General features: G+C 39.7%; 1 long non-coding RNA gene across 1 annotated transcript; it reads right to left on the bottom strand.

Annotated features, from left to right (window-relative positions):
* Positions 1-32683: 32683 nt before the first annotated feature.
* Positions 32684-56382, bottom strand: LOC127692687 (uncharacterized). Its single transcript, XR_007979509.1, has 4 exons — positions 56360-56382; positions 49783-49908; positions 40361-40561; positions 32684-33024 (listed from the first exon to the last, which is right to left on the bottom strand). It is a non-coding gene; the product is annotated as an uncharacterized LOC127692687 (long non-coding RNA).
* Positions 56383-72089: the final 15707 nt, after the last annotated feature.

Raw genomic sequence — 72089 nt, 5'->3', positions numbered from 1 at the left:
ATTTCACTTTTCTCAATGGATGAATAGTGTTGGATTGTTTAAATGTGACATATTATTACAACCTGTTCTTCAGGAGATAAACATGTAGGCTGCTTCCAATTTCTAGTTATTAGAAATAGAACAGAAGTGAACCTATATAAGTAAATATCTGTTGTAACATATAGTGTCAATTGCATATATGCCCAATATTGGTATAGCTGGATCTTTTGGAATATTTATTTTCATTCTTTTGTGAAAATTCCACCCTGAATTTCACAGGGACTCTTCCAGTGTTCACTCAAATCAACAGCAAATGAGTCTTTTGCTGTTCCCATCAACCTTTCTATCATTTGCTGTCTTTTTAAACTAATCTTAGACATTCTGACTAGAGTAGGATAGAATCATATAACTATTTTCCTTTGTGTTTTGCTCAGCACTGACAGAGATGCCTTAAAATCCTCTCATTAACCTTCAGAATTTTATGTGGAAGAGGAAACAAAAATATGTACTCATGTATTCTAATAACAAAATAAGGCAATGCTTCTTTCTCAATTTTTCATTACTTATCATAAAAGGAGTGGAATTATATGAAATATTATCTCCTACACACACTGATATTATCATAATCATTTCTATTATATTATAAAATATAGTGAATCTTGACTAATTGACCTGAGGAAGGAGAATGAGTGGAAGGAGGAACCTGAGATTATGTCAAGCTAAAGAAACACATGTCATAAAACCACACTTTTTTGAACTTCCTGTCTCCTAAGTGTACTGGCTAGTTTTGTGTGTCAACTTGACACAGCCAGGAGTTATCATAGAGAAAGGAGCTTCATTTGGGAAAGTATCTCCATGAGATCCAGCTGTGGGGCATTTTCTCAATTAGAGATCAAGTGGGGAGGGCCCCTTGTGGGTGGTACTACCTTTAGGCTGGTGCTCTTGGTTTCTATAAGAGAGCAGGCTGAACAAGCCAGGGGAAGCAAGCCAGTAAGAAACATCCCTCCATGGCCTCTGCATCAGCTCCTGCTTATTGATCTGCTTGAGTTCCAGTCCTGACTTCATTTATTGATGAACTGCAATGTGGAAGTGTAAGCTCAATAAACCCTTTCCTCCCCAACTTGCTTCTTGGTCATGATGTTTGTGCAGGAATAGAAACCCTGACTAAGACACTTAAGTGTACATCCTGGAATCTATACTGTGTTTTTATATGCTGGAAGAAACACCAAAGGGAATCAAAGAGATTCCTATAGCCCTCTCCTGATCCAGCCATAGTAGGTATATTTTCATATACAATACAGTCACAGGTTCCATTTAGGCTTACTCCAATCCATAATGGTGAGGAAGAGGAACTGTCTCAAGATTTTCTCCAAACCACATTATTTTCTTCACTTTGAGTCCTGAGAGTCTCTTACCTCTCATGTCTCTGGTACATTCTGGAGGTTCCTCCCAACCTCCTACCTCCGGTGGTTGCCTGTTTCCATTTTTCTTCTGGACCTCAGGCTTCATTCCTTTTCTGTCACCCAATAACAGATAAGAATTCCTTTTCCCCAAATCCCCACCTGTCCACTTTCCCTCCCAGGTCCTTCCTACTCCCTTGTGATTGCTTTCTTCTCATTCCTAATGGTACTGAATCATACTCACTTGGGTGCTTCTCCTTGTTTATCTTCTTGAGTTCTATGGACTGTATCTTGGGTATTCTGTATTTCTTTTATTTCTTTTGATTTGTGGTTAATATCCACTTATTAGTGATTACATACCATGCATATCTTTTTGTGTCTGAGTTACCTCATCAGGATATTGTCTAATTCCATCCATTTGCCTGGAAAACTCAGGATGTCCTCATGCTTAAGAGTTAAATAGATCCCCAGAGGATTCCCCACCATGTAATAAGGATACATGCTCTACTATGTTCATAGCAGCCCTATATATAATTGCCAGAAGCTGGAAAGAACCCAGGTATCCCTCAACAGAAGAGTGGATGCAAAAAATGTGGTATATCTACACAATGGATTACTATTCAGCCATTAGAAACAATGAATTCATGAAATTCTTAGGCAAATGGATGGAGCTAGAAAACATCATACTAAGTGAGGTAACCCAGACTCAAAAGGTGAATCATGGTATGCACTCACTAATAAGTGGATATTAACCGAGAAAACTGGAGTACCCAAAACATAATCCACACATCAAATGAGGTACAAGAAGAAAGGAGGAGTGGCCCCTTGTTCTGGAAAGACACAGTGAAGCAGTATTCGGCAAAACCAGATCGGGGAAGTGGGAAGGGGTGGGTGGGAGTACAGGGGGAGAAAAGGGGGCTTATGGGACTTTCAGGTAGTGGGGGGCTAGAAAAGGGGAAATCATTTGAAATGTAAATAAAAATATATCGAATAAAAATAAGATTTTTCTATCAAAAAAAAAAAAAAAAGAAGAAGAAGAACGGAGGAGTGGCCCCTTGTTCTGGAAAGACTCAGTGAAGCAGTATAGAACAAAATCAGAACAGGGAAGTGGGAAGGGTTGGGTGGGAAAACAGGGGGAGGGAGGGGGACTGATGGGACTTTCGGGGAGTGGGGGTCCAGAAAAGGGGAAATCATTTGAAATGTAAATAAATATATCAATAAATTAAAAAAGAAGAAGAAAAGAAAGAAAAACAAAAGAGTTAAATAGATTCCTTTGTGTAAATGAACCACATATTGTTTCCATTCTGCTATCTGGGACATCTTGGTTGTTTCCAGCTTCTGGCTATCACAAACAAGGCTGCTATGAACATAGTGGAAGACATAACCCTATGCAACAGTGAGGCATCTTTTGTGTATATTCACAAGAGTGGTATTGTAGGGTCTTCAGGTAGATCTACTTATGCTTTTCTGAAGTCTCCAGAATGATTTCCAGAATGGTTGTACCACTTTGCAATCCCAAAGGCAATGGATGAGTGTTCCTCTTTCTGCACATTCTTGCCAACATTTGTAGTTAGCTGAAGTTTTCATCTTAGATATTCTGATTGGTGTAAGGGAGAATCTCAGGGATATTTTGATTTGCCACTCTCTGATCACTAAGGACTTTGAAAATTCTTTTTTTCTTAAAATTGTATTTCCCTCTAATTTATTATGTGTGATAATTAATGCTGATCATTATTGGAATTTTATTTATAACTTTCTCTGAGAAAGCATTCTGGGCATGACTCTGAGGATATATTTAATGTTATTAGATTCTGTCTATACTTAAGTAACTGAAATGGTCAAAGTAACAGTACAAATGGGATCTACTATTCCTGTCATAGTTCCTGGTATGTATAAAAGGACAGAGCTTACTGAATATGAGGATTCATTTTCCTCTGCTTCTCAACTAGGTGAACAATTTCACTACCTATAAACTCCTGACATCAGAACTACTGTATGATGATAACTTGAGCCTTCAAATAATGAGCTATTTTTTCTAATGTAAATAATTTTCTAGAGTTCCTTTTCACAGAAATAGGATAATATTATTTTTTAAAAAGTGTTGCTACAATGCACAGGAGTGAGTTTGATTTTATTGTATTAATAAATTTTGACTCAGTCATGGAGAGTGCTTTTATAGTTAATATTTTTTATTGAATATATTCTTCATTTACATTTCAAATGCTAAAACCTTTGCTGGTATACCATCTCCAAAAACCCCCAAACCCTCCTCCCACATCCTGGCTCCAATTATATATCCCTCCACATGACCTACTCCCATCCACCCCCACCCCCCACTGATTTCACTACACTGGGGCATCTACTGAGCCTTCACAGAACCGAGGGCCTCTCTTCCCACTAATTCACGACAAGGAACTCCTCTGACATATTTTGGCTGGAACCATGTGTATCCCTTAGTTGTTGGTTCAGAATATGGGGAGAGTTTTATGTTAAGAATCTGGAAGAATTTGGTCAAATAACTTTCATTTATTGAGCAGTACTTAGAGTGACATTCTTTTGTAGTTTGGAAGAAAAAATTTATTAAGTGATTCTAGAGGACCTGTCACATGAAATCAGGTGCCTGATTAACAGAAGTGGAAGGGAGTACTGTAAATGCAATCTTCCAAATACTGTGTAGAATCAAGAGTCAGGCACACTGAAGTCCAAGCAATAACATAACTTAATAACATTCATTAAAATAGATAAGAATATGTAATACATAACATAAAATAATTACAGTGAGTGAAACTATTTGTAACAATGAAGTTAAATAAAAAACTGAAATTGTTTCTTGTAATAATCTCTTCTGCTATGGTTAAGTGGGAACTAGAACGGAATGTTGAAATAGCATGACCGGCACCTTCTTCAGTCATTAAGAAGTTTCCATTGTGGAAAGTTGTATGTTGATGTTGTTTCATTGTCCTCTGCTAAAGGAAATATAAAAATGTCATAGTTAAATATTCTCAGTTATAGATTCACCCCACTTCAAATAAGACTAAGTTATCAGTATATCTTCTGAACTCTACACAAAGAATTACTTGAGTTAACACTATATCTGATTTTGAAAGCATTGCCTATTAAGATTCTTCACATACATTTTGTAGTAAATCTGTTGCAACTTAATATATATACCAAATGCTACTTATTTGGCAAGATTATCTCTCAAACATCATTTTTTGTATAAGATAGCACAGCTTGTTGGCACATAGTTTAAGCTTATAGTTTAAACTCATGTTGAATGGATTTGTAAATAAAATAATTGATTTAAAGCAAACTTTTTAAAAATAATTTCATATCCAGAATATCATACAAGAATTATATACCATGGAAAGAAAGGAAAGAAATGTAGCACATAATATTCTGGAATTCATACAGGGTCTAAAAAATTCCTTTGTTGTACCTACATGTTTGTAAGTTTGTACATATGTGTGTCTGTATGTATACCTATGTATATATTCATATAATCATACACAAGTTAAATGTTGTTTAAAACACTTTTCCAATACTTTAGTATCATGATATGCTCTAATGCTGCTCTGTTATTTTCAAATTTATGAAATCAGGAAATGATGGCATCCTTCCATCTATTTGGTAACTTATTCAAATTCTCTTAACCTGTAGGGACTTCTGCATGAGGAGCAGTAGATGAAATCTTTAATTCTGCAGTATTAGCATTTAAGGTTTCCCACTGTGACCATCTATGGATTTTTTTTATAACAGCTGACTTATCAGCTGTATTTACTGACATCTTTAAGTCATTTGACTTCTTTTTATTATTGTCACAAATGATATGGTCCTCATCTCCAAATATATCAACATAGTTGTCAATCATGATTTGTAAATAGACATCTGTAATACCACAAGGTATAAACAAGATCCTCTATTATTTCACATAGTTTACCAAATTGAAATCAATAAAAAATTGAAATCCAAAATCGTGAGGAAAATAGCAGTTAGTCCAAACAGATATGAACCTGTGAAGTATCTGTCTGTTCAAACATATTGCAAAGAATTGGGGATCTATTAAGCAATGTAATGATTAAGAACTGATATGATGCTAGACTAACTGAATAAAACAAATTAATGACCTCACAGGTTTCTTGAATTGGTGATACTTTGCAGGGTGTGTGAGGAGGTGGAGTTTTCTTTTGATGGTTTGAATGGGACGACTGACTAATTCCAGAAATCATAATTTATGACACCATCTTTGTGAAAACTTTTGGGTGGATTAAGTGGCTTGGCTTCCCCATAGGAGGTTTGTCATTGGTTAGAATTTAAGGTGACAGAAGTCAGGTGCGATTTGCAGTGTCCTTTCTGTGCTTTGTGTTTGCTGCCTGAGTTGAGAGCTACCAGCTCTCTGCCTCCTGTTGGTTGTCCTACCTTCCTGCAGCTATGCTTCTCTGTCATGACTTTGAAGGACTGTAATCTGTCTGGATAGCTAATTCCCAAGTAAGTATTTACTTCTGTAAGTTGTTTTAGTCCAGCTGTTTTATTAAAGCAATAGGAAAATTACTAAGGGAAGAAGGTGGTGAGAAGAGGGATCTTAGGTGAAATAAACTGCCTCCAGATTGGGAAGTCTATGGGATATTGGCTTGATTAACAACTGAATTATTAGGGCAGAGATCTCCAGGATGGTGCCACCCTGGAGCTATTATTGAGACAGAGAGATATGTGGTGCAGGACAGGAGGCTGCACTCCTACACAGCTCCTGCTACATTCCTTGTGTCCAGGTTCCTGCCCTGCTTCAGTGTAGTCCCTGACATTTCTCAGTGGTTAACTGGTAACTGGATGTATACCATGAAGTGTAACCTGTCCTCCAGAAGTTGATTTCATCACTGTTTTATCATAGCAAGTGTAGCAAATTAAGTCACTTTCTAAATTGAACAAGGTATTCCCTGGGCTTTCCTATTCCATTTGGGTTTTTTTTGGTTTTTTGGAGACGGAGTTTCTCTGTATAGCCCTGGCTGTCCTGGAACTCACAATGTAGACCAGGCTGGCCTGGAACTCAGAAATCCACCTGCCTCTGCCTCCCAAGTGCTGTGATTAAAGGCGTGTGTCACCACTGCCTGGCAACATGTAATTCTTATAGGTCTGCTTTTATATGTTACTTGGCCTTTTCCCCCTTGCAGCTTTTAATATACTTTCTTTGTCCTCAATATTCAGTGTCTTAGGTAATGTATGCCAAGGGAACAAAGCAACAAGTTGGAGAACCAGGGAGATTAATATAGGAAGACAGATGGTATCCACTGGAGTCCGGGACCGGGGAACAAGAGGCTGTAGTCAGTGTGCTATAGCAACGCTGGATGTGAGACTCAGCGATTTGATTTGCAGGAGCGGAAGGTGAGGTCAACATCTGCAGTTAGTTCACCTGCTTTCCTGCTTAGAATGTGTATTAGTGTTTTCTCTCTCTCTCTCTCTCTCTCTCTCTCTCTCTCTCTCTCTCTCTCTCTCTCGCTCGTGTGTGTGTGTGTGTGTGTGTGTGTGTGTTTCATTTGTTTTTGTTTGTTTGTTTGGTTTTTAAGACAGGATTTTTCTACTGCTTTCAAAAAACCAATTGAATGAGATATCTGGGGTCTGAGAAAGGACCACCTATTCTCTTGAATATTTTGTACAGAAACCAAGAATTTAACAAAAGCTTGGGAGGAGCCCTGTTACCCTCCACCCCCAGGGTTTCTTTGGGTACCTAAGGATATGCTTGAATTCACTTTATTGATCTTAAACTCAGAGATCTGCCTGCCTCAGTCTCCCAAGTGCTGGGATTAGAGGCATGTGCCAGCATGCAAAGGTAGTGGCCTGAATAATTTTAAGAAGGACTGTGTATTCTCTCTGGGCTAAGGCAGGTTTTGATATGCATGCTGTGCAGACAGTTGCAGGGAGTCATGAAGTCAGTCCGGGCTAGCTGCACTGAAATACATGTGTCATAGGAGTTTCAAGTTGCAGTTCTTGGCTCCTCTGAAGTGGAAAATTAAGGGTTCCCTGGAAAGTCCATTGTATTGGATGGCGTTTTGCTGGGGCAAAGGCATGAAGAAGTGTTTTCCTGGAGTGGACACAGGGGAAAGACTAAGGCTCCCTCGTGAAGGGACATTAAGCTAAAACAGACACAGGTCAAAGGATTCTCTGCTAAAGACAAGCACACGTTAGTCTGCTTTACACCGTGTAACTGAGCTGCACTTGTTGGGATTCCATGGAGGGAAAGGCACCAAGGGACTTCTGGGGGCGTGCTGCAGTTTCTTGCTGCTTCGATGGACTTGGGCTGAGCAGCAGCCTGATTTCAGCTGAGTCAGACACACGCTGAAGTGAGACAACACACGCTGAGACAAGACACATGAAGGACATGTGAGGAGGCTGCCCTTGGTTTGCTTACAGAGCTAGATGCGCGATGCCTGTAGGTCTTGCATCTTTGCTGATCTTCGATTCCCTGAGAGAGGCACAGCAGAGACCTTCCCTGGCTTACCTCAGGGTCCCTCCTGCTGACTCAAGCTGAGGCTGAGGCATGGCTGACTCTGCTAGGTAGTGCTGCGGACACTGGTTCATATTTGCTATCATGTCTCTATCAAACCGGACTGCTGATGTATCTGTGAGGTGTTTGGGAGTGGATTGAGCTACTGCTGCTGACCTGTGAACTGAACTGCTGATTTTCAGACAACACAGATGGGAGGTACTCCAAAGAACTTTGTCTAATCAGGTCCATGTCCCCAATATTGTTTCCTTCCCATCACCTCTGGTAGGTGATGGGGTTAAAGGAAGGTTAAAGCATTTAAGAACCATCATTAAAAATAGGTTTTTAAAAAATTAAAGTTACACTCCTGCTTTCTAGTTACTGAGAAACATGCCAGGCTGTTCTGGAACTCACTGGGGAGACCACAGTGGCTTAAAACTGACAGAGATATGCCTGTCTTTGCCTCCTGAGTACTGGGATTAAAGGCATGGACCACCACCCCACCCAGTCAACAGTTCTTAGGAAGCTTTACTCATTCCTGTCATGGTGCTGAGCCTGTGCCTTTTGTCCTTTTGACAGTGACCTTTGCCTTACAGCCTTTGTAGTTTTATGAGGTCCCATTTGTCAATTCTTGATTTTAGAGCATAAGCCTTACATGTTAATGTTTGATAAACTTTTACATAAACTCAGTAAACAGTTGCATTACAAAACTTCTGCTTCTTACCCCAGATAGAGAGCCCAAAACAGACCAAAGTATGTATACCACACAAGTACAGTTAATAAAACAGTGAGTTTTATTGGAGTTATTTACAGAAATACTGGTGAGAGCTTACTCACAGAAGAACAAATGATTCAAAAACTGTTGCACCATCAAAGCCCACCCCAGGACTGGCAAGAGCATGAAAATTTTGGGAACCCGAAACACTCCTTTCAGGCAGCTCAACATATTGGACAGAGAGCGCTTCCCAAGGGACGCAGTTGATCCACATCTATTTCACATAGCTGGGTTGGGTTTTGAGTCTTTGCAGCTTGGCTTGTTTGAGAGTGATTCACACAGCTGCTTGCCTTGTTTACTCTTTGGAAGAAAGAGCCTAGAAAATCTGGTTACTTTCAGGGACTCTTGATGCTAGTTGGAGTTGTTTCTCTTTCTGCTGAAAAAGAGAGTTCCTGTGGACTAGAAAGCTTCAGTCTCAGAGGAAACTGTTACAGAGTAACAGTGCAAAGCTAGAAGGAGGGTTATCTGAGGTATCTTGTGAGACAGTGCTTTAGAAAGGGTGGACACAACTTAAGTTAGTAATCTAAATAACAAGTACAAAGAACACACGGCCATGGTGATTCGAAGAAAAGGTTCCTCTTACATAACCATGCATGCCACAGATAGATGGGTTGAAATCAATCCTGAGAGTAATGATTTCACAGTTATCACTGTCCATTTTCTTTTAAGATATTTTCTCCAGATTTATTAGTCCTTTTGAAATGTGTAAATGAAATACATAGTCTTTCTATTGGTCCCTATACTCAGTGGAACATCATTTAAAAAATAAACTAATTTTTTTCATATACACAGATTATTTTAACAACTGTTATTGGCAATATTTTCAAACTGGAGGCTGCCATAAGTCCTACGTAGGTATGAGCATACCTACAAATAATATGCAGTAAAATTGATCACTAAATGAACCTCCAATAATGATTATTGGAAAAAAATCCAAAAGTCCAAATACAGCTTATTCCCCTCAATATACAATATTCACAGAAAGAAACCACAACAGAAATGGAAAATGGGTTGATAATGGGATGAAATGGGTTGAAAATGGATGTATCTGACTCTTGGTTAGGAGGTGTGAACTAGTTTTAAGACAGTAATCTACCACTGATTAAATACTTATTTTGAGGTATATGTGATGCCAATAGCACCTTTTCTGCTATATTAATTTCTGCTAAATTATGCCTCCTTCAAGGGAGGATGTGTGTGTCATCAAACCACAAGTTTCTATATGCTTCAAATCTACCTAAAAATAAATTTAGTAAATCTAATGGAGTTTTGAATAAATAATATCTAATGTAAAGATTTAGAGAACTTGGTAGTTTCAAGTACTCTTACAATGTACTTGGGATTTAAAGAGTTTCTACCAAATTCAGCTGTAGATGAGGGTATTGTGAGGTTTTGGAAATTCATATTTTCCTAACATCTCAACCATAACATACCCCCTATAGAAGCGGTAAACACCCTGCCTGGACAGCTTTCTTACACCAGAGTGAGAAGGTTAGTCTCTGCAGCAAGCACTCCTTCATCTTCTCCTCTGCTGTGCTCCAGCGAAGATCAGTGCAGTCCCCTGGCGCCTTTTACTTGTGGATCTCTGCTGACACTACTTGCCTAAAGTCTGTACTTCTAGCTCCCTGTCTGCTCCGTCCATCCACCCCTGCGTTCTCCTGTCTCTCTCATTCTGAGGGCCACACAGAACTAAGGAAGTCATGACAGCCTTTACCCCTGAGTGCTTTGCTATCCATACCCCGTTCTCCCACAGTTATCTCAGCAATGTCTATGCACAGGAGTCCTGAGTCCTGCATTGCTTTTGTCAGGTTTACAGTTTCAAACAGCAGGGAACCAATAAAATGTACTCAGTTAGGTGTCCCTAATTCTTCCTCATGATTAGATTCAAACTATGAATTTTTATAGAAATATTAGGTCTCATGTCAGAAGGTGCATGATAATGAATTTTTCTGTTGGTGGTGACATTAACCTTATCTATTTTGAAATGCTGACTCTCAGGTTGCTCCTAGCAAAGTAACAACTTTTCTATTTGTAACTAGTAAGCATCTTGTGGAGAAGTGCCTATGACTACAAACATCATCCAGCAAACCACAGATTTCCACAAACGTAAGGGTCAAAGAATTATTCCATAATGGTATTTTTATATATCTATTGTCTTGCCTTTTACTTTAATTTAAAATCTTTAATTTTCTTTTCTTTTTTTTCTACAAGGTCTCACCCTATAGCCCAGGCTAACCTAAAAATATGTGTAGTATAGCTGAAACACTTGTGAATGCAAGAATGTAGAACACAACTACTATTCAATATAAAAATATGACTTATCTAATGATTTTGGTCAGAGTTTAATAGCCAAAATATTACTATAAAATTGTTGTCTGTGGGGTGTGTGTGTGTGTGTGTACTGAGAGGCCAGAAAGTAATATGAGATCCCTCAGAGCTGGAGTTCCAGGCATTTTCAAGATACCCAGCTTGTTACCTGGTGCTAGAATCAGAATTCTAGTTGTCATGGTAGATTAGTAAGCCCTTTTAGCCAGTGAATTATCTTTGCAGCCCAATAAAAGTGTTACTACAGCAAAAGATGAGAAGCAGCGTAACTAGAAAAGAAAGAGGATAGGAAAATGACTTATATGAGATGTAATGCTGGATGAAATTTATTTCAGTAAATAGCCAAGGTAATGTAAGTGTACAGCTCATTCAGTATGTTTATCTGCTGTGCATATAATATTGAGTATAAAGCAGAGACAGGGCCACATCCAGTCTATTCTTGTTATATTTTTTAAGGTTGACAGTATATTTTAAAAATTAAACTATCAATGCATTCCTTCCCCATTATCCTTTCCTCCCTTCAGCTTCTACTATACCCACCTCAAAGGGACTAGTCTTCTTTAAATGTGATTAACACACACACACACACACACATACACACACACGCAATTTAAATTTCTTTGGGTTTTGTTGTTGTTTGTGTATTTGCTGGTGCACACCTTTAATTGAAGCATTCAGGAGAAAGAGTCAGGTAGATCTCATGTCAGTCAAGTTCACATACTGAAGTTTAAACTACTCAGGGCTACACAGTGAGACCCTGTTTCAAAACAAATACACACACACACACACACAATTATTTAATATAACTTAGTTTATTTGTTTGTAGCATGTGGGACGGGAGAGGCACACATGAGGAATTAAGATGTCAAGTCGTAGGAGTCTGTTCCATCCAGCTACCTCGTGGGATCCAGGGCCAAACACAGTTACTCTGGCCTGCTTTGAAATGACCAAGGCTTGCTAGTCATAAAACACTTTTTTCTTGAAGAATTTCTTTTGTTTTTTCCATTTTTATTTAAGTTACAGGTAAGGTTTTTCTGTATAGAGAAAATTTCTTATAAGCATCTGCCACAGACTGACCCAGCCAGGGAGTCACGACAGAGGGAAAATCAGGGCTTTGGTATTCAGGAAGGCATTGGTGCAGCAAAATGACAGACAGACACACCAGAGAGAGGTTTGAATCTGCTGCAACTTTACTTTTTAGTCAGGCATATTTATAATACATTGAGGAACAGATCGAGGTTGGCACACTTCCAGAAACACTCAAAGAATTGCTAAACAAGGTACATTTCCATCTTAATTAGAACAGCAATTAGACATGACATGATGTCCACAGGAACTTTTACTCTGTGAACCGTGATCAAAACCAAACTATGATCATGAACCTCAGACATATAGTGTTTGATTCTAACTTGTGGTTACTTATTAAAGTTGTGTTAATAATCAACAGGAGAACTTGGGCCTTCAGACCATATTTTATGCTTAAAGCCTTCTTCTGTCATCAAAAGTCAAAATGCTTTAAATATATACATTACAAGAGCCCTCTATATTGCCTTGAATAGCAAACACCAATGTGGTCTGGCTCAAGCTAATCTATGTCTATAATCTCAAGAAAATTATAGGACCTTCTAACCTTCAATGTTTTTATCCATCTCTTACCTTTTTATCATAAGTACCTGTATAAAGCAATAGCTCATCAGTAGTCCTATACTTTTTCATATTTTTTTTCTTCCTGCTACAAACTATTCATCATTACCTTTGCTAAGGCTAGTGATAAAGACGGACCCTGTTGAAAAGCATTTCAAGACTTTCTTTCACTAAGCTTCAACATGAGTTCATTGAGTTTAGGACTGGAAGCAGTAGGCATAATCACCACATCCTCTTTTTCTTTCCACCGGAATACCAAGTTCTCCTTTATCAATTAACCAGCTTATAGGCTGGGATCGTGCTGTATAAAGAATTAAGAAGAGGAAGAAGAAAGACACAGTGCAGAACCCATAACCCAGGAAGCACAATATCCTTAGAGAACATCGAGGTCCTTTCTAAGGGCAGAGGTGGGCACACTGCCAGGGACCTCCAGGGAGCCTAGCCCTGAGGGGCATTTTTCTCCCGTCTGCCTTAATGACATACTGGCAAGTCACACAGATGACACTGGAGTTGGTGTGGCAAGCATCACCTGACAATAAAAAAACCTATGGCCAATGAGCTGAGGTAGGAAATTGGAGGTGGGGCACAGGCAGGAGAAGAGAGGATTCTGGGAAACAGTGAAAGAATAAAGAGAGATTCGAGAGACACACTGGGAATGATGCTGAAGGAAGACAGTAAGGAAGAAGCAGTCAGGGACAAAAGGAGTAGTAACTAACCAGCAGGTAGATGAATTCAGGATAAAGGGAGATTCGCCAGGGAACACTGTGGAGGCCCAAAGCATGAGATCTGAGCAGAGGTGAGGAGATGTACATAAACCAGCAGGTGGCTGAACTCAGGATAGAATAAAGAAGGTTAGCACCAGGCTTGGACACTCGAAGCTGAGGACCGGTAAGTAACTGTGTGGTAGAGAGAATAGTTTCATTGGGTTACATAAGTTATGAGTTAGTAAGGAAATGAACTAAAGCTTACAGCCTAGGAATCTATTAATAAATGATTAGTTTCAAAGTCATCATTGTGGGAGCAGGGGCTAGGAGGGAAAATTGAATTTTTTAATCATTTCTGTATTGTTAAATTTCAAAACTGTTGGAGGAGCTGACAAGATGGTTCAGCTGGTAAATTAGGCATTTCTCACCAAGTCTGATGACTTGGATTTAGTCCTGGCAGGGATTAAAGTAATCTAAAATTTTCTAAACCCCTCCCCCCAAAAGAATAGATTGCATTGGATTTGAGGTATGCAGTCTCAGAATTGATTGTTTTTTATACCCTTGTGGCTCTGGGCCGATCTCTATCACCCCAAACCATTAAGATGCCCCTTTTGTCTAACTAGTAGTTTAGCCTGCTTAGGGCTAAGAAGCAAAGAAGAGGGCCTCCTCTCTGCCTGTGCCTGGCCGATACCCACTCCTGGGCTGAAAGCTCTCTTGAGGCCCGTGAAATCAAGAATTGGGGTGTAGGGGTGGAGGGAGTAACTTCAGAGAGTTCTCAGAAAGTTCAGAGCTAGAGTGGCTCTGGAAGCTTAGCACCACCTTAGACCATTCTCTGATCTTCCCCTGACTCGCAGGATAATGACTGAGAAACCAAGTGGACTCAGAACAGGGGCTTGAGACCTATTATTGACTTCAGCTACCTCAGTTCCTGAAGGATCGCCCTGGGACAACTTTGCCTTGGGTGCAGATCACAGGGTCCAGGGACTTTGACCTCAGCCAAAAAGTGAAAGGGAGCTAAGAACAACCCTGGGAGGCCTGGGAACTTTCCTACCTCAGTCAGGAAGGGCAGGAAGGAGAGCCTGGTCCACATGCTGAAGCCTGCAAGGACCGGTCCTTCCCAGTCTTTGTGCCCTGCTGCTTTCCAGCCTGGCAGTGGGGTTGCCAATGTCAATGTGACCTTAGCCAGGGAGCTCTTAGGGCCTCTCTCTCCTCAGATTTACCCTTGGTCTGTGTCATCTCTGGAGGTCCCAGCTCAGTTGTAGCTACTCTGGACTCTTCTGCTCATATTGAGATTAGTGTTCATTCCTTGTTAACATGATATTTTTTCTTTTTTCTCTGGGGGGGGGGTTGTTTGTGTTTATGTGTGAGGAACTGTTGACTGGCTGTGCACAGGAATGGAACGCTGGTGCCCATAGACTGCAGCCTGCTCCATCTTCCCTAGCTGTGTCTGAGGCAGCTTGCTGGGGATCCTGGCTTCTGAGAGAACAGGTGTCTTCCCCCCCCCCCCCCCCCCCGCTCTACACTTGTTCCTGTTCTTTGACATAATTTTAGTGAAGCTGAAAGCACAGTTCAGTAATAGATTCCTACCTACTTGTGTAGGAGTCTGCAGAGTTAGGACTTGTTTATTCTTGGCAGGAAGGCTACTCCTGTGGGCTGGGAAAAGAATACAATGACACATTCTTCTGGTAGTCTCTCAAGGCCTGCTTAAGCACTGCAAAAGCATCCTAGAAAATCTTCTGAGAGTGTTTAAGTATAAAATGGACCTAAAACATAATGAAATTTGCCTTACTTTTATCAGAGTTTGGGGACAAAGCACAAAATAAAACTTAGGGAGAATCCACTTGAGTGCTGGGAGCTCTGGAGCAGCATGGGAGCGAGGGACCACAGCAGGTGGGGTGGCTTGGGGTTCAGGTACAGGTGTGAGGCCACATGATTTCCCCATTGCTCACCCCCCATTGCTCACCCCAGTAAAGTTCTGCTCTCATCCCACAGATTTACAAAGAGGAGCACTCCCATTTGTCCTGGAGCCTTTCAGGATGGGGAGCATGCCCACATCTGGTGCTTCAGGATGCCACCACCAGCTATGAGCTTCACAGGAGTCCTTGCCTGCATGCTCACTTTACCCTGTGTAGTGGCGTCAGCCAGAGCTGCTGCCAAACCTCCTAACACAGAACTGTGGATTGTGAGTAGGATGGTAAGTGAGGGCTGACTCAAGGAACCTGCCAGTGGGTTTGGGTATGTGGGGCCATGGTGGCGGCCAACAGAACTTTGGGAACAGCAAATCCCATGGGTGAGGATGTATATTAGGTTGACCAGCAGCACTGATTTCCCCCTCTAATCCACAGACTGCTATGTGGCAGTTTATGAGGTGTCAGGAGCCTCAGAGCCACTACTCAAGTGGTTCTCTGTGACTGTAGTCCCCGGGGCTCCTCAGCTGAAGGTTTCTACAGCTTCTTTGATCATTCAATTCCTAGATGAGAGACCTAAAAATTTCATATTAATAAAAAGGCTTAGTGAACACTAGAGCTGGGCAGATATCTACCCTCTCTGCTGTTATGTTGACCTCCCTGCCAATAATCCCACAATATGATTTGTCATATTCATCTAGGCTGCTCTTACTCCACCTGGCCAGCCCTCATGGCCATGTTTTCAAGATTCCTACCCCATGATCTCTTCTCTTCTCTCTACCTTCTTCTCTTTCCCCTTGTAGCATTGCCTCAGACCACAAAGATAATAGTATTGTTGTTCCTGCCTGAAGACAGACTCACTTACATTGTGAATGAATATACCATCCTATACTATCATAGCTGTTTTCTAAATGTTCTTGAATTTTAGCAGAATGGTTATTGGCCAAGGTAACTTCAGCCCACAATGCATGTTTTATTTCCCTATTGGTTGTCAACTTGTTCAGATGCCTCTATTAAAATATGAATTTCAGATTAAGTTTACTCAGCTTCTAGTGTAGTGTTTTGTCACTTAGAGGGTCATTAGGTAGCTCAGTACAATTTTTTTATTGACATCTTTCTGCATTTTTCTCATATACAGTCCCATTTGTACATGAGAATTGTGTATACCTCTTAACAAAACCCTTTACATCTTGTGAATTTTTGCACATGTTTCAAATTGAGCGTGGAGAATTCCTAAAACTTAAAACATAAAGCAAGAAGAAGGGGTAAAGATGATGTTTTAAAACCTCAACAGTGATCATAACTTTTTTTTTAAAAAGTCCCTTGCCTTTTTTTGTATGTATAGGAGGCATCACATCTCTCCTGAAACTGTCAGAAAGGCGTGCTGACCATATCCTCTAAGCCAAGTCATTTTCCTCTACCACTAGATAGATACCTCAAATACACTCATTTATTTTCATGTTTTGAATCATCCACTTCCAGAGTTCCTAGTTACAAAACACTTAAGGAGTTAATAGCTGGCACGTCAATGGGCTATATTAGTCAATGAATTACTAGAAGAAAAAGGGTTTAAAAGAGCACCCTGTATCATCTTATGGTTCTGTGGGTTAGAAGTCCATACAGATGAGTGGGTCCTCGACTTAAGATCTGAAACCCAGTGCCAGTATGGGAGGGCTGGGGAGAAAGCCACTTCTAAATTGTTTCTGGTTGTAGACAGTGAGTGAACTTTTTCATGCAGCTATAGGGCAGAAGCCTTGTTGACTGTTGATCAGAGCTCACACTCAGCATGAAAAGCCTTCTCTCAAGGCCTTCTTTGCAGCTCATCATCTTCAAAGTCAGCAAGGGCACTCTAAATCAGTCCCAAGTTTCAAATTTCTCTGACCTCTCTCCATCTGTCACCAGCCATAAAGAACACTCTGCTTTTAGAGGAATGTAATGAGATTGAGCCCAATCACATGGCCTCTCTTTTGATTATCTCAACGTCAAGTCATTATTATTTTTAATCACATCTTCAAAAATTCCTTTAACAATAACATTATATGATCATGAGCTGAATATATGATAAAAATCCAAGACTTAATTAAACGTGACTCTCATCAGATAAAAATTTGTGGCACTGATTACCAGCTGGACATGTACAAAGCCAAAACTAGAAGAGAGACAACTCGGGGAGCAGCACATCTCAGCCTCAGCACTGTTGGCATATGTGTCCAGATGCTGGGATGGGTTCCTCCCCCAGAGGGTCCCTAACACTTGCTTATGGGATCCATTATCATTATTTTGACATTGTTTTTTAAAATAATATTTATTTATTTATTTTATGTGAGTACACTGTAGCTATCTTCAGACACACAAGAAGAGGGATCAGATTTCCTTATAGATGGTTGTGAGTCCCCATGTGGTTGCTGGGAATTGAACTCAGGACCTCTGGAAGAGCAGTCAGTGCTCTTAACCTCTGAGCCATCTCTCCAGCCCCTATTTTGAAATTATTTTCTTTTTTTAAAAGATTTATTTATTTTGTGTATGTGAGTACACTGTTGCTGTCTTCAGACACAGAGAAGAGGGCATCAGACCCCATTACCGATTATTGTGAGCCACCAGGTGGTTGCTGGGAACTGAACTCAGGAACTTTGGAAGAGCAGTCAGTTCTCTTAACCATTGAGCTATCTCTCCAGCCCCATATTTTGGAATTCTTAACACTCTGCTCACACAGCCATGTAAGAAAATACTTCTGTGTCAGAGATGAAAACAAGACTTGAAGGGATCAGTGAGCATCCCCTAAGGCCACTCAGCTCCATGGGAATGGAAATAAGGCTATGTGTCCATGGCCAACCATCCATGTCCCTAGAATCCTGCACGGGCTCCTGAACCTGCCATGTGGTGTGTCACCAGCTGGGTCACCAGAGTGCATCTCACAGTTCTGAAGGAGTCTGGAGCTGAAGTGTGAGGAGGGTCTTGTTCCCTTGGAGCATTGCAGAGCAACCTTCCCTTGCCTCCAGCATCTCCTTGTGGTTTCGGTCCAGCCTTCCCATACTCTGACGTGTAGATGTCTCACTCCAGTCTCTCTGCTCAAACATCCTATGGACACGTCTGAGTCTTCAAATGGCCTTAATGAGGACTCCAGTCATGGGGTTGGGACCTGTCCCAGCAGCACTGCACAACCTCATCTCAATTCCCTACATCTGCAAAGGAACTGCTTGCAAAGGAATCCACATGAGCATGAACTGGGGGGGGGGGGGAGGGCACTATTTGATCCACTGCAATCATTGGGCCATACTGCCTCCTTCAAGGGATATGACTGCTCTGAGGAACTCTTTGGTCCAGGAAACCATGAAAAAAAAATCATCTTTTGATATGGCATGACTGAAGATATATTACCATTTGGCTATTGATCAAGCCAGCTCATAAAAATGACAGTTGTCTTTTACCTGCTCAAACAGGAAGCAAAAATTCATCCTTAACTGATCTGTGCACCTTGCACATTCCATGCAAATATCTCTTTAGAACTAAATATTGTTTGTCAGGTTATATATTACAGAATGACATACCAAGAAGGCAGCTCTGATAAGTTCACCATCATGAACTGACCTGCTGCTCCAGCTCCTTGCCTGATCTTGACTCATACTGATGCTGTTTCCAGAGATTTGCACACTTCTCCTATCATTGCTCAATGTCTGTCCCAAAGCTTCTCTCCATTGAAGATGCCCACAGTTCAGTGCCATCAAAGGCCACAGTGTGGTAGTGGCTGTACTGGGGTGTCCTCAGGCCACACAGATAGAACCAGAGTAGGGACGGCTCTACAGAGAAGCCCTCCCTGCCAGAAGCTTAGGCCTGACTCCTGGCAGGCTCCAAAAGCCCAGGCTGGCAATCCACTTGCCACTCTCCCAGCTCCAGCTCTCCCTGGGTAAAACCACCAAGAATCGACTCCTGAACCATGCTGCCCTCTTGTAGCCGCCAGGAGTCTACACACAGACAATCTGGGCAAGCAATAGGCCAGAGGCTTTAAAGTTTGTTTACTGCAACCTCAGACAGGGATGTCCAAGGAACACTTAGGAGAGGTACTTGTCCATGTACAAAGCAGCCCCCAGATACGCACGCACGCACAACACGATTTACTGCTTCAGGAAGCCTGTATTAGGACTTTGAGTCTCCTTTCTCTCTCCAGAAAAAATCACGAATCTTTCCTGCCACTGCAATCCCTGAGCCTCAGGTGCAGACACCAAAGGGCATTGGGAGGAGACCTAGGGCAGCAAGTCTCCAGCATCCCTGTCTGCTTTGTGCTCCTAGCTCACTGGGCGGGGATATATCAATTCATCTGTCCATCAAGTTCTTCCTCTGCAAAAACTGATCTAGCCCAAATTATCCTCCACTTCATTTTCCTGATTTATGGTTCAAAGTCTTGATCTTCTGCCTACCTCAAGTCCTCCCAGACATCCAGAAACAGAAACAACCAACATAGTATTAGACTCCTCACGGAGCCTGTGAAGGAGGTCGGTCACATCACCCACTTAATAATGTCCCGTGACCCTGCAGGAAAGGACAAGTTAGCTAACCCCACTGCAGGAGTAGAAACTGAGGCCAAAGAGGTTCTATGATATAGCAAGTCCATACAACCATAGGGCAGCAACAATAGGGTTTGCCCAGCAATGTTTGTGCTGGACTCTCCAGCTGTCTCCATGGGGGGACAATGATTGTCATCTCTCATGCTCATGGCTTTTCCCTACAGGACAGAGATGATACATCTACAAGCAAGAGACACAACAAGAGTAGGAAGAGGAAGGGGCCGCAGGCAGTGAAGACTACAGATTCACAGAGACAGCAAAACGGAGGCCCAGTAAAACCTAGGACTCCCCACCCAGGTATGCGACTCCCAATCTCAGCTGCCAACTCTAGCTAACCAGCTCTTTAGATTCCCCACCACACACCCTCTCTTGTATCTGAAGAGTGTTCTGATACCCTAAAGCTCTAAGAGAAGTTACCCAGCCCTCTCCTCCCCTGTCAATGTGGGAAAGCTAAGGGTGCCTGGAAAAAGGGTGGGACACAGCCTCCAGGAAGGCCAGTACTTTGGGAACAGATTGGGGAGAAACCAAAGCCTCCCACCAAAACCTCCCTCTCCATTAGAGGTCTGTCTGAGGCTTGGTTGTTCAGCAAACACTATCCTCATGAGCCTCCTGCTAGCCTTCCCTGCACTACCAGAGTAGTTCTCACCCATGGAACTAGAAGGGTGTGAAATAAAGCCTTGAAAACCTCCCTGACTTCATGTCCAGCCTCTTATTTTATTATTAATGTATCCATAGTAATATATTCACCTATGTGTGCCTGTATATCTAGGCACATAATTATATTTATTTATCCACAGCATACAGAAGGATATAGACAGTCACCTTAATATTCAAGTCAGACCGTATGAAATCAAGGTCCTTCTTAGGCCCAGTTTTCCCATCTGTAAACAGGACTGGTGTACATTTAATTCACAGGGTTGGAGCAGTGTTCTGGGATACATTAAGTGTTGAATAAATGATAAACTATAATCATCTATATAGTCCTTCCTGTAATCAATTATCTAATACTTGATACTGTGATCAGTTACTGACCTCTCAGTAAGAGCTGCTCTTAGTAGCAGTGGTCATGTGTGGGTGGTTTCTCTTCACCAGGCTATGCCACGGGACACTGAGTTTTAACAGTACTCTCCTATGTTAGTTCCCATGTGTTACAGATAAGAAACTTGAGGCCCATGAGAGCAAAAGGATTTGTCCAGAGCTAGAGAGAAGCCTGGCTGGGAAGAGCAGTGGGAAACAGAAATGGCCCAAATCTCCAAGTCTAATGCTTGGAATTAGAATCCGGAGTTTTCAACCACCCTAAACCAGACGACCCTTTCTGGCTGTGCAAGCCAGGCAGAGGCAGCAGAGACAGGAGTTGAGGCCAGGCAGAAGGGCTCCCAGTCCTCGTGAGTGCCCCATTCCCCCAGCCATCCATGTAAATAGCTCAGCAGAGCCCTCTGAGTTTCTTTGAAATTGGAGTGGGCTGCAGGCTCCAAGGAGCCCTGGGGCTGCCAGCTTTCACAGGATTGCTGCCTCTGGGGACCCTGAATTTGTAAACATTGCCCCAGAGGGAGACTCAGGAATGGAGGAGACTCTGCCTTTGGCAAAGTTCCCCCAAAGAGGAGGCAGGGTCATGCAGGAGGCCACATCCAGCACCTAGTTACCTAAGACTCCAGTTCTACTCTTGTTTAATGAATCTGTAAAATGGGAATAATCAGCCCTGCTTATACAACTCAAATAGTTCTTGAAAAACACCTGAGCAACTGCAAACTGGGACTTGTGATACAAATGCCCATGGGCAACTCTGGACTATGCATCCACTGCTGAAGGCATCATTTGAGTGACAGCGTGGCTCCTGGGGATATGACCAGCATTGAAATCTGTGATAGAGAAAGGAACCACTCCTGGGCCCACTCAGCCTGGTCCCATCTTATGTCCCATGTATCCATACCAGTTAACAAATGCCTTCAGCAAAGAACTGAGTAAAAAGTAGGAGAACAGATTCCAAAGTCACCTCTCCTGTCCAGTCCCCTCCAAATGCAATGTCTACCACTTGCAACAAGGGCAACATGTTGTTATGCTTATGCATGATTTAGCAATAAAAAATATATCTCACAAAACCCAAACACTTTTTTTATTAAATTACCATACACTTGGATATCTCTAATCCATACAGTAAATATTAAATCTCTCCTGTTGTAGGCAGCAAGAATAATTTGCAATAGATGTTCTAATTTTTCCCATACACAGTGGGAGCTGCCTCCCTCCAGCAAATGGAGGACACCTTAGCAAGGACATCTCTTCTAGGCCCGAGCCCAGGGCTGGGAATGAGGGTCATAGAGTCAGTTGACCAACCTCTAAGGAAAGGCTAAGGACCCTAAAAACAATCTAGAAGTCCACACATTTGGTCCAGGCAGTTAATGAAAAATTGTGTCCTGTGTCACAAATTCCGCCAAGTTCTGGTTGACCTGACATTTCTAGACCTGGGGAAGAAAGATTCTCACAGCCAGGGTGGACTCACCTGTGCCCTACTCTTAGTGGTATCACAGGGTCACAGGGTCATTCTAATTCCACAAGAGAGACCCTTAAAAGAGGCTAACTCTCCTGGGGTATGTTTCCTGGTTCTGAGAGGGCAGATGTCCAGGTTGGAAGGGACACTCTGACCCATGGCCTGAATTCATAGTGAGAGTTACAGGTTCGAAGTGTCTGCAGCCCTCCAGAACAACTCAAGAGAGGTGGGGGAAAGCCAGGATATAACTCACTGTATCCTGTACCTTTCTTATTCCTAGTCTGCCACTGTGTCCCCCCAAAGGCACATGAGCCCTGCAAGAGCCTCTCAATGGAGAACCTGAGATTGGGACTCCAGGTCACAGAGAAAATGTCACAACACTGCTAAGGGCCATAGGCAGAAAGGGCCAAGGATAATCATATACCATGTACTCAAGATTCATCTGGAGTTGGGGCCACCATCCTTTCCAGATGGTAAGGGTCAGCTGGCATGGTTGAGCAGGGCAGAGATTAGGGTTTCAATGCAGGCCACAGAGAGCAGCTGGAACTCTGAAGGACCCTAAGGAATCTTAGGCAGTGCATGAGTGCCATATTTCCTGAATGTGTTTAGAATTAATAATGTCAAAAATCAATAATATAAAATCAATTATTATATGTCATAGGTTATGATGTATTAATTAGAAAATAGATATTCTAACTTGTATAGAACTGTGAATTAACTGTATAGTTAATGACTCATATGTTTATTTGAAAATAATTAGAAGATTAAAGTGTTTTAACAGAAACCAATGAAAATGCTTGAAACAATGGATTGATTACTGATGCTGATTTCAAGTTTCCATAATGTAGATTATTTATTTACACAAGATATAATATCTCACTGATGTTTAGAATTGGTAAAATTCACTGAAAAGCATTTTCTTAAAAAAGCCTGAATATCAGGCGGATCAGTGGAATAGGATTGAAGATCTAGAAATGAACCCACACAGCTATGGCCACTTGATTCTCAACAAAGGGGCTGAAAACATCCAATGGAAAAAAGATAGCCTTTTCAACAAATGGTGCTTGTTCAACTGGTGGTCAGCATGCAGAAGAATGTGAATTGATCCATCCTTCCCTCCTTGTAATAAGCTCAACTCCAAATGGATCAAGGATCTCCACATAAAGCCAGACACTCTGAAACTAATAGAAAAGAAACTAGAGAAGACCCTTGAGGACATCAGTACAGGGGGAAAGTCCCTGAACAGAACACCAATAGCTTATGCTCTAAGATCAAAAATTGACAAATGGGACCTCATAAAATTACAAAGTTTCTGTAAGGCAAAGGACACCATCAAAAGGACAAATTGGCAACCAACCAATTGGGGAAAGATCTTCACCAACCCTATATCTGACAGAGGGCTAATATCCAATATATACAAAGAACTCAAGAAGTTAGACCCCATAAAACCAAATTTTAACCCAAAGAACTTTGGATAGCTGAGAAGCATCTTGGAAAATGCTCAACATCATTAGTATTAGAAAAATGCAAATCAAAACAACCCTGAGATTTCACCTCACACCAGTCAGAATGGCTAAGATTCAAAACTCAGGAGACAGCACATGTTGGCGAGGATGTGGAGAAAGAGAAACTCTCCTCCACTGCTGGTGTGGTTGCAAATTGGTACAAACTTCTGTAAATCAGTCTGGCAGTTGCTCAGAGAACTGGGCATGTCACCTGCTGAGGACCCTGCTATACCACTCCTGGGCATATACCCAGAGGATTCCCCAGCATGTAATAAGGACACATGTTCCACTATGTTCATAGCAGTCCTATTTATAATAGCCAGAAACTGGAAAGAACCCAGCTATCCCTCAACAGAGGAATGGATAAAAAAATGGAGTACTATTCAGTCATTAGAAACAATGAATTCATGAAATTCTTACACAAATGGATGGAGGTGGATAACAGCATACTAAGTGAGGTAACCCAGTCTCAAAAGATCAATCACGGTATGCACTCACAAATAAGTGGATATTAGCCTAGAAAATTGGAATACCCAAATATATAATCCACACACAAACGATGTCCAAGAAGAACAGAGGAGTGTCCCCTTGTTAAGAAAAGACTCAGTGTAGCAGTATAGGGCAATACCAGAACAGGGAAGTGGGAAAGTGTCGATGGGGAAGTAGGGGGAGGGAAGAGGGCTCATGGGACTTTCAGGGCGTTGGGATCCAGAAAAGGGGAAATCATTTGAAATGTAAAGAAAAAATATATCGGAAAGAAGCCTGAATATTGAGTATTGAAATATGATTATCAGAAAATCTAATTTTGTGTCTTTTATGCTTTAGGGTGTATCCAGCAATCATTCAAAGATAACTGAGACATTTTAATACAATTCTGTTATGCATATTGGCACATGCTATTTTAATGTTCTTTGGATGATTAGCTGCTAGACCCATTCTATTTCCTGGCTCTTTGAAACAATGCAGCCATAATCATGCATGTGCAAGTATTTGTGTGGAATTGGTTTGTCAATTAAATTCTGCTGGCCTATAGTTTAGGCAGAATGTAGGACGTGGGGCATACCCGAAGCAGAAAGGATTTAGGGACAGTGCTGATTGGACAATTCGCCTCGGAATATGTCACAAGACAGACATATGGTATCTGAGGAAAGGTAACCAGACACACAGCAGAATATGAATTAGAATAAATGGGTTAATTTTTGTTATGATCAAGTCAGAAATTAGCCTAACTATATGACTAGAGTATTTGTAAATATATGTTGAGTTTGAGTCTTATTCCTGGGAGCATGGGGCTGGGAGGAAGAACCAAACTTAACTTCTACTGGGCTGGCTGCCTCTGCTCAGATGAAAGCCAGCAACAAACTGAGTAGAAGACAGGGATATATACCTGTTCTTGGGGTTGGGCACAAATCTTTGAAGATAGGGATTGGTGGGATTTCGACTTGTGTGTTTGGGCTACTCTGTTAGGATGGAGTGTGGATGGGGAAGACTGAGGCCTGCCTGGAGGGCAGTAAGAGTGTTCTCTACATGGAAATTGGCAGTTGGAGGTGCTCAGGGGAGGTATGCCACTCCTGTGCCTCAAGCAATTTACACACATATCTGACACTGCTTGAGTGGCCAAGAACAGAAAGTAGATATTCAAAATACTTAAGTGATATCAATCCTACAGATCTAAAAATGCATGCATAAATAAATAAATGTAACAATTTAGTTGGTTCTTATGATATTCTGATATACTTATAAATCAGTGCCTCATTTAGCCATCAGAGGAGATTTTTCATGTATCTGATGGGAGCAAATACAAACAATCAGACATTATGAGATAGAGAGACAGAGATACATACAGAAAGAATAACAGACAGACAGACACACATAGAGAAAAGAGAGAGAGAGAGAGAGAGAGAGAGAGAGAGAGAGAGAGAGAGAGAGCAGCACATACCACTCCATATGAGATATCTCTATTAAATACTCCTCCTTAGAATTAAGAAGATCCTGAAGTAGAAAAATAAGAATAAATAATATACTTTCCATAAGATAGACTAGATACAAGGAGAACAAAGCCTTTTAAGTCAACTGATCAAAGCTTATTTGTATACACAGACACTGAGGCAGCAAACATGGGATGTACTGGGGTATGCAAACAAGTCTTCCCCAAGCCTATCTTTCAGTTTAGTATATTTATGGGACTCCTGAATGTGCAAAACTATGTCTCAGTTTCTTGTGTCTTCTCCTAAGCTCTTTTCTTTTGTTGGTTTGCCAAGTCTTACTGTGTTGAGCTTTTCTGTTTGGTAGCCTAAGTTTCATTATCAAATTAAATATACAGATCTAGAAGAGAACCCCCTTCCTGAAATTATTTGCTGGTCTCCAAACCTTTATCCCTTTAGCAACCCATATCAAACAAACAAACCAACAAATGTTAAGTATCTTAGATGAGAGGTAGAGAGATGCTTTAGTGATTAAGAGCATGTACTGCTCTTGCAGAAGATCCAACTTTAGTTTCTAGTACCTCATAAAATGGCTCACAACCATGAAAGTTGAAAGAGTTCTTTGCCTTACAGAAACTTTGTAATTTTATGAGGTCCCATTTGTCAATTCTTGATCTTAGAGCATACGCTATTGGTGTTCTGTTCAGGAACTTTCCCCCCCTGTACCAATGTCCTCAAGGTTCCTCCCCAGTTTCTTTTCTATTAGCTTCATAGTGTCTGGCTTTATGTTTAGATCCTTGATCCATTTGGAGTTGAGCTTAGTACAAGGAGACAAGGATGGATCAATTCACATTCTTCTGCATGCTGAACTCCAGTTGAAGCAGCACCATTTGTTGAAAAGGCTAGGTTTTTTCCATTGGATGTTTTCAGCCCCTTTGTCAAGGATCAAGTGGCCATAGGTGTGTGGGTTCATTTCTGGATCTTCAATCCTGTTCCATTGATCTACCTGTCTGTCACTGTACCAGTACCATGCAGTTTTTAACACTATTGCTCTGTAGTATTGCTTGAGGTCAGGGATATTGATTCCCCCAGAATTTCTTTTATTGTTGAGAATAGTTTTAGCTATCCTGGGGTTTTTGTTATTCCAGATGAATTTGAGAATTGCTCTTTCTTACTCTATGAAGACTTGAGTTGGCATTTTGATGGGTATTGCTTTTGGCAAAATGTCCATTTTAACTATATTAATCCTGCTGATCCATGAGCATGGGAGGTTTTTTCCATTTTTTGAGGTCTTCTTCCATTTCCTTCTTCAGAGTCTTGAAGTTCTTGGCATACAGATCTTTCACATGTTTGGTAATTAGAAACAATGAATTCATGAAATTCTTAGGCAAATGGATGGAGCTGGAGAACATCATATTGACTGAGGTAACCCAGTCTCAAAAGATCAATCATGGTATGCACTCACTAATAAGTGGATATTAGCCTAGAAAACTGGAATACCCAGCACATAATCCACACATCAAATGAGGTACAAGAAGAATGGAGGAGTGGCCCCTTGTTCTGGCAAGACTCAGTGTAGCAGTATAGCACAAAACCAGAACAGGGAAATGGGAAGGGGTGGGGGGGAGAACAGGGGGAGAGAAGGGGGCTTATGGGACTATCGGGGAGTAGGGGGGGCCAGAAAAGGGGAAATCATTTGAAATGTAAATAAAAAATATATCGAATAAATAAAAGAACGTGGAAGGTAACATAGAGCAACATCGGAAATTGTCTTCCGACCTCCACATTTGCATGCTGTGTGCACATATCCACCCATTGTTTAGGTGACATTCCATACTGTATATGAAGGTGCATCTCGGTATTTTCAATTGTTAAATCTGTACTGACAAAGAGCTAAGTGATGGCAGGAGTTTGATGCTATCATTTCTGAACCATCACTGTATTTTAGATTTTACATTTTGTTGATCTATAGCTGCTCAAAACATGAGTGTCTTTGCCTGGTGGCAACCCAAGAGATACTCTGGCACTATCTTACTGCTGATTGCTAATTATAAATATCTGACAGCTAATAGGCAAGTCAAAAAAGAAAACAAACAAACAAACAAACAAAAAAAAAACTACTGGGATTGACCAGGGCAGGAGACAGACAGAGGGGAGAAAAGCAGATGCAGGAGTATGAAAAGATACTGATGGAAGCAGAAGATAGGGAACAGAACTGTAAACAGTGAGAACCAAATGGGTAGGTAGATTGTTGTACAACTTGAAGTAAGTTGAAATGAGCTATCCCATCAAAATGCCTACAGCTTTGACCTATCCAGAAATCTATGTTTTATTTATCCTGGGAGCTGCTCTGTGAAAAGCCCTGTTTTCACCCATGCTCACAACAATACACACCTGCAAAACAGTATGTGATGCAGCTTCTTGGGTGTAAGGATGATTAAACTGATGGACAATCTCATGGTTTCCTACATAGAAGAATCCAAGGAAGCTTCCACCCCTCTTCCAAACACAGTTGACCTTCCTGCCTAACAAGTGTAGCCCAGCCTTCTCACATCTCTCTCTTGCTCACATACCCTTTGAGCCTTGGTAACAGGCTCTCAGGGCAGCAATAGAGCCTCTGAGAACAAAGTCTTTGATTTATTGGTTGTGCTGCATGCAGAGAGGCAGAGGAGGCCCACACAGAACTAAGTACACATGTATGAATGCTCACATCTACAAGCATAATCTCTCACTCATGGAGACCCTCATCTCTGTACATACTCATGTTTAACACACAATTGGAGAAACCTCCCGTGACAGAGAGGCACATGTAGACACACATACTGCAAAATGGTTGTTTACAATTGTATAGCCATTTTATCTACTGTACACTTGAGAAGCTGCCCTGAGTCACCATGAAACCAGACTTGTATGTTAGTTCATGATAACTGTGGCATCCACTGCTTCCTCCTTTTCCTGGACTTCCATCAACCACTGTCCAATCATGTTCTCTTTCAGATATCTCTGGATAAAATGGCTAAGAGTCCTGGAATGCCAACTGCAGGACCAGTGTGTTGACCAGTCTTTCAGCCTGGTACATCTATCAAGAAAGCCATGTCACAGATGGAGGTAGATGCATAGTGCTCTCACAAGGCAGAGAGGGGAGAGGCACTCAACAGTAAGTGACAGGCATGCCACTTACCTCATTCAGCTTAGAATCTCTGTCTCCTCAGTTGGCTCCAGTCAGTCTGTGGAGAACTCCATCTGGCTGCTCCCTCGGAATCTCTCTTGACCGTATAATGGCAAGTTGCCTAAGAGATCACGACAATACAGGTTGTGAGCAATGAATATTTCTTTATTGTCACCTGTGCCTTTGTGTAACTATTTAGTATCTTTTAGCTTCTGGCAGCTATAATGGTGATTTGTGGGGTTTGGATCTTCAGAACTTGAGCATGCTATATCATTAACTCTGGTCTAAATAGAACATCAACATCACTGTCATTCAAAGCTCAGTGAGGTTGAGGCAAGAAAATCATGTGGCTAGCTTGCCTTATATGGATATCCTACCTCACAAACTGTATGATTGTCATTCAGGAATGTCATTGTACCTGACACCTCACAGACTACAAATGTTCTTATTATGCTAACAGGAAAATGCCAGCAGCAAGGAGGATAAACTGCTCTTTAAATGTGTTAATGAAATCACCTGAGAGGTTCCTTGCTTGTGGATGGAGAATCACAAACATATCAGCACATCCCTTCTCTCCTCTCTAGAATTGGCTTTACTTGTGATCAGGTCTAACTATGTAATCCAAACTGGCTAGATGCCTGGGTATATTTCTGTCTCTATCCCAAGAAGCAGGACTTGAGATGTAAGGCAGAATAGCATACTTTTTGTCTTCTGGGTGACTTATCTGATTACCTTGAACCTTATTGAAAATGAAAGGAAAGATATTAGCAACTTTCTACCTAAACGATCATGAAGTTCAGAACATTTGTTCCTTCTTCATTGCTGAATTTCCGCATCCCAAGTTCCTTCAGACACTGTTTAAATTTTGCATTTAACTGAGCCCAAAACATATATACGTAGTTTATCCCAGTCACACTAAACTCCTAGAGCAATTCCTGAGGGGCCTATGCTCAGGACGCTAAACAATAGGAAAATCGGCAAGATTTTCTATCTTTTATTATCTCTAACAGGTCCTCAACTTGTAGCCACAAGGTCTCCCCAGAAAACACATTCAGAGTCTACAACATAAATACTATTATTCTTTCTCTGGTTCAAATTAAGAAGAGCTAATGGCTGAGTAGGAAGTCCATACACACCTGGCTAAAATATTCCATGTTCTCCTTCTCTTGCTGTCGTGGGGTTTTCAGGGACTTTAAGCTTCCACTAGAACTCCACAGTCTCTACTTCCGCATGGTTTCTTTGCCTGATCCCCCACCCCACCTCCCCTTCAGTACTTGCATCAAGACTGAGGAAACCCAGGCAGGCTCATGAGCAGGTACACAGTTACAGAGTTCTATGTTCATGGATTTCTATTTTTTTCAGAAGACTTTGTGCATGTGAATTTTTGGTCTATATGTAGGTATATGAATTCATTACTAGAGCCAAGATTACCGGAGGAAATTAGAAATTGAGTACAGAACTTATGTGCAAACATATAGGTGCTTAGATCAAATAGGATCCAGATTGAATGTGGATTTTTTTTTTAGTACTGAGCCATGTCTGGAGCCTCATGTACTTTTCATAAATTAATTTGTACTCTAGAGAGCATTGGAGATCAGAATGCTTTGTGTCCTCCTCATGTTTTGATCTGGAACATTAACAAGTGATGACCTGGCCCCTCAGCCTAGTCCTATACTGATAGTACCACCTAAGTCGCCCCAGCAGCTCCTTGGAGGTCACCAGGCCAGCCAAGGCAGCAAAGATGACTGGGACAACAAGTGGGACGACATCTCCACGGTGGCCTAGGAGCCAGGCGTGCTGGGCAGCGAGTGTACCCGGACCTCGCTGGCTGGGCAGAGGCGGCCAGCAGCTACCTCTGTCCACATGCTTGGACCTGTTGCTGGGCTCACGCAGCGTCTCAGCGCCCCCGCTGTAGCAAGCTTCTGGAGCCAATAGCCACACTTGCCCTTATTTAACGTGAACAGGAAGTAAAAGTAATCGTTATTCATTTTCCTTAGATTTCCATTCCTTCCCAAAGATCTCCATCAGCTTATGCACTAAGATAACTCCCAAAATGTTATAGAAGCACCCTTTGCTTTATGAAGGCAGTGTTTCTCTCACTCCCCCAGGTATGTCCAATATTCTACCTTGATATTGTCTGTTCTCTCTTAGACATCAGTCGTAAAATCAAGCTTCAATCGGTTGTAAACATTTTTAGATGCCTCTGAACATTTTTATCTAATCCATAATAACCTCCTTCCCTATAATAGTGAAGTGGCTACTTTTTGGTGGTTTCTTTTCTCTACCCTGCTCATATAATACAAATATTAAAATTATATATTTAGTGACTATAATTCTCACCAAAACATATGACGTCTTTCAAAGAATATGTAGAGAGACACCAGCATTTATGTGGAAAGCCTATGAGACCCATGAGATTCAAAGTCAGGAGGAACAGCAGCCAATGGTTGTCATCGCATACTTCAAACACTAATGTGAAGATATGTTACAAAATAATAGCAACTAAATTTTGAGATGGACAAACTGAAAGGAAATTAACATGTCTGGAAAGTAGTTCCTGTCTAATTAGAATTAATGTTCAAATATTCAGAAATATATTCCAAAGAACACAATATGTGTTGTAACTATAACAATTTGAAGAAAACCAGGGAGTTCTTAGGTTTAGGGTCTACAAAAAAGAATGACCAATTCTTTTTAAAAATATTTGTAGTCATGGTGGTTAAAACAATTGGGTTGCATATAAAACAATGCTCAAGCATAACCTGGACACTTTTTTTTGGTAAGATTTACAGAAATTGTTCTCCTGTATGCTTAAAGCATACCTCCCTTCATATAATAATGTTTCTACAGAAGATTGGTACCGAATATGGCTTGAATGTCTACCTTTTCAAGAAACCACTACTGAGTTGAGAGTTAGTTCATATGATCTAGAGGAATAAAGAGAGAACACTTCCTGATATGATTAAGCTATCATGAGAAACAAATTACTTATAAAAAAAATACCTTTTTGGTGGAGCCTGGAAGGGAGAACCTTTGAATAAACTCGAATTTTGTCTTTCTAGTCCTGAATAGCAAACTGGTGACTAAGGTTGGTAGTCAACCTACTGAAGTCCGAGGATTCTGTAGCAGTCAGGATGAAGAACCATTGTGATGTCAGTATTCTAAGGGCCATGACAACGGACAAAAGGCACATGCATTTCTTTCCCTTACACTTAGTGGCTTTAAATTTGAGCCATACATCTTTGTAAGGAATGACATATTTTCACAACCATATATATACTGATAGCTACTCTTTCGGTAATTCATTACTCTACCCTGCTCATATAATTTAAATATTAAAAAATATTATGTGAATATCAAACTGTTCAAAACATATGACATATTGTTCAAAGAATATGTAGATAGACACCAGCTTTTATGTAGAAAGCATTTGTGAGCCATGAGATTAGAGGAGTCGATAGGAACAGCAGTCAATGGTTATCATCACACACATCAAACAATAATGTAAAGAAATTTTACAAAAATAATACCAATTCAGTTTCATGATATTAAATATTAAAAGTAAATGAACATATGTGGAAGATGATTCCTTTTTATGAATTAACATTAAATCTTTTAAACTTTTTAAAAAACACAATGTATTTAGGAAAAAAATAACAATTTGGGGAAAACTGAAGCATTCATAAATTTTAGGTTGAAGTTTGACCAGTTTACAAGAAAAGTTTGTGTTTTAATGGGTAAAAACAAATTTGATAGTCTAGAAAATATTACTGTCTTATGTTCATGGTAGGTAATTTTTGAAGACTTATAGAAAGCATTCTCCTGGAACAAAAAGCATAGCACTCCTTAATAACTTTGTTTCTTTAGGGAACTGGTACTGAATATTGCTACTGAGTAACTTTCCATGAAGACACTGCCAAGTTAAAAGCTAGTTTTCTAGATCTGGAGAATCAAGATAGAACACTTCCTGATTCCATTAGACTATCATAAGAATCAAATTAGTTATTATATACATACATTTACAGTGCAGCCTGGAATCGAGAACCAATCAATGGATGTGAAATGATCACTTTCCTTCTTGGCACTAAATACCAAACTGAAGACTGCAGTTGGTAAGCCAACCACTGAAGTCTGAGGATTCTTTAGTAGCCAGGGTGACAGGCCTGCAGTAAAACAAGGATAGTCCCGTCACCGACATGTTTGTATGTGAGGATAGCACCACATTCCTGAACTTATCAAAATGACAGATTGGCAAAAGGATACCTGATTCAATAGTTGTTACTTTCAAGCACATTTTAATTCCTTTGCATTAGGCAAAAGAGAGGCAGTAAAACTAAGGAAGCAATTGTATAATGAGAGAAGCGAAGGTAGAAGAGAGAAATGAAGTTTAAGAAAGAGGAATCGGGGAATAAGAACAAACTAACCTTGTACTAAGGCTATTAGGTAAATGTCTATCAGCCAAACAGGCACAGGAGTCATAACTCAACACCCTTCTCTGACCCAAACACTAAATGTAGCAGCAAAGTAGCATTACAGTTCCTAAGGATGGATAAATAAGATGTCAGAGGTGCTCCAGGGAATCGCATCAGTGGTTTCAATAAGTAACTTCCTACAATTTAACATTATTCTTCCTTTATAGAGAGAAATGAAAAACTGATGGACTTAATTAAAGGAAAACAAAAGGATATTATATTGTTGTTAAAGGATCAATTCTTTTTCTTAATTAGAATGATGATTAATAAGCGGAGAATTTGATTTCTGAACTCCCTGGTTTGAGTGAGGCATTGTTTCCCTGTAGTACTCCCATTAAGGAGGGCTCTGACTGCAGAAGGAGACAACACTCTCTCATCCCCACACACCATGGCACAAAACGCTGTGCGCTGTGTCCCATTGAGAGGACCCAGTACTCTGCCCTCACCCATGCCAAGTCCAGTCATAAGTGTTACACTGGAAGGTGGAGCAAGCGTACACTATGAAATGTGTGAGGTTTCCGACAGGGAAGGTACAAATTGAAAAAACAATCAATACTTTTTTTTCCTATTCTCTAAACTTCCTTTTAAGCCCAGGGAGGGAGACATGGTACAGGAAAGGCTCAGGGGGAACTGTGGGCCGCAGTCACAGCTCCTACACCATCTTAGTGATGTCATAGCACATACTCTTTCTTTTTCCCAGGATAATTTTTTCCATCCTGTTTCCCTCTGTATTCTTTATCAGTTTGTCTTCTAAGATACTCCTGCTTTTTGTTTTGTTTATACAACAGAACCTAAAGGCTGCTGTTCCTGCTCTGCCCCTCTTTCTTTACTTCTCTTAAGCTTATTAGAAGTCAAAGTTCCTCCAAAGGGTATTTGACTCCTCTTGCCTCTAATCCCAGGTGCTTCAGTGGATGAGGGGAACCACGCAAAATGTGGACACCAGCTGCTCTTCTGCAAATAAGAATGGCATCAGCTCTGGCAGATGTGTGTGACATCAATCATTTCCTACGACCCCAAACACTCTTCTGGCCAAAGCCTGGAGAACCGTGGTTAGTCACCAGCAAACATGTGTCATGAAAGGCATGAGCATGTCTGCACATGGAACAAAGCCCATGCTTCCACACACATCACATTAGATGCCAAATCTTCCAAAGGAAAGAACTCCTGGGACAGTTATGTCCAATGTTCCTTCAATAACAAAGAACAGTGAGTTCTAGAGAAAATGGGTTTCACTGAAAAAGGTATTCCCATGATTCACCAATTCAGTTTTCCTTACTGCACAGAGTTCTCTCTATATACTCTGGGGGAAAGGATTTCACACCTAAAATAATTTATCCACCATAGTTCACTTATGAATACAGGGTAAAGGCAAAGGCAAGCTCCAATTTCCTCTCCTTATACTTTATATATATTCTCATACACATTACCAAGTTAGCTATGGACAGGCATTACCTACATGCTAACTGAAGACTGACCAGAGCCATGTCCACTGTGTCTTCCTTTAAATAAGTGTGTGCAATGTGTAAGTTGGAAAAGAAGAAACCCTAGGGTTTTGTTTTTCACTGAAGTATGTGACGCCATCTCACTATCTGTAACGGGCTGTTCCTTTGGAATCAGCTCCTGTGTCACAGCGACCTGGCAAACTTGAATGCTTTCACTATCACTGGAATCCTTGCAATCCTGCCTTGGCTGTGACCCATTCATGTTTGTCCCAACTTCCCAGAGATGTCTTGCTCAGCATCTAATTAGTAAGGGAAGAATCGTCATGGCGCTTATCCCTGACATAGGCGTAGGACGCTATGTTGTGGTGGAAGCCTAAGTCTGTCCTGTTACATTAATCAATTTCCATAAAGCTACTTGGTTACAGATAACAGAGATATTGAAAGAAGTAATTTCAAAATGATCCCCAACTATGCTTAAATTCATTTGAAGTGCTACGTGCTGGAAATAAGCTTTAAACTGGTGAATGAGTTTATTCGCGTGTATACACATCTGAGGATCTATTTGTGCATGTTTCATTACAATAACTCACATGTGGAATATCATACATACAAGGCCTACGCCATTCCCATTTCATTATACAGTATGCAGAGCTGTTAGTGATGCCTGCATGTTCACACCAAGTTGGAAGTAAAGGCTGACACACAGGGACTCACCTCTTTACCACGATTTCTAATCCAATACTGCTATGACAATTATCCAAATATTCCTACTTGTGTGCTACAGTATTAAAGTGAATGTCAAGGCTTACATTTTAATTTCAATATGTACCTATCATTAACAGTTCAAAATAAAGCACATCATCTCTCAAGTTAGAGGAACTGAGAGGTGGCAGCATGCTAATTCAACAAGCTAAAACTATTTGCCACCAAATATAAACACCTATTTTAACATAAAGGTAAGTTTTGTCAAGTTAATCCTTTTTAAGTAAGCTGTGATTACCCAAATACACCAACTATAAAAAGGAAATACTAAAAAGGAAGAGAGAAAAAATAGAGAGGGAAACCTAGAAATGGATGCTGCCTCACAATGGAAGTCATTTTCAAAGGCCATTAACTATCAACTGCCTTATTCGTAGCTCTGATTAAATAAGACTATTCATCCTATGTCAAAGGGATGTGTCCAGTTTTGAGGAGAAGCTTTAGAATAAAAATATATTGCATGAACTTCAAAGAACAACCAAGCCACCCACAGCACATATTTTAGATATGTGACAAACAAGAAATACTATATATGAATCTTTAAAATTGTTAGAGATGTTTAAATTTGTTTGGGAGGGTTAGAAACCAGAAAAGAAAACACACATCATTTCCATTTTGACTACAAATCCTATGACTGGAACTGTGTTTGTCCTCATGAATTGAAAATACTAAAAGACTACTGGAAGAAAAATTTGTATTGAGCACTCTTGTAAATGATTTCCAAAAATATTATTATATATTTCTTATATATCTTTTAATCATTTCTCGGAAGTGCTAGGTTTTATACTAGTCAAAAAGTTTACTCTGTCATATCTCTGGTGAGCAGACGGTCTGGTAGTAATGTAAATCACTGATATAATTTTTAGCTTTCTCGATTTTGTCCCTCACCTATCTAGGAACTGATTTCTCTGGTGATAACTAACACATCATGCTAATGAGAGAATCTAATACACAACAGAAAAATGTCACTACTAATAATATTTGCATGAAGTTAAATAAAGCAACTGTAAAAGAATGTCAGACAGTTGTTCTTTAATAAGACACAGTTTCACAATGAAATTATGTTGTTAATTTTGTTACATCATTGGGTGAATCCTAAATTACTCCATAATGATGCAAGGCGTCATTTATAATTCTAACTTGGTATCTCACTCTACTCTGAAAAGAGACCTTATTAAGGGATCTGCATTTTATTTGAAACAGGTTAAGTATACCTGAGCAATAATAAAAGGTATAAACACCTCTGGTAATATGGGAAAAGTACACTATCACCATTATCTGCACAGTGTCATTTCTTAAAAAGATTTCAATTAGATCGAACTATACCTGCTCTTAGAGGAAGCTATAAGGATTTTATTTGCTACTGTCTCAAATACACAAACGTACAAATTATGTAGAAAAAACAGCTTTCAAAGTATGATTAAAAAAAACAAAACAACCTTCCAAAAGCAAGCTCCTTTCTCCTACCACCCCCATCTGTCTTTTTAACAACACCTTAAGAGAGTATCCTGAGAAAAATAACCTTTGAGGTTTTAAGAGATAAGGAAAAGGAGAAAATGGTTTTGGACATTATCAACTCATAACTGAATCCAGAACTCTCAGTTACAAAAGTCAACAGCTACACAAGTCAACAGCTACACCTCTCAAGTATCTTGCTACAAGAAAATATTATTTTTCTAAACAACAATAACAACAACAAATCATATTGATTTTTAGAGGAATAATCTTTGATTTTAGGGAAAATAGTGTAAGGTAGAGAGATGAAGTCAGGAAGTCCCATTTAAAGCTTTAAGGGGAACAGACTTAACTCCACTGAGTCTGAGTCCAATCATTTGCTAATGTTAGATAAAGGAAAGATTTACAGTTAAGGAAATCTAACTTTGTTCAGGGGAAATGCAAGATACAGATTGTCCCATGCCTCTGCCTAGCTTACGTTTAGAAGACACAGACCTAGATTCTTCAAATTCAGCGTTCATCCGATTCCCAAGCATACATTTTTTCTGTAGCTAACATCATATGTGGTGAGTTCTCTATAGCTCAGTCTTTAAACATCTTTTACTGGCTCTAGTAGTCAGTTTTGTCCAATGCTACCAAGATATTCAAGGAAATATTAATTTTTATTCTACTATAGAAAACTGTGGAAAACTGTACTTAAAAGATTTCATTCACTCTATGAGCTAAATTTTTACTCAGAGATTAAAATAATCAAGCAGAAAAGCCTCTTTTATCCTAAACAATTATATATAGAGAATTGTACATATTTGATTAAATTAGAAAAAAAACCTTTTTATCTTTAGCAAAAGGTGGCTTAATGTGGATATTGAAACTATTATTCTTCAAAACTGTTGACTTTTAAGAGAGCATTTCAGGAATCATTCCCTCCCCCACCCCATCCCCCATGCACACACTCTGTCCCACTCACACTGAACCAGCACTGCTGACCCACTACCCATAAGGAAAACAAAAACATTAGGCATGCACAGCACAGGCTTATATTTAGGCAGATTTTGAATTTAAGACTACACACTCTGAAATGGCATCTTGAAAGAGAAAGAAAAGTACATCTACACATGTAAACATATACTCTTCTTAGATGACTTCCAAAATGCACAAAAGGTAAACATTTAGTAACTCTGAAAGTAAATGGGAAGCTAAGCATCACTAACAACACCAAAACAACAACAACCACACACAAAAAAACAAAATAATAGCAAACTACAGCTAAATGGTTGATTACAATACTTTTTAAGTTTGTGATTTTCATCCTTTGTCATAGTGTTCTCTGTCATAATCTGTTCATCAAGCATAAAGGCCTTCCCTGTGTCTATTCTCACAGGCACCAAGGCTCACAGTCCACATACATTCATACAGGTACACAAGCAAACACACAGAAAACACCACAGTGAGCTGATCATACAAGTTTCTCTATGAGGAATTTAAATTATTTTCCTAATTCTGACCTATTTTTATGTAATTTGCTTTTATTTCTTTTAGTCCTAAATGTTTTGCATCACTTAAAGTCTCCTTAGATGCAAATCTACTTGGAAATGGGCTCTTGCCAAAGCAGCAATCTAAAACATCTATGTGGTTCAATAGCCATTTATCAATTGATCATTATCTCTATCTGTTTTATTAACTCTTTTTTCACTAGAGGGAAAAACCTAAAGCAATCTAATCTTTCACAGCATGCATGTACATACACACAACTCAAGGAAAACCCGGATTGGTGATATCTAAATTTTAAAGTGGGGCACAAGTTATTCGATTCTAAGGTTAGTGAAAACACACACTGTTCCAACCACAAGAGAGCCACCCAGACAGAAAAGTGCTTCAGAAAAACATCTCGAAAAGTGTTCTGCAGAGACAAGCAGCATCTCTGTCAGACAAGAAAGGAACTTTTCAGTGTGAAAAAAACAAAAAAAAAAGGATTGCACATAAAGAGTTGCTTACTGGGCTTATGTTGATTGCATTTAAATCTCAGCTTACTGGATCAGTAGTTATCAGGGTCCCTCTGCAGGATGTCAAATACACCTTATTCAAATACATTTCTCCTATCTAAAACTGGCTGATAAAACTGTTTACCAATTAAATGTTCAAGAGCAGGGCTTTATGCACTTTCTTGGGCAATTGTTATTTCTAAACTTGTGGCAGTTTACAGCCTTTAAAGTAGTTTTATTTCATTACCAAACATTTTAAAATCTACCCCAAAGTATTCAATTTCCGCGAACTCTTACATACAAAAGAGCAGTTGCAGTTATTTTAAAGGAGTGGGGCAAGACCAATCTTTAAACAGCTGCCATCTACTTAACATCCCAGTATATTTGTTAGTACTACTTTGGTGCTGCATGGAAGATAAACTAACTCTTGCTTTGTATGGGTTTGGGGTAGGCTTCTGAAAAGAGGAAAGTTTCTGGGTTGTTTCCCCTTTGCCTCCACTTAACCCTCGCTCCCCCGCGGAGCCTGAGAGCCTGCAATTGTGCAAGAGGAGCCGGGCACGCAGGGCGCAAATCACCAAGCACTGCGGGTGATTAATGATCCGTCTGCTGCTGCCCTGGCGCTCTCCAGGCAGCTCTCCCTGCAGGGCAGCAGCCGAGCTGCCTGCGGCGGCTGAGCGAGAAGCGGCTCTGGGAGAACACAGGGGCCGAGCCCAGTGTGAGTGCACCTTGCAGGGCGGCGGGCAGGTGACAAGCCGAGCTGGCTGCACCAGGGCCAGGGGAGCACGGGGGAGAGCGAAGGCACCGAGCCACCGAGAGCCGGAATGGAGGCCGAGAGCAAGCCTGAGTGCAGCCTGCCGCCCTTGGCCTGACCCGGCCGGCAGGGAAGCCTGCACAGCCTCGCTCGGGTCTGAGTCCAGCTGCTCCAGACACCAGAAGTCAAACCCGCTGCTGTGAGGGGCCCGCGCTTTATGACTGTTCAGTTGCAAGACCTACTTCGAGACAGCAGACACTTTGACCAAGTCTTTCACAGTCAGAAAGATACATTTGTTGAGTGGCCTTTTCTCTTTTTCGCGGGAAACAAAGAAATAAATTAAGGCAGGGCTCAGGCTGTACAAGGTGAAACTTTGCAACAAATGCCTTTGCTTTCTCTAACTTCGATGTCCTTTCTCCCCTTTGCCTTAAAGAGCCCTTGGGGAAGCCATGAAGTAACACTGCACATTCCAGTAACACAGAAATGACAATATATATATATATATATATATATATATATATATATATATATATATATATATAATTTCAAAAACATTTAGAAAGAAAAGTAGCAGGAAGAAAAGGGCACATAACAACTCGAGGTTTCTTTAAAAAAAAATGAAAGAAAAAGTAACTTACCTGTTGGGACATTCTGAATAAGAGGTTAGTATCAGCATTTTGCCATGTCCCCATGAACCCTGGTCCAGCCGCAGTCGTTCTGGCTCCGAACTGCATGGAGTTGTCAGTACAGGAGTCTCTTAAAGTCAAGTCTCTTGCCCTCTTTGGCTCTCTGTCTCTCTGTGTGTCTCTTTCTCTCACATCCACTTCTGCCTCTTCTGACTGAAAAGTGAAGGTGGATTTTTTGAGCTTCTTGGCAGCCAGTAGCAGGAGTACAGTGTAGGTAAGAAGCTGGCTGAACTGTGCATTTCATTCGGGAAGGGGGAGATCTGGGGGAGGGGGGGTCAGAGCTTCCTTCGCACCTTCTGCACAGATATCCCTATCATTTATGCATAGATTGTGACTCCCCTAGCTTGCCTCTGCTCAGTTTCACAGCTGCCTGTCAGGTGCGCAGGCAGCACTGGAGACCCAACCATCAGCTTCAAACCCTCAGCCACTGCATGTCATTGGACAGCAGAGCTAGGAGTCAACTGCACTGTTCCACTGTCAGGCACCAAATGACACTGTACTAACCACCCTCCAGATACACAGATAGACACACACACTGGTGCATACTCCACAGACTGCCACGATCACCACCCACAAGGCCAGGGAAAGCCAGGGCTCCTCCCTGGGAATTTTCGCCAACAATGCTTTCTGCTGTAACATGTTATATCCAGCACCAGTCCTTTCTTTAACACTTGCAAAACTATGACACTTAAATATTTTTAGTTAAACTGGAAGCAAGTAAAGATTCATCTGGAGGAGAACATAAAGTTTGCTTAGTGGCTTTTTAAATATTAGCTGCTACAAGTCACACCGTAATGCTGGGGCTATTTATAACCACATATAAACTCATAGGGAAAATAATATACAGAGATTTGACCTTATATTATAAAGGGTGAACAAGCAAAGCTACCAGTTAAACATGGAAGATGTACACTAAACATATGCAAAAATAAATATATATCACTTAATACCCAGCACCTCAAGCCATTAATTACCAAATGGAAGGTTAAGTAAAGAGACACTGAAGGAAGAGAAGAAAAATGAATACCTTTTCTTAAAGCTCACATGCAGAATAAAAACCTTTGTTAAAGTTCTCAGGTAAGACATCTACATCAACCTTTTAAATCATAAAAAAAAAGGGCAAAAGATGAAGAAAAAAGTAACCTGTCCTATTTCAGGCAAAAAGTAAAGCATATAAAAATGCCATTTTTCATTTAGGACCTCTATGGAAAATTCTATAATGTTTCCCTGCCTGATGAAATATAACCCTGATAGCAGGTCATATTTTTAATTAAACCAGTTTTAAAACAAAACAACCATTTGTTAGATAGTATTTATCTCCCTTATTTATGGAAAAAGCAGAACTGAACAAAATCCACTGTACATAAACACTGTAACTTCAAAATGGAAAGCTAAATTCATGCCATCTCATAAAAGTAGTCAGCAGGAAAAAGCCATCCTTCCTAAACTTAAAATGTAAGGAACATTAATCTTCAGTCACTTACAAATACTGAGGACAAATGTAGCACTCTGTTTGCTCCTTCTTAACGAAAGAATAACAATAAACCTTCCTCTCAGAAACAACAAAAGAAACAGAAAAGCATTTCGATGGCAGCCTGTGTCATTAGTGGACAATGAGAAAAGATGAGCAACCGTACGCTATGTTGACACAAATGTGCCTTCCCTTCTAGAACTGACATCTCCTGAAAGCTTTTCTGTTAAACTTCCCTCCAGTTCACCACCATTAAGCACAAAAAAGTCTCAAAAGAAGCAAATTCAATATCTGAAAGGAGACTAACAAGAACCCAAAGAATTGTTGCCTTAAAATATATTAAGTCTACCTGTGGTCAATAAAAATATTCTTTCGAGGGGGAGGGCGGGAAAAGCCCCTATGAGTCAGTTGTCAACGGTGACTGTACCTTTACTATTACCCACTTAACTCCCTCTAAAATTTGCTAGCCTCTTGATTTCTGAAGTGGCACTCAGTGCCTCAGTTAAGCTGCCTGCTCAGCTCCTGACCTTCCCACTAATGGCTGTTATTTGTGGGAGGCTTAAGGACACTGTCAACAGCAAGCTTCCTCCTCGCTCCCCTCAAGCACTGTTGTATCCTCTGCCTGCATGTTCTCTCTGGCCTCTTCTGCTTCCTCTCCCTCTCTCCTAGTCCTTCCCCCTCCTTCCCCACTCTCCCTCACTCCCTCTTCCTATTTTTCCAGCCCCACCCCTTTTTCTCAGTTCTGAGATCCTCTTCTTTCCCAGGTATTTCCCCTAACCCCCACACATGCGGGCATGAACGAACGAACACACACACACACACACACACACACACACACCATACCATACCACACCACACCACAAGACAAAAATCAATTTTCATGCAGCAGCAAGCACCTGCAGTAATAGACTCTTTTATTAAAACTGTTATTCTACAAGACTTGAAATTCCCCAGGGATCGGGCCATGTCAAAGCCGATATAATTAACTAGAGGCTCAGCAACGGATCAATTACCAGACAAGCAAGTGACAGTGAAATCAATGAAAGATCATCGGCCACATTATCAGTGTTGCAACTCATTAGGGCAAAACTGAGAAATGTGCTCAACACGAGCCCAAGCAAGGTGGCATTACAAAACAAAGGGCTAATTTGGAGACCCCGCTGTGAACAATCTGTAACTGAATTAGCCCTTTTCCCCCCTAAACTGCACAGCTCCATAACTAAATGTGATAGACTGAGAGAAGCAGTTTATTAAGACACCAACCCCAAGTTTATTTAGTTCATAAACTCTCTCCTAGAAAATCAATACAGTCTGTACAGGGTTATCAGGTTGACTAGCTAATACATCCAAATCTGCTATGCCCAGCCACAGTCCTCTGACAAAATGCTACCCAGAGTATGCAAATCGGTCTCTCTCAGACTGCAAGGTCTAACCAAACAAGTCTGCAGCAAAACTATTACCTAAATATTCCTGCCGTAGCCACGCCTTAAAAACATCAGGATAGGGCTGGAGAGATGGCTCAGCAGTTAAGAGCACTGAGTGTTCTTTCAAAGGTCCAGAGTTCAAATCCCAGCAACCACATGGTGGCTCACAACCATCCTTAATGAGATCTGATGCCCTCCTGTGGGGAGTCTGAAGACAAATACAGTGTACTTACATATAATAAATAAATAAATCTTTAAAAAAAAAAAACATCAGGATAGCCTCGTAAGATTCACAAGAAAAATCACAACAATTACACAGTACTGTACCTCCTAGATGGATTTTGTCAAACAAAATTTTAGTTAATTCCTAAAATCAGTTAAAAAAAAAAGTAAAAGCTTCATTATAACAACAGACACCAGTCCAAAGAGTTAGCTATATATAAACATGCTAAAGTACAAACCTTGAATGTTTATGTTTTTTTATTATGTTTAAAACCATTTTTTAATAAATTTTAGAACATAAAATTCTGACTCCTATAGAAAGTCCCAAAATATGTTATGTGAACTTGCCATCCATTTCCATAGGGAAATGTAGAACCTTGATGCTTTTCTAGCCAGTAAGAGACTTGAATTGTTTTTTAGAGACTCAGGTCCATGACTAACAACAAAACCAAGGCACCAAGACATCTCCTGAGGCTTTCCATTGGCTCAACATTCTGTAGATTACAGAATAACCCTCTGAAATCCTTTGTATCCAAGTTATTTACAACTAGGCCATGGGGATAAACATTGTTTTCACAACTATTGCTTTCTTCCTGATTCAAAGTCATGTACTTCAGATTAGGGGATCACAAATCTGAAAGGTCACGTGACACTCCTCACAGTCCCTGAGACTGAGAGTTAGGCTGTGTACACTGAGAGGTCCACCAAGGAGCTCTCAAGGTCCTGAAGAAACTGTAGAACTAGGAGTAACTAACTCTTCTTCATAACACACAGCAGTAACACACACACACACACACACATACACACATACAACTCTGAAATACTTTTACAACAGTAACATAAGACCAGGAGAGTGGACAAGATAAGCAGCTCTGGAAATAACTAATGATGTTTTAACACTTACAATGTTTTTACTTATTTATTTATTTATTTATTTATTTTAAAAAAAAACCTGTACTATTAACATGCCATCAGTATACTCAACTGGCTTCAAATTCTAAATCCTAAATGTTAATTTTAAAAAATAGTTTAAATTCAATTTACAGATGCTACAATTACACATTTGTTTTTATCTGGTATTTATCAAACATTTCACCAGTCATGCTTCTAATAATATTTTTTAAAGTTAAGCATATATACTAACCCTGCACTAACTGCACACTTTGGATAGTAATTAAAAGTTGTAATTACAGGAAATTCATACTTTTAAAAACCTTTTTGCACATAACGACACACTGTGCATGTACCCTCAATGAGATCCAATTAGTTACAAAGAATTTGCATTTCAGTTAGTGTAGGATAACAAGACTACAGAGAGGTGCAGTGCAATCCCACCAACAGAGGAAGGCAGTGTGTTCTTTCCTGTTCGCTCTGTAAGCAGTAATTCCCACAAGTGATTGCTTAGAATGTTACTATCTTTTTAATATTTTGTAGTGAGGTGAATTTGGGTCTTTTATTTTCTCAAAAATTACACAGTGATGGAAAAGTTAGTCACAGTTACTGACTACTGACAGGCCAAAGAATGCTCTTTTGCATATACTTTTGGAATAAACTAGTTTATTTATTATGTTGCTTTTTGTTTGTTTGTTTATGGGAATATAACCCATCATTTCTTTATATATATATTACAATTATTTTTTTTTAAAGACAGAGTATCATCATGTAGCCCTGGCTGGCCTGGAACTCACTTTATTGACCAGGTTGATTTCGAGAGATCTGCCTGCCTCTGCCTCTCCAGTGCTAGGATTAAGGGTGTGCTCCACCATACCCAACTTTACTTTTCTTCACTGGATTTAATTTCTTCAAAACACAGGGCTTTCTTAAGGTCATTCTGTGACTGGGAACATAGAAGCTATATAAAGGTCGTGGTTCTGTGCTAAGAAACTCAGGCCCTGCACTAAGAAAGCACTTGAAGGCTTTCTTTCTTTCTCTCTCTCTCTCCCTCCCTCTCTCTCTCTCTCTCTTTCTTTTTTTTTCAGTTTTTTTCCTCCCTAGCTAGGGCTACAACGTAAATCCTGAACAAATATAAAATAAATGTATGGCTTGAGCACACAGTTTAAGAAGCATCCGCAGGACTACTGACAGCTTACAGAACCGCACCTGTGACTCCCTGGGCTCAGTTCTCTCGCTGTTAGCAGACTCTGTAATCTGTAATGACAGTGTACTGGCCTTTGCTCTTCCTTCAGTCACAATTTACTTCCAAAGCTTGGTTAAGTACAGACCTGGGTTAAAGATCAGTGGTTTTTCATGTGACACATGCTGGTATTTATCTAATGGCTTGTCAAGACAAAACTGTCCCTGTTCTTGCCAAAATAATAAAAATGATGCTTCACATCGCATGACAATCAGCACTTCCTCATGGTGGGACAGCTCGAGCTTTCTGTAACTCATCTATTTTATAGAAAAAATATTGCTAACTGGCTATCCACTCTCAGTGTACAGAATCAGGTTGCCATCCTCAAATCTCTTTCCTTCTCAGAACTCTAAGGCAACCTGTAAACTAGTCACTAATGACATGCGACCTTAACATATAAAGGAATGCTGAAGCTCAGGTTCCTAATGCATTAAGGCACATAACTTAATATATGCAAATTATGCAGGAGCAGCAGGCTGGTCTCAGTCACAGAGGTGGGGCAGGCAACTGAGGAAATGTCATTTTTCTTGAGAACGAAGTGTAGGACTTGCTTTGCAACATCTGTTGGTCTGTGTGGAATGCTAACAGATGTGTTAAGTGGGAAAAAAGGAGAAAGAACTAATGAAGGAAAACTCCTCTGAACAGATATTTCCCTCACTTCCATACTCCTAAGGAAGAAGGTTGACAGTCACCCTTTCCCCTAGTGAAGCCTGCCACCCTTTCCCCTTGTGAAGCCTGACACCCCTACTTTATTGTGCCATTTCTTTTCAGACACAAAGTTAAGGAGGAACAAATTTGGTTCAATATAAAGAATAGGAAAAAGTAAAGCTAATAATAATTTCAATTTTAAATTTTAAATAATAATTTCAATTTTAAATTTTAATTTCCACTTTTTTGTTTGCTTTATAATTGTATAGTTATCTATGTTTATACAATTTGATGAGAGGACAGTAAAATATTTGTTTCCCTTAACACATATAAACCCAAACATAATGAGGACACAAGCACATCTATGTGCACTCTGTGGAGAAAAGAAGAAATGACATTTAAAAGTACTTCTTAAGATCAAGAGCTGCTTGGTTGATAATGTTGTTCATTTGAAATGTAAATAAGTAAAATAACCAAAAAAGATCATAAAAATAAAAAATGATAAATAAAAGATCAAGATCTGAATTATCTTTTCGGTTTTGTTTGGTTGTTACAGGTGTTTTTGTTTGTGCTTTGTATCGTTTTCTTTTTGAGACAGGGTTTTTTCCACATAGCTCTGACTGTCCTGGAACTTACTATGTAGCTCAGCCTGGCCTCAACTCGAACTCACAGAGATCTGCCTGCCTCTATGAATTATCTTCCTTAATGTAAAGATACTCATTGTTACAATTAAGATTCACCTAATATTTACACCTAAATCTTTGCTTTCCAACTGATTTCCAATTTCTTTCTTTCCATTTCGATCTCTGTAAGAGATGGACAACTGTGTCTCGATTGCCAATGTTCCCAAACAGTAACATCTGGTAATCATGGGTCCTCATGTTTAAATTTTAAGGAACCAGGAAAATTTTTCTTATTTAGCAATTGTTTTTCTTGTTTCAGTTTATTCGGTGACTGAGCTGTAAGTAGCACATTGACATGTATGTAGCAGTCTTTAATTCAGGTTAAAAGGATGACGCATGGCAGGGGGTACATGGGGGTACATGGTGGTTCAGATTTTAATCCCAGCCCTTGGGAGGCAGAGGCAGGCAGACCTCTGTGAATCCTAGGCCACTTTGATCTCTATAGTGAGTTTCAAAGCAGATAGGAGTGAGATCCTATCCTCAAAAAGATATATGATTCGTGCACGCCAACAACTAAATGTAACCAAGTGTCATATGTAAACGATCTAAACTACACAGTCTATTACTCTTTCTATTAAAATCTTTATGGTAAGAATTTAGGTTTAGAGTCCATGAATTAGCTAATTTAAAATTAGCTTAAAGGGTCTTTATGAAAAGGAGAAGAAAAATCTAAATTCATGTTATCATCTTTGATTGGCATCTCAATCCTTCTCCTCCAAGAGTCTGTGTTAGAATTCACTTGTTCCTTCATATTTATAATATTCATATATAACTATATATAAATGCCAGATGGCTTTGACAACCTAGTTGGACATTTCAACATATAGTAGCTTCAGCCAAAACAGCCCAAAGATTCTGAGGAATAAGACCATTGTTCAATTTTTAAGTAAGAGTACCCATGCCTTCATTTATAGTCAGCTTTCTGCCAAACCATTATAGACATACTAAATACTCAAATGTGAACTCACAGGAACACCAATCACATCAGTGCACGAGACATATATAACAGCTGCTATGCACTGAGAGAAGAAAATGGTGACCAATACTGACAGAGAAAACCTTATGCAGTAAAAATATCTTTATGTGACCAGAAAAGGAACACAAGCCCCTTAAACAAGGTTCGAGCTACTTCAGAGAGTGACATTAACATTCCCCTTAGGAAAATATTACCTAAACGCTTTACTGAAAAGGAGAAAATACTCCAATTGACACTTGTCTAACTTGCCTGAGATGCTGTGTCTGACACCCTAGTCAGGGCTGAGCGCCGGAATGCACTTCCAGGAAATGTTAAAAGGCTATAATCCATGGATGCAAAAGATCAGAAAATGGACAGATGTGGTTAGGTACAGTAGATCAGGTAGCTTACAAAATGCTAAGGAAATGAGAATCCCTTGGAATCAAGATTCACATTTCAAAAAAGCATCTTCAGTCAGTACAAATCTTATGCCTACAAAAGATCAAACATTTTCCTATTTTGTTTTGATCTAAAAAGTAAAAAAGCGACTTTAATTTTTTTGTGTGTACAAGCAGTGACAAAAGCTGTCTTACTATCACAAGCTTCAGTTGATGTCCTGTGAGAAAAATCTTCTGAAAGAATCAGTGGTATCTTTCCTTAAATGACTATGAGGATAAAAATAAAAAGCAAAAGCAAAAGACAAAAATCCAACAGGCTGGGGCATGGAAGTGCACTGGGGAATTACTTTCATATGACCACGAAAGTTGTGGGATTGTAAAGATAATATTAATGCTTTTATTTACTTCCTTCTAAAAACTGTAGCCTGAGATGCTGGCAGCTCTAGTAAAAATGTCACAGTAATAGTTTAAATTACTGTCAAGAAGGAAAATTGAGATTCACTTCTGCACAAGAAAACCCTGTTACAAGGCTCAATACACACAAACACACACAAACACACACATACATACATACATACAAACACATATACAAGTTCTCACAAACACACACACATACATACATAAATACACACAAACGCACACATACATGCACAAACACATGCACACATACTAACAAACACATATACAAGAACATACACACATATACATACATGCATACATACACAAACATACACAAGCCCTTACAAACTACTTAGACACAAAAACATGCTTACACACAAAATCATGCATATGCCCACACAAACATACATTTAAGTGAAAAACATTGATGCAAAGAAAATTTGTATGATTTCTGGATTGTTTTTCAAATTAAAAAAACTTAAATAGGAGAGTGGGGGCCTTTGGTGTAGGACCTCGGCTGGACGCAAGCAGGCAGGAAGCTTTTCACACACAACTGCACTGTCTGTCCATCAGCTGATGTCCTGGTTATGATCATCTTAGGGAAATTCATTAGTCTGCACGTGTATGTGTGTGTCTGTGTGTGTGTGTGTCTGTGTGTGTGTTACATATGTGTTACATTTCAATTCTCAAAGATTACTACCCTAACACATCCATTTTAAAAACAGTGACAATTAGAATAAATCTTCCCTAGAACTATGTGTAAAAAATGAAAAGGGGAAAAGGGGGATGAAATAAAAGAAGACACTTTATCACAATCAAAATCATTCGAATTATTGCCACAAAATTCTATTTCATGCAGTATCTTCAGAGGTTAAAAACTGTTGAGAAGCAAGTAAACACATTCATTTCCTAGCGTGCACATGAGTGTGAAAGACAGTAAGGGGGTGGAACAAAGAATAATTATGTGGGAACAAACCTCAATAGGACAGTCAGAGAATGTGAGCATATTTAAGTGACTTAAATAAGAAAGAACAACATACCTCAAGTTGAGATGGATCAACTCCACAGCATGGGACTTTAAAATGTGCTTGCCAGTCCTGGTCACCAAGCCTGCCTTCCGATTTGTAACTGAGGCAATTTGGAGGCGGGGAGGGCACAAAATGTGCCTGTTGAGAGATTAGAAGAGGAAATTTTATATAGTCTGCAGGCAGTATTTTACAGAAATCCTGGTTGCATCAAGATACTTTATCTTAAAAACTACAGATATAATATACTCCTCTGACCACTCAAACACTTGTAAAAAGAGTTAATTACTAAGGTGTATAGCAACCTACAGTTAAATATATGAACCATAAGAAAACAACAATGAGGAATAACAGAATAGCTCACTGAGGGGTGACAGGACAGGGGAGCCACTCAGGGCTTCTTGAGTGCAAGCCTGTGTGCTAAGAAGCCAAACCAGCATTGCACTTAAGATTCTTTCTTTAAGGAGGAACTGGACTGTCATGTGGGTATCTGACACCGGGGCTGCCAAACACAAGTTCTACCACTGAGCCACACTCCAGTCAATACCCCAACTTACTCCATTTTCTTCTACTAATCATCAAGAAAATCATTATAAAACTTTTTACTCACTGTTGAAGAACTATTTATCAAGCTTCACATACCAAGTACAGGAAGTTGTGGGGACACCAAAATAAGACATGATCCCTGCTCACAGGTTTATAATCTACTACAGAATAAAAGCCATGCGCTAAAACGACCTAACATAAATAGAGATAGTGTTAAGGCAAGCACAGTAGATCCTTATGATTTAGGGAGGGATGCCTTCCCACTGATATGTGAAAGAAGCATCTAAGCAAAGGCTGCCTTTGTTCTAGGCCCTGAGAGACCACCAATATTCCTCTAGAGAAGTGATCTAGATTCACTAGGGCGCAGGGAGGATGATGGATAAAGCAGTAATAAATGGGAAGATGCGTGGGTAATGGAACTATGGGTAAGAGTCCCACAGTCCACTCAGTTGCTATTCTGTTATCCACAAAGTCATCAACCAACTCTACAAAAAGACAACCTCAACACAGGGCAAATATTAATATTTTTAAAGAAAGTACATCTATGACAACACATTAAAACATAACTAAAAGGAAGCTAAGAGATCAATCAGGGAACTATTATAATAAACAGGTAAAATAAGCAGATAAGACTGATGAAAAAAAAAGCAAAACACAAAAGACACTGTGGGAATGAAATTAAAGCCCTAGGAATGACAGACAGGACATGTGTAAGGACATGGGACAGATAGCTCACTGGTTAAGAGCACGCTGCTCTTGTGGAGAGCCCAAGTTAGTTTTCATGTTGGGTGGCTCACATCTGCCTGTAATCTTGTTAATTCCAACTCCAGGGGATCCAATGTCCTCTTCCAGCCTCTGTAGGCACTTGAATGTATGTGCACACACAAGCCCCCCTCCCAAGATGCAGACACATACACACGATTAAACATGTGGATCACAAGAGCCAGTGTGACACTAGGGATCTGGCTGGCAGCACTTTCTAGAGAAAGGAGAATACAGTTTAGCTCAGTCTGAGGAGCAAAGGAATGTGTAATTTGGGGCAGGAACAGTAAAATAACCTTGGGGTTTGAAAAGCTAGCAGGGTTTAAAGGAGTGTCCCTAGGAACAGACAGCTTGTTTTCCACTATGGAAGGTTTAAAAAGAAAAATCTAGAGTGAGCGAAGGGTACCAAGACAGTTAAGAGGATATTGAAGATCTAAGCCAGAGGGAAAATGATATAAAGGGTCCTAGGAGAGAATGTGGTAAGAACACAAATGAAAAGGTTCTCTGAAGAGAGGAAAAAAATCCCTCAGACACAAAGGAATGATATAGAAATTTTTCCCTGGTAAGAAATTCAGGCATTAAGGCCAGGCAGTGATGAATACCCCTTTAACCCCAGCACTCAGGAGGCAGAGGCAAGTAGATCTCTGAATTTGAAGCTAGCCTGGTCTACAGAGTGAGTTCTAGACAGCCATGGCTACCCAGAGAAACCCTGTCTCAACCCAACAAAAACAAAGAAATTCAGGAATTGGTGTGTGTGTGTGTGTGTGTGTGTGTGTGTGTGTGTGTGTAAATAGGACCTACTCAGTCTACTCAGTTGCTTGCATATACATGCTTTGAGGACCAGACACTTGGCATTGAATAACCAATGAGAGGGCATCTTCCATAGGGAAGACAACCTCTCTCAGCATCCCTTAGTTGTCTGTAGTTCTTATCTGAGGTTGGGGTCCCACGGGATTTCCCTCTTCCACTTTTCCCCCCTCATTGTCCTTGTTCAGGCCCTGCCATATTGTAACAATTAAAGAAGATGAGGCCAGAAACTTGAGGAGCAAGGGTGGGCCATGGAAGTTGTTAGAGGAAGGAAAGGGAATGGAGAGAAATGATGTAATTATATTTTACTTAAAACAATAATAAATACACTTAATGTTTTTAAAAAGAAACACAGATATTACAACTCCAGTTAAGAGCACAAACTAGAGAACAACTGGAGAAGAGAAAAGGAACAGTCTACTTAAAAAGGCACAATGAAGGTCAGAATCCATGAGTGGTGATCAGAAGACAGGTCAACTGCAGAGAGGGCTGCCCCTGAAAGTACTTAGGAAGTCTCCTCCCAGTCAAGACAATGTTGGCTTTAAGACAACGCATTGGGCTTAGTAGTTAAGAACATGTACAATTTTTTTTTTGCATGGGATCCAAGTTTAGTTCCCAGTACCTACATGAGATGGCTCACACCTGCTGTAACTATAGCTCCAGGGGATTTGATAATCAGGTGCATACATACATACATACATACATACATACATACATACATACATACATACGTATGTACATAGGTGCATTCGTTTTCTCTCTCTCTCTCTAAGATTTATTTATCTTTTAAAATTTAAAGAATTTTTTTTTAAAGGCAGTGTAGTTAGGAGTTGGAAATACTGACACTGAAATCTGAAATACTGAAAACCAATAAAGGGTTCTGAATGCAGAGAGTAATGCCTTGCTCCAGAACATATAGCCCAGGAAAGAAACAGAACTTTGGGAACAATAGTGATCACATACATTGCCACACTGATGAGTTCATGTAAAAGAATTAAAATGCCAAGAATACATTTTAGACCAAATCATTTGATTTTTATTTATTCATAAACCCAATTCTAAATATATACAGAGCATTTTTTTTTTTAAATGGCTGCAAGTTTACTCCTGGCTAAAGAAATTCCCCAAAGCAAATAAAAACTGGAAATATTTTGAACTATATCACATATATGATTTGAATTAAGGAGAGAGGAGATGTCTAAGAATATTGCTTCATTAGCAGACATGAGACAAAGCTGAGGAGGTAAGCCCCCCATCCCTTACTGCTGACTCCTACCTCCAGGCCCATGTGATCCAAAGTCACATCAACTCTCTACCCAATTAGTGAGGATTGCATTAGGAGAACTCAGCACTTTTAGTCCAGAATCCCTCTAGAGACCAGGGAAAAGATGAGTTCCATCACATGGCCAGTATCAACAGCCACTGAACAAATATCTCAGGGACATGGACAAAGACATTTATCTGCTGTGCTGGCAGCCACTACAACCAGCCTTCCTAACAGAGTCCTTTCTGTAAGGACCGCTGTCTAAGTGACCTGTCATATAGCTTTATAAAGAAGCATTAATACTGTGGGCCAAAATGAGATTGATCTTTGAGCTTCGTGGTCTCCTGTTGTCAACAGTGCATTATAAAACCAATACTAAATACTTTATAAACAAGTCTCCCTACAGTGTATTAGAGAAACAGTGCATATTTCATGCTCCATAGTTAGGTAGCCACATATCCATCAAGCTAATAAATTATTTATTAGATACCCCGAAGTGCAATAAGAGTCAATAAACTAACTTCTGAATACTTGTATGCAACTATTTCAATGGAAATTGTAACCTGGATGAGAAAACATTCTCACTAACAATGGCAGATGGAAGACCCTCTCTCAAGTATACCATTAGAAGGGAGCACATACGTTGAGAGAAAGAGAGAGAGAGAGAGAGAGAGAGAGAGAGAGAGAGAGAGAGAGAGAGAGAGAGAGAAATTCCTGTCTAGAAGATAATTTTTGTTACTGAACTTTAAACGATACCCAACACCATACACATTTCTTCTGTTTGCATATACAGGCCTCTGATTCCCCCATCCTCAGGGAAATAATAATTGGTAGAAACATGTCTATCATACCTCAACTCAGATGACAGCTCCTACTAATGCTTTGCAGTTGTGATTTCAAAGAAACTATGCAATGCCTTGAGAGTGTATACAACAAGGTCTGTGATATACACGCAGTAAGGAATGCAGAAGTTATTAACCAAAGATTTAAAGGAACTTTAATTTATTTTTTCGTTTCTTTTTTTCTCCCCTTGTATTTTTGGTTAAAGCTGCCAAGCCCTTAGAGACATGTGATGCAGTCCCCAATGCCCAGTCCAACATCACTAGACTAGAATTAATCAGTGGTTAATTCTACCATTTCTGAAAGAGGACCTTCTGTTCTGGAATGTATTCCAGCCCTTCAAAGAAAAAATTCCTTCAGCTGGGAGTTATTTCTCAAACTATCAGAGGCGTGGACCTCTGTGTAGTATTGCGGTGCCATGATTTCACATGCTGGCCACATTAATAGTGAAGAGCAAGCATCTGTAACCCACAGCTGTGTGTGCTCCAGCCCCAAAGCACCCGCAGGGCCGATGCCAATGCAAACCACTCTTCCCGACCCACATCAGAACCACACTGGTTTTCTTCAGGAGCCAGAGACTCGAGATACAGTTCTGAAAATGTTTTTTTTGGTACTTTCCACTCACGTGATGGGTATGGACTGTCAAGAAGAATACTGTCAGGGTCACTGGCTCTTTCCTTCTCCCCACATCAAGTGGATAAGCTAGAAAGGGGAAAGTGAGGGGGGAGTGCAGTGGAGGACAGGCTCAATGAATAGCAGATACATGTATAAAATGTGCATATATGCACAATGAATATATACAGTGAAAATATTTTTTTTTCAGAGAAGGAAAAACAAAAGTTATAGTGTTGAAGTATCCTAAAAAGCCCCTGGGAAACAACCTAAACAGATAAACATACAGGGTTTTTTCCCCCACAGTATTTTTATTTTTCTTCCTAATATCTTATAGTTTTATTCCTATAGGCAAGAGTTGTGAAGGTTGAAACACATTTTATGAGGGTTAGGTGAAAAAAGCAGAAATAAAGGAGGAGCATGAGAGGGATGATTTCACATTACTTTCTCAAAAGACACATCCCTGAGTCCTAGGCATCATGAAAGCAGATAGCAAAGCACAGACTGAGACTAACTTCTTTGTATTATTTTCGCTACTACAACCACTACTGCTAAGATGACTCTTCATATTAATGACTTTGGTATGTAGACAAACTATAAAAGATGCAGTCTCTGACCTCAAGTACTTATCGATGTCTGTGGGGATTTACCACTCCTGCTAGATTTACTTTCTTCTTCATACTCTAGCCCAGAGGAAGTGATCATCACTCAAGACTTGGAGCCTTTCCATGAGTGGGGCTTATATATGGCAAGGAGAAGGGGTATTTGTCCTTGGACACAGATGGTACTAGATCCAAAGCTCAGTGAGTCTGGTTTGCTTGCAGCAAAGAGAAAGACTAAAATTTCTTTTTAAAAAATGACAATGATCTAACTGAGCTTTATTAAAAAATCATAAAGTATAAAAGTACACAGTACTCAGTATTTTATCCTATCACGCACATGTATGCACTGAACTGGTATCATACAGCTATCTCCATATGACTCAGCAGCTTCTGCCATACAGCAGCCCATGTGCCATTTATTCACATTGCATGCCCAGCAGTCAACTGTGTATGTGGTTAGAACTCCAGCAAGGAGACGTTTTTTAAACATAGGATTGACTATCTGTAGAAGCTTTTACTTACTGACCAAATCACTTAACCCAAATTTTCTACCTCCAAATGGTAGTAGTAGAAGTAATTCATAGAATCATTGTGAAAACCAAATACTTTGGTTAATACAAAAGGTTTACCTAGTTTCTAGACATAGATACTCAACAAATATGAATCTCTCTCTCTCTCTCTCTCTCTCTCTCTCTCTCTCTCTCTCTCTCTCTCACACACACACACACACACACACACACATATGCACAGTATGTGTGTGTGTGTGTGTGTGTATGTGTGTGTGTGTGTGTGTGTGTGTGTGTGTGTGTAGATTTCAAACTAGATGGCTTTGGGCATTTTTGTTTGGCCTGTGTTTTAATTAATGGCCAACATATAAAGTTCACATATAAAGGGTGAGTTAGACAGAGACAAAAGGTAAGTGTTGGGAAACTAAAGGTATAGCATAAATATTCCTTTTCAACAACTCTAAACTGGGGTGGAACAGAAGCTACTGTCTTTTTAGCAGGCACCCCTCCCCCACCAGTCTGTTCAACCATCACCTGTTTTCCTCATTTTGTTGTTTGCCTGGCTACTTGAGCCTTTCAAGTACTACATATGGAGAGTTCATTCCCACACACAAAGGAAAATGGTATTTAAGCAAGGCTGGCCTTGAACTCACTGAGATCCACCTTCCTCTGCCTCCTGAGTGCTGGGATTAAAGGTGTGCACCACCATGCACAGCTCCACATGTTTTCCATTGCATTTTCTTTCAATCAATGGAAATCTTTTCTTTGAAAAATGAAGATGTGAATTCTGAACATGGGGGAAGAGCAGTGCAGAGCCTGGGTGTCTTAGCCTTTGTAATTTGAGGCATCCCGCGGGGAGGTTGGGGGTGACTAATTTAATATGATTGCTTTACAACCAAGGAAACTGAAGCTGAACACAAAATGAGTTGGTAACAGAACCAGGACCATTTTCTAGGCTTGGGTCTACCATATTGCTTTGACAGCAGAGTTTAAAGCAGTGGCCATATATTGAAAACTCATGGTATACCAGAGTTTCTCCTACTGACCTGACAAAACCAAATATTAAACTTTCAAGAAACTTCCCAGGCAAATTGTATTTAAACTGAGAACTTAAAATAGGTAAGATTGGAAGTCATCAACAGTTGGACAGATTCTAGCTCTTTGCATATAGCCCCATGAGCCAGACAATGAACTTTTCCAAGCACAAGCCCTGGTAGACACTCTGACTCGTGGCTAACTCCAGCACTGGGCATTCTATATACGGTGCATAGAAAAAACAGTGTTTCCATGCCCTGCTTTCCAGAGATTGCAAAGCCAAGCCATATCCTAAGAGTTAAGGAAGAAAGCAAATATGTCCATTGGCTAAGATCACTCACTCTATAAGGCATAGTGACAAGTTACATAAAGATGGAATTGGTCAAAAATCCAGCAACTAGAATTCTTACCTTAATCATTATAAATAGACATTTATTGCATTCAGTGTTTACCTGCTGTATGCCAGATACTGTGAAAAGGATCAAAATTCCCCTACATACATTCCATTTTTCTTTTCATAAGCCTTATTATAAAAATGTAAATAAATAAAAACACTACATACCAGACCCAAAGCCTATGTAAGGTAATGAACTTATGTTCTGTTAGAACTGCAACTCAAAGTAGAATCTAGGATTTTTCATATTAAATTTTACTCTTTAAGTATTGAATATATTTTATGTATTCATCTAATAAAAAAAGCCCAAACTCTATGACAACATTTCAATCAGAAAAAACTACTCTGTTCCCTTAACTCATCAATGACCTGAAATCAATGACCACATCATTCCCTTGTGCTTAGCTTTTCTTCATGTTACAGGGTATCCACAAGTACATTTGTCAGCATCTACACATACGTTAGTGACTTGATTCTGCATGAGAGAAAAGATGTGATTCATTTGTTTTTGAGGTCATGTGACCTTGCTTAATAATGTAGATTCTAAGTCCTATATATATTCTAATTTCTCTATTATATATATGTATATAATCTATATCAGTGTGTGTGTGTGTGTGTGTGTGTGTGTGTGTGTGTATTAGAGTAGATTAGTATCCATCCACTTGACCTGAGCGAGCAGGAACAGGGGTCCTTAATGACAAGGTGTTGAGTGAAAGACCAGGGATAAGAAATAAAGAAGATGAGAACAACGATGACAAAGGCTATAGTTAGGACCAGGAGCTCTTCTATAACCCTATGATGCAGTCCAAGCAAGTTTACTAAGAAGTACAGTATTTGAGATACTATTTGTAGCCAAAGTCTGATCATGTTGACAGAGAGAACAAGAGATATCTCATATGTATGTGTGTGTGTGTGTGTGTGTGTGTATGTGTATGATTCCCATTTGTATCAAATATATTTCATTTTGTTTTTCATAAGCCCCATGAGGTAGGTACTAATGAGGTAGGTACTAAAATCAATGTGTCTCCCTTATCAATGAGGAAACTAGCAGGATGAAATCACTTGGCCAAATCTTGTTGAGGTGAAAATTTAAGACTGAGTGGGTCTACTTTCAAAGCATGTACTCACCTCAACTGGCTGTGTTGTTTCATTTTTACCATTTCCTTGAAATTTGTTAAATACTAACTTGATTCCTAAAGAAGTAAAAGTATTTGTCAATTGTTTTTCAATCTGAACACCACTTAACATGAATCTCTTTAGGGCTTGGGGAAATTATTTCCCAGAAGAGTTTAAACCAAAAGAAATCTGGGAATACACCATTTTTAAAATTTCAATGTTCTACCAAGTTTATCATTTTTGTAGTCAGCTTATCATTTTATGTACAATAATTACATATTGTACAACTAACATGTACATTTTCGTGCTTTTAGAATTTGTTTTAATTTATTATGATATTTCTATGGAATATTATGTAGCTGTTAAAAAGAAAGAGAAAAATGTCTATAAACATAGTGCCAACGCTCTGCTGTATTTAATTTGCGAAATTATTTTGAGGTAGAAAAAAATTGGGCCACAAATACAAATACTGATACTTAAAATTTTCTGTAAACAAGTTTTTGAGTTATCCTACATGATCTTTTTAAAATCATCTCCAAACAAATTTCTTGGATCTCCAAGAAAGTTATCCTACATGATCTTTTTAAAATCATCTCCAAGCAAATTTCTTGGATCTCCAAGAAAATCACAAAAGGTGCAGAAAATCCTCACTGTCTGTGGCATTACTGTCTAAAGTATAAAATAAAAAGAGAGTACAAAGGAGAGAAGAGCCCAATACTGTGGCCTGGACACACAGATGACCAAACAGAGTTACAGGGTTTATAGGTCCAAATAAGTTAAGCAACTTCGTTTCTTCTCTGGAGGAGGCTGGAAACAGTGCCCATGTCTTCAGAGTTATTCCATTTTAAACAAAGTCCCCTCACTTTCTGACTTCCGGGTTAGTCAGGCAGGCATGTACAAACCCTAAGTGGAAAGAGAAGGTGTAAATACTTGCTCTCTTAAAGTCCCCAAATCAGTGCAAGTTTTGCTAGCTGCAGTATGAATGCAGCAGAAATAATTTGGTCCTGAGAGGACTTGTGACAGCACTCTAAACAGGAAGGCATCATGAGGAAGTACACAGGAGCACTGCACCTTGGACAGACAGATGCAATGAATTAATAAGAGGTGAGATTATATAGGTCAACTGCACAGGCCTTGAGACTGGAGAACCATGCTCTTCAACCAGTCAATGCAAACTTTGTGGTTTTCTAGGAACAATGGGCAGTGAATATAAGAAGAGAGAGAGAGAGAGATCGAAACAGTAAGTATTCGGTTGGCAGGGGTTGGGGTGAGGGTTGTATGTCCACATTCCCACAGAATACAAGGTACAAGAACAAAAGAGCTTGCTGTTTTTCTGTATGCTACAAGTATATAAACACTTGGAAATACAGTATATTTAAACAGAAAAGGGAAAGCCCATGACATGGTAGCACCTGAGGCCCCTCCACCTGCAATTAGATGAAATAAATTAGCAATTTACAAGTACTTCCATTTTAAAAAGATCATGTAGGATAACTCAAAAACTTGTTTACAGAAAATTTTAAGTATCAGTATTTGTATTTGTGGTCCAAATTTTTCTACCTCAAAATAATTTCGCAAATTAAATATAGCAGAGCGTTGGCACTATGTTTATAGACATTTTCTACCTTATAATCCCAACTGGAAGCTCACCCCAAAACAACAGCACCTATGGCTTTGCTATAAACTACAGAGACACTACGCCCAGTGTTTACATCTCTATAGGGGATCACCTGTCCATGCTCTTTAGGAAGGAGCCTCTTTCCAGAACTCACAGTAAACTACTAAACCAGGAGGCCAGTGTATATGCTCTCTCGCACAAGCACTTAAATCTTTGTGATTTTCCACACTCAAGAGCCTTCCTCTCAGGCCCCAAACTCAGTGTGTGTGAATCAGACCTTTGTAACTGTTCTCATATAACTGTTCCCTGCCCATTTCAGAGTTTTGTTAACAAACAATTAAACCTCCTACTCATCGGGGCTTAAAAGCAAATTCAAGTGTTTAACTTCTATAGTCTTACCACATTTGGCAAACTGCCCAGTATTCAAAGGTATTTAAGAAATTTGGATGAAGGAATGAACACTAGATGAGGAGAGGGGCTAAGCCCAGGGTGTGCTTCTCCAGGCTGCTCCCTCAACAGCACTGGAAGCCTTTGCTGACTGAGCACTTTGCCTTGTTTTCTTTGTTCCCTCAGCTCCTCAGCCTGTCAGAGCATTCATCATTAGCCAGTAAAGACTCACTTGTAAGATGAGGCGTCTTCATTACTGAATTTTGTCGTTTCTTTTAAAGTTTCTAGTTAGAATCATATTTTAAAGGTTTTCAGATCAAAACAAAAGGAAAATAAAATAAAGAACTGACAAAGTCCAAGCTAAGGCCAGATTCATGAAGACATGCTTCTAAATGTCCTTTCCTAAATATTTAACCAACTGTAGGTAAACTGCCTAGGGTACCATGAACACTTGATGCTGGCTGAGACAATGTAAAAGAAAGTCCTCCATCTTCCTCCATGATCTCTTCAACATGACATTCTAAATGCTTTTAAGGAAAGCAAGTGCTACCTCTAAGAAACCACAAATTAAAACCTTCAAGAAGAGCCTCTCTTCTGGCTGGGGATATATCTCAGGAGAAAGTGCTTGCTCAGAATACATACATACAAACATACATACATACATACATACATACCCTCTCTATATGCCCAAAGAAGTGCAGTCTCTGTTCCCTCTCATAACACTTCTTTATCCCTTATACTATGGATTCATCAATTACTCTTAGTCACAACTCATAAAAAGATGTAAATGTTTTTCTGGTATATAAGCTCCTTCATGGTATATTTTCCTAAGCAAATTGTTTTGTACATATTTTCAATTATTATTAAAAATGTTTGCCAGTGTGGGTGGATATGGATTGTACCTCGAACATGCATGATCAGCCCTCTACCACTAAGCTGTCTAACATTATTCTCCTTTTAATATGACAGTGTAAAGATTCTACTTAACATACAGAATTCCCATCTGAAGGCAAAAATCAACTGCCATGCAATGTTTTTAAGAACACTTTTAAAAATTATGCCTTAAAAAAGAAATGAATATGACAAGGACATATGCTCCACTATGTTCATAGCAGTCTTATTTATTATAGCCAGAAGCTGGAAAGAACCCAGATGTCCTTCAACAGGAGAATGGATACAGAAAATGTGGTATATTTACACAATGGAATACTACTCAGCTATTAAAAACAATGACTTCTTGAAATTCTTAGGCAAATGGATGAAACTAGAAAATATCATCTTGAGTGAGGTAACCCAATCACAAAAGAACACACATGGTATGTACTCACTGATATGTGGATATTAACCCAAAAGCTTGGAACACCCAGGAAACAATTCACAGACCACATGAAGCTCAAGAAGAAGGAAGACCAAAGTGTGGGTTCTTTGATCCTTTTTAGAAGGGGGAACAAAATACTCAGAAAATACTGAGAAAAGGTATGGAGCAAAGACTGAAGGAAAGGTCATCCAGAAACTGCCCCACCTGGGGATTCATCCCATATACAGTCACTATTGTGGATGCCAAGAAGTATATGCTGACAGGAGCCTGATATAGTTTTCTCCTGAGAGGCTCTGTCAGAGCCTGAGAAATAGAGGCGGATGCTTGCAGGCAACCATTGGACTGAGCACGGGGTCCCCAATGGAGGAGCTAGAGAAAGGACTGAAGCAGTTGAAGAGGTTTGCAACTCCATAGAAAGAACAACAATATCAACCAACCAGAGCTCCCAGGGTCTAAACCACCAACCAAGGAGTACACATGGAGGGACCCAAGGCTCCAGTCACATATGTAGCAGAGGATGGCCTTTGTGAGGCATCAATGGAAGAAGAGGCCTTGGTTCTATGAAGGCTCGATGCCCAGTGTAGGGGAATTTGAGGGCAGGGAGGCAGAAGTGTGTGTGTGTGTGTGTGTGTGTGTGTGGCATACACTCAAACAATCAGGAGCGGGTGAGATTTTCTGGATTTTCTAGCTGGGGGGAGGGAATTGGGAAGATTGAAATGTAAATAAATAAAATATCCAATAAAAATTATATGAAAACAAACAAACAAAAAAAGAAACGAATTTAGAAGTCATTGTTCCCCTGCTACCTGTAGTCCAAATGAAGCTGTGTGACAAAGGGTTACCTACAGGTGGGAAGCTGTTTGGGATGCCTTTGTTTCTTTCTTGAATTCATTCTGATTTACTAGTGCCCAGCATGATAAAGAAATATACACCAGTAGAAAAAATGTTGAGTCTGGAATACTTTTAATGTTTTCACTTCCCTCTTGAACCAAAACCTCCATCTTTAAGTATAATTAATTGGTGACTGAAACTTTAAGGAACATTAAGAGAGTCATTACCATATCAAAACATTTGAACAATGCCATCAGTGTGTTTTCGGGCCAGCCAATTAATCAAAAGAGGTTTCGTGAGGTTGTACATAAAACTTAGTGTTTTAATCTTAGAACTAAAATTCTCATGCACTCTTGGAAATCAAGTATTTAGATTGTATTTAGATTCTGATTCTGTGCTGACAACAACAAAAGACATGGTGTTAAGTAAACACAGCCTTAAAAAGAAAAAAAAAATAAAACACAACTTGGCGTTTGTATATAACAAAGTAACAGAAAAAGTGTGAGTTGCCCAATGAACCAAAACACAATGCAGCCTTCATGGCTACAGCCAGTGAGCTCTGAGCAAAGGAAGGTGATTCCACAACCTCCTAAATATGCTCTCAGTTAGATCCTGGATGAGCACTTTAGTAGTGATTAAAACTTATGATACTGCAGAGAGCCTTATGTCAAGATGTTTCCACGTTCCTTAATGTCGTGTGAACATCCCAGGTCAAATACAACATGACACTAATAGTCTGAAAATAAAGAGGATAAACCAGAAACTATTTTAACAGACTTAACAGGGTCCTCTTTGCAGTGGTTGTGGGAGAGACATGGCAGAGGCTGAACATTAACAACGGTTGTTAAGTTACCACTTCAAAAAGATTTTAAAGTATATTTTTTTAAATCCTGAAATGCATGTCCTGGTAAATTTCTATATAAATTTGATTTACAAATTCTACCGAAAGAGTGACACAGATGGCAGAATAAATAACTACAATAAATCATTATTAAATAACTGTAAATCTTTGTAATGACATAATGCCTAACATAAAAAAAAAAAAAGTATGCAGCAATGAACCTTCAGTAGAAGAAAAGTACTCTTCACACAGGAAAGCAAATTACAAAACTTACCATGCCCATATCACAATATGATTCAATGACTAAACAGGGAAATACAATTCACATAAATTGTACTGAAGCCTACAGCAGAGCTGAGCTTACTATCCTATCAAAACAGTGTATGGCAAGGGGTAACACGCTCCGACGGCTCCCACTGACGATCACACGCACAGCAGCTAAGTCTTACAGGTACAGCTGCATCCAATATTTTGTTAGACAATAAAAACATATTCCAGGTATCAATCAACAAGCGCTGTTTGTCCTTTCTCCCGAAGTTTCATAAATATTCTGTAGCAATAATTTATCAGCCTGCCACACTCTCTTCCCTCCATATGCAACTCCAATCTACTTCAAAATAAACTTTTTCAAAAGACGTAGAGTTACATTCTTTTTGATGCAGAGCAGATGGGTAGCTACAGTAGTAACACATTACTTTAGATACCGCTTCAGGTAAATCACTCCAAACATCTCTGCATTATTGAGCTCTCTGAAGCTTTTCTTTGTCAATGTTCAGAGGCTTGGTACCCTGTGGCAACCAACAGGGTTCATGGCTCTAGCCAGCAAGATGAACTCCAGCAGATGACAGGCCTCAGAGTTCCTGCTCTCAACCTATGATTGCGGTCTCTGCCTCTCAGGAAGGGTAAATTATTAACCAACACTTTCATGGGAGAACTGTCTAAGACAAACCCATTATAACTGTGAGCCCACCAAATATCTCACACCATCAGTTGGTAAAGTCTCTGTCCAGGTCACCATTGCTTTCTCTTGATTGTATTTATACTTCAGTTCCCCAACACTAGTCTTCATAAAATGGAAAGGGATTCCTGAAGGCTACCTCTTCCTACTTTTCTATTTGTCAGACCCGGTCAGCAAAAGCATTTCTTCATAGGAAGCCAACCCCCTGCTTCTTTGAATCCTTTTAGATTTACCAGAACAGGAGGCTGATTTAAGCAGGTGGCTCCAGGACAAAAGATACACAAACTGATCTATGTAATACAGTAGATGGCAGACAGTCCTAATTTTAAACTAGATCAAAAACATTTTGCAAATGAGAATTTTTCCCACCTATATGTCCTTTTTCAATTTGTTGCAGCAACTAAGATAGTCATGAAGTGAGTCTACTCTAGACACACACCTGGAGCTCCAACTCGGTATTTCTTCCCAATAAGACACTTCCCTCTTCACCGTCACTTCCAAGCCACACAAAACCATTCTCTGTGCATCCCCCACTCTCCTGGGAGAGAAAAGCATCTGTGCTATGGTTTCAAATCCAACACATTCCAGATCAAATAAATACGCCAGTAAACGGATACCTAACTGTGTCGGGGGGATAAACATCTACAAGTTATGTGTGGAAACAAATGAAAATATTTCCAAATAAGCAAAAGTTCAAAGGAGGGCAGCAAGACAGAAGGAACGAGAGGATTCCAGGTCTCAAGGGAGGCGCAGGAGCAGGAGAACAGTCAGCACACCCAAGAGACTCAGAGAAGGTACAACTCTGTGAGTAGCATAGGCCAAGGGGAGGAACCCCTAAGCACACACACTACTGCGGAAGGCACAGATCTGGATTACAAGTGTTGGCAACCTAAATGTTCTACCACAGTGTTCAGGAAAAGCACTAAAAGATAAAAATAATAGCCACTGCTAGGACTATGCCTCCTGGATCAACCACTTAAGAATGATTTACTTGTGTTAAATCTATGATTACACAGCAGAAGAAATGACCCCCTTTCTCCTCTCACTTTCTGTGTCCCTACATACCAGCCTATCCAGCTACCAACATCCAGTTGAGGGCCACAAAGCCCTATCATCAGGCTACATAGGAATGGCCCCCAAAGACTCTGTGTTTAAATGATTGGGCCATAGGGAGTTATTGGCACTATTATGGAGCGTGGCTTTGTTCAGAGTAGGTGTGGCCTTGTTGAAGGAAGTGTGCTACTGAGTAGTAGGCTTTGAGGTCTCCTGTGCTCTAGCTATGTCGGGCATGACACACAGTCTCCTGCTGCCTGCCTTGGGATCAAAATGTAGACCTCTCAGCTCCTTCTCCAGCACCATTCCTGCCTGGCCTGCAATCTGCTGTGTTAGCCACCATGACCATAATGGACTAAACCTCTGAAACTGTAAGCCAGCCTCAATTAAATATTTTCTGTTAGAAAAGTTGTCATGGCATCTCTTCATAGCATTAAAACCCTAATGAGACAATCGATTTCTACACAACAGATGAATTTTCTAGTGTAAATCCATCTCCAAGGCTCTGTGCAACAGCAACTTCAAACCTGACTTCTCAACTCTGCCCACCTTAGCTAGTGATGTCATCCACCACTCTGAACTCGGAAATGACTTTTTCCTTTTATACACACCACTCTCTCCTTCCTCAATTTTGTAAAACAAGTGTTTCCTTGGAGACATAGTGTATCTGAGTCTTTTCTCTAACTTTTGGAACAGAGGTAAATCTCTCTAAGGATTGAACCCAGTCTCTAGATTTACAGTATAATGATAACACCAGTATAGAGATGGTAAGATTTGTTACTTAGCAAATCAACTCAACATATGTATAAATGATTGTCTTGGATCCAAATATCTTCATGGAGATTTAAGAGAGACTATCCCAAAGGGGAAACTATCAATTTTAATTTTATTATTTTCACCTACTTTTCCCTAACTTTTCAGTGGTTTTGAGCTACCTTACAAGTGCATACCTTTCAATACCTACTCAGTAATGTGTGTCCTTTCTTGATGAGAATGTGTTTGTTGTTTTTGTAGCTGGCAGAATGATTGCATTTCCCAGAAGCCTTGTTGTTCTTCTAATACTTTTCTTATGCAATCAATCTCTAGAGCCTTCCAGTATCTCTACCTTCACTTACTCTCTAGACCACTAGCTACATCCCAACAAGCATGCACTTTCACAGTTAAAATAACCCCCTGCCTCAGCTTTGTGGATTTGCATTTTCTCCTTTTGAACTGATTTTTGAATTAAAGCTGAGTCTCCCAAGTCCTCTAAAAGGAACATGATTTTCAACCTCTGCCAACCTTCCCAGTTTTGATCACCTGACTCCTCTCCCAGTGACCAGTGTTTCTACCAGTCATCTCACATAGATCTCATAGACTATCTATGAAGGTGTTCTGAATTCATTCCATTCGAGTACCAAAATGAGCTGTTATCAGTCTCAATGTAAGCAAGTCTTATAAATTATCACCTATTTAGTGTTATACCAAAATAGCTTATATCTTTATAATATTTAAATTTTGATATTTGATAAATATTTAACAAATTAAAAACACAGTTAAACCCTGTCCTCTTTCTTGTTCTTTTCCTAGGTTCTTTGTTGTATTTGTCACTAAATACAACAGTGGTAAAGCTCTTTGGACCTATATCCCCAGTATTAGCGGAAAGAGACTAAATAAATACTTCTGAGTTTATCCTTCAATAGCTGGGCAGAACAGGGACAGAAACTGCTTAAAGCTCATTTTATCTTTATGTACTTACCTATTAGATATTTATTCTAATCTTAGATCTCCTGCCGTAGTAGAGTATCTTGAATCCTGTCATTTTGCAGGCTTCCTGAATTAGGTTTGATTACTAAACAGGAAGCCATTTTCATAAAGATTCCAATGCCTTACCACCCCTGCTTTCTGAAGAGCACTATGTGAAAACAGATAAACTCAGGCCCTGCAGTTTGAGTCCAGTAAGTCCTTATACAATTTCTTGATAATTGTTGAGCATGACATAATTAGAAATGCCCTCATGTGTCAAAAGGGTGGAGATGGTGCTTCTGTATGACAAAACCAGTTATGTTTGGGTATGTCTTCAAACTCATTTGTCAAAACTACATTCGTGGACAATATCAATGCAACTGTCAATGAAATCCTGCTCTTCTTAGCAATCATCACATGTTGGTTATATATTTGACACCATGACACTATTAAAATGATTTTTTCTTTGTCTTGATACTAGGGATAAACATGGACCTCAAATATGCTAGGCAAGTACGTTATCACTGAGATACATCCCTGGCCCAGCAACCTCTGATTAAAAGATAAAACCTATCTATGAAGATGTTCTTAATTCATTCAGTTCATTGGAGTACCAAAATGGGCTGTTACCAGTCCTCATGTAAGGAAGTCTTATAAATTACCACACATTTTTTTACTATAACAAATAGCTTTTATTCCTTTATCGTATTTAAACTTAATAAATATTTAACAAATTTAAAACACAGTAAGGTACATACATGGTCACCATAACAAGTTAACAAAATTCCAATGTCTTTAAACAAAAGAAACTTACATTCTGTTGGGCAGGTCTCACTGAGCCAATCTCAAAGTGTAGCATCTTCAAGAGGTGCTAATAGACAATCTGCTTCCCAGTCCTTTCCAGGTTCAATAGGCTGTCTGGATTACTTGGCTTGTGCCCCCTTGTTCTATCTTCACAGGCAGGATGCTATATCTGACCATTCTTCCTTCCAGTATTATAGCTTTCTCCCTCACCATAGCTAGAAAAACTTCATAACTCTTAACTACCCATGCAATTAAATTAGGTCTACATAGATTACCCCGGAGTACCTTATCTCATAGTCCTTAACCTTAATCATATCTCTAACATCCCTAAGGTTAAGATTTGCAGGCTCTTTTATTGTCAATATATGTGGTGTGCATGTCTATATGAAAGTGTTCGTGTGTGTCTGTTGGTATGAAAGGTTGATGTTGGATGCTTGGTCACCTATTTCTGCAGGGTCTCTCAACTGAACCCAGAGCTCACTGGTTCACTTAGTCTAGATTATGAGCTTATCCTAGGCATCACTTGTCTCTGCTTCCCAAGCACCGAAATGACATGTGGACTGTTATCAAGTAGTCCTGACATTTATCTAGGTACAGGGGATCTACACTCATGACCTCATGCTTGAATACCAAGTACTTTTACTGCACACAGCAGCATGTGCTGGGTGCAATTTGCAGGTTCTTAATATTTGCACACAATGAGGGGCTATTGTGCTGTTGACCAAACAATCTACGTAAAATTTTCAAGTCAACATCCTCACAGTGAGAATTTACAGTATTCCTAACTATTATGGTGTGGTGTATCCACCTTGTCACAACAATTAAAAGCTTCAAATAACCAATTAATTTTATTTATAGTCACACATATATACACTTAAAAAATACCTAAAAATATATTTATCTTTCACTTGGATGGGTAAAATATTCTGTGATCAGTTTGTTTGTGTTCCACACAGTGATTCCTGAGCAGATTTGTTTTCATTTTAAAGTCATAAATTCTAGGAAACTAATTCATCTAAACTTTGTTATCATACCGAACTGCATAGTAACAATTTTCAGATTACACCAGAAAGCAGCATAGAGAAACAGTGTGCCAATTACACATTACTACTCCAACAATAGGCTATAGCTTCACACTTCAACATTATGAAGTATGATTTCAGCACTGGAACGTTAGACGTTACACAAATTGTACTTAATATTTTTGCTTTGTTATAAAAAGTTGTTTTTTTTTTTTTTAACCACAAAGAAGGCTTTACCTAAAGCCTGTTTAATCAGGGACACAAACTTACTAAGTCAATGGCATCTGAAAGGACTTTAATAGAAAGGTATTTTATTAAGGCTCATAGGACAAAAACCAATCAACCAATGAACCAACCAACCAAACAAGCCCTACAAAGTTGATTTTCTTTAATTTGTTTTTACCAAGACATTTTACCCTCCTCCAGTTGGAATGTAAGTTTCCTCACTAGCATCAGTGTGAATGAATGTTAATATTACCCACACAACACAGTGTCAACATGCATCCTCAAGGTGCGTTTTCTACCAGGCCATTTATTTACAATCCAGTCTTATTGTTTGCATATTTTAAATCTGTGTAGGCATGCCACTGTAACACTGAAGGCTACAAGTAACATAAATTTAAAATACTTCAATTTTTAGAATCAGAAACTCATGAGTTAGGTATATTAAATTTAATTTGTAATATGAGTGTATTATTTTTTATTCGATATGTTTTTTAATTTACATTTCAAATGATTTTCCCTTTTCTGGCCCCCCATTCCCTGAAAGTCCCATAAGCCCTTTTCCCTCCCCCTATTCTTCCATCCACCCCTTCCCACTTCCCTGTTCTGGTTTTGCCCTATACTGCTACACTGAGTCTTTCCAGAACCAGGCCACTCCTCCATTCTTCTTGTACATCACTTGATGTGTGGATAATGTTTTGGGTATTCCAATTTTCTAGGCTAATATCCACTTATTAGTGAGTGCATACTATGATTAATCTTTTGAGACTGGGTTACCTCACTTAGTATGATGTTCTCCAGCTCCATCCATTTGTCTAAGAATTTCATGAAGGACTCCATTGTATATATATACCACATTTTTTGCATCCATTCTTCCATTGAGGGATACCTGGGTTCTTTCCAGGTTCTGGATATTATAAATAGGTCTGCTATGAACATAGTGGACCACGTATCCTTATTACCTGCTGGGGAATCCTCTGGGTATATGCCCAGGAGTGGTATAGCAGGATCTTCTGGAAGTGACCTGCCCAGTTTTCTGAGGAACTGCCAGACTGACTTCCAGAGTGGTTGTACCAATTTGCAACCCCACCAGCAGTGAAAGAGTGTTCCTCTTTCTCTACATCCTTGCCAACACCTGCTGTCTCCTGAATTTTTAATCTTAGCCATTCTGACTGGTGTAAGGTGAAATCTCGGGTTGTTTTGATTTGCATTTCCCTAATGACTAATGAAGTTGAGCATTTTTTAAGATGCTTCTCAGCCATCTGAAGTTCTTAGGGTGAAAATTCTTTGTTTAGCTCTGTACCTCATTTTTAATAGGGTTATTTGGCTTTCTGTGGTCTAACTTCTTGAGTTCTTTGTATATATTGGATATTTGCCCTCTATCTGATGTAGAGTTAGTGAAGATCTTTTCCCAATTTGTTGGTGGCCTATTTGTCCTTTTGATGGTGTCCTTTGCCTTACAGAAACTTTGTGATTATATGAGGTTCCGTTTGTCAATTCTTGATCTTAGAGCATACACTATTGGTGTTCTGTTCAGGAACTTTCCCCCTGTACCAATGTCCTCAAGGGTCTTCCCCAGTTTCTTTTCTATTAGCTTCAGTGTCTGGCTTTATGTGGAGGTCCTTGATCCATTTGGAGTTGAGCTTAGTACAAGGAGATAAGGATGGATCAATTCGCATTCTTCTGCATGCTGACCTCCAGTTGAACCAGCACCATTTGTTGAAAAGGCTATCTTTTTTCCATTGGATGTTTCCAGCTCCTTTGTCGAGGATCAAATGGCCATAGGTGTGTGGGTTCATTTCTGGATCTTCAATCCTATTCCACTGATCTGCCTGCCTGTCACTGTACCAATACCATGCAGTTTTTAACACTATTGCTCTGTAGTATTGCTTGAGGTCAGGGATACTGATTCCCCCAGAATTTCTTTTGTTGTTGAGAATAGTTTTAGCTATCCTGGGTTTTTGTTATTCTAGATGAATTTGAGAATTGTCTTTTAACTCTATGAAGGACTGAGTTGGGATTTTGATGGGTATTGCGTTGAATCTGTATATTGCTTTTGGCAAAATCGCCATTTTAACTATTATTAATCTTGCTAATCCATGAGCATGGGAGATTTTTTCATTTTCTGAGATCTTCTATTTCCTTCTTCACAGTCTTGAAGTTCTTGTCATACAGATCTTTCACTTGTTTGGTCAGTCATAGCAAGGTACTTTATACTCTTTGTGGCTATTGTGAAGGGTGTCATTTCCCTAATTTATTTCTCAGCCTGCTTATCCTTTGAGTAGAGGAAGGCCACTGATTTGCTTGAGTTGATTTTATAACCGGCCACTTTGCAGAAGTTGTCTGTCAGCTGTAGGAGTTCTCTAGTAGAGTTTTTTGGGTCACTTATGTAAACTATCATATCATCTGCAAATAGTGATAGTTTGACTTCTTCCTTTCCAATTTGTTTCCCTTTGACCTCCTTATGTTGTCTAATTGCCTAAGCTAGTACCTCAAGTACAATATTAAAAATATAAGGAGAGAGGGGGCAGCCTTGTCTAATCCCTAATTTTAGTGGGATTGCTTCAAGTTTCTCTCCATTTAGTCTGATGTTGGCTACTGGTTTGCTGTATATTGCTTTTACTATGTTTAGGTATGGGCCTTGAATTCCTGTTCTTTCCAAGACTTTAAGCATGAAAGGATGCTGAATTTTATCAAATTCTTTTTCAGCATCCAATGAAATGACGATGTGGTTTATTTTTATATCATGAAAAATATAAGCCACTTCTATTGGGGGAAGAAATGACATGAAAGTTACCTAAAATGACATCTTAGCAAGCTACCAAGTATTCAGCTTCCTTTAATGGCTCTCAGAACATATACTCAGTATTAGGGGGAATATAAGTAACTAAAGTGTTTAATATTATCTGCACCCACATGCTGAGTCTAAAACATGAATCTTCAAAATACCACGGTTTGTGGTCTTTCAAAGCTGAACCTTAGCAGATTAAATTTTATTCCTTGGGATTATTTCCATTTAAATGGTATTGGGAAAAGGGCAGTGAACAGAAAGAGTAACA

This window comes from Apodemus sylvaticus, chromosome 9, assembly GCF_947179515.1.
Source record: "Apodemus sylvaticus chromosome 9, mApoSyl1.1, whole genome shotgun sequence".
Lineage (NCBI taxonomy): Eukaryota > Metazoa > Chordata > Mammalia > Rodentia > Muridae > Apodemus > Apodemus sylvaticus.
Note: the sequence above shows the minus strand (reverse complement) of the source record. Positions and strands in the feature narration are given on the sequence as shown.